General features: G+C 43.9%; 3 protein-coding genes and 2 long non-coding RNA genes across 6 annotated transcripts in view; 4 read left to right on the top strand and 1 right to left on the bottom strand.

Annotated features, from left to right (window-relative positions):
* DCTN4 (dynactin subunit 4) overlaps nt 1–7062 on the bottom strand; it is a 16788-nt gene extending 9726 nt beyond the window's left edge. Inside the window, exons 1-4 of one of the 2 annotated variants that reach the window (XM_083424450.1) lie at nt 6849–7062; nt 2810–2880; nt 1867–2045; nt 710–753 (exon numbers count right to left, since the gene is read on the bottom strand). In XM_083424450.1, coding sequence (XP_083280576.1) covers nt 710–753; nt 1867–2045; nt 2810–2880; nt 6849–6983 — 429 coding nt within the window. In that variant the 5' untranslated portion in view covers nt 6984–7062. The remainder of the gene's footprint in view (nt 1–709; nt 754–1866; nt 2046–2809; nt 2881–6848) is intronic. The other variant, XM_083424449.1, reaches the window with a different exon arrangement.
* Nucleotides 7063–11826: 4764 nt separating this feature from the next.
* Nucleotides 11827–28564, top strand: SMIM3 (small integral membrane protein 3). Its single transcript, XM_083424455.1, has 2 exons — nt 11827–12214; nt 26530–28564. Exon 2 carries the CDS (start codon nt 26547–26549, stop codon nt 26730–26732), a length of 186 nt encoding a protein of 61 aa, XP_083280581.1. The 5' UTR covers nt 11827–12214; nt 26530–26546; the 3' UTR covers nt 26733–28564.
* A 10370-nt stretch (nt 28565–38934) lies between these two features.
* On the top strand, nt 38935–43783 carry LOC310669871. The gene is made up of 3 exons (XR_014507440.1): nt 38935–39065; nt 42924–43029; nt 43554–43783. It is a non-coding gene; the product is annotated as an uncharacterized lncRNA (long non-coding RNA).
* LOC310671288 lies at nt 40087–41253 on the top strand. The gene is made up of 2 exons (XR_014507941.1): nt 40087–40220; nt 40643–41253. It is a non-coding gene; the product is annotated as an uncharacterized lncRNA (long non-coding RNA).
* An 18431-nt stretch (nt 43784–62214) lies between the features above and the next one.
* On the top strand, nt 62215–71836 carry GPX3 (glutathione peroxidase 3). Its single transcript, XM_083424001.1, has 5 exons — nt 62215–62425; nt 66887–67040; nt 68003–68120; nt 68552–68651; nt 69796–71836. The coding sequence occupies exons 1-5, from the start codon at nt 62339–62341 to the stop codon at nt 70009–70011; spliced, it is 675 nt and encodes a 224-aa protein (XP_083280127.1). The 5' UTR covers nt 62215–62338; the 3' UTR covers nt 70012–71836.
* The last annotated feature ends 253 nt before the right edge of the window (nt 71837–72089 follow it).

The raw sequence follows: 72089 nt of genomic DNA, 5'->3' as shown, positions 1-72089 counted from the left end.
CTTTTTGTTTTTTCCTTAGTTGAGCTGCAGCAGCAGCTTCTTGCCCAACTCCTGACATCAGTTAACTGACCCAGTTAGCTAGCAATGTCATGCACATCCTAACAATTTTACCCACTGCTCTTTCCTCAGAGAAACGGAAAAAAGAAGCTTGCATTACATCATATCCTACTCTTAGGTGGAGATGAGCTACGCCCTACATCTCAAAGGTAGGGCCAGACAGATAAGAAGGCCAGCAGGAAATAGAGCTCTCGTTCTCAAATAACTACTCTGAACAGAGTAGTTCATGTTAGTGGCAGTGCATCTGTATGAGAAGGTTCAAATCAGTGTAGTATATTGGAGCGGGGAAAGATGCTGACCTCTGCATGACACAAGGTCTGTGCCAATTCCTGATGACTGCTAGTTTAAACTGCATTCCAGCAGCTAATGAGGTCAATGTAGATGGGCCACTTCTCAAAGAATGCATGTTGTGGAAAACGGCTTGGACTACTTGGTATGTTTTGGTCATCCCCAGCCCCAGTTTGATGCTACAGTGCTAAATCAATTGGGAAAAGATGCAGTCTAGCCTCAACCATGCAGGACTCATTCTTTCAAGTTTAATTAAATGTTGATTCTCTTCTGTGAGTTAAGAGATAGATAAGAGCAGACCCAACACAAAGACTCTTCTTTTTCAGGCTACTCTGTGAAAGAAAAAGCAATTCCTTTTACGTACCTTCTGAGTATGAGGATTTTCTGGCTCCTGCCAACCTCCACTGGCTGCAACACAACAAAGCAATTTTTTAAAGGATGGTGGGTGTGGGGGGAGGGAGAGAGAGAGATCATACACGCTCTGGACAGAGAAAATGAAACATATCCAAAATTACTGCCTGCTTCTCTCCTCCTCTCATCTAACCCAGACCACGGTTCATTAAATCTGGTATTATTAGTATCAACGTATCAGATACCAAAAGCTTAAAGCTCTTCTGCATCACAAGCTGAAAATGGCAGAACTGCATAATATACCAGCAAAGATGTGTTTTCTATACTTGTGTCTGAAGGTCAACATGAATGCAGGGGCACAGAGAAATATCTGTAGGAAATTACTGACAGGCGAGAGAGATGTTGAACCCATCTGACACCCACCTATTTTCACCTACAAATGCTCCCTTTCCTTGAGGATTATTCCCCTACCCAGACTATTCTGGGTTTTAGAATTCAGCTAGGTAAAACACAGTAGAAACATAGCTGGGGTGCAGAAGATATTTCCAGGGTGGGGGAGAATAATGCACCCTCCCTTCCACCGTATATACATGGTAAATAATACTACAGCATGAAAAATTTTACAGCACATGAAATTTCCACTTATATTTATACTGAAAGCCCATGAAGAAGTCCCATTGCACAGGCCAGTGGTGGTCAAACTTGGCCCTTCAGCTGTTTTTGGACTACAACTCCCATCATACCTAGCTAACAGGACAAGTGGCCAGGGATGATGGGAATTGTAGTCCCAAAACAGCTGGAAGGCAAAGTTTGGCCACCACTGGTATAGGCAGAAGTTCTTGTGTTAACAGGACAACTTTGTGGGATACAACCCGCTTTTTTTTGTTTAGTTTATATTATGCAGCCTGTGAGCAAACAGTACTCCAAGGACATAGGCACGCATCCTCAGAGCTCAATTCTGACTATTTTGGTAGCATAATAATAACACCATTCACCAATGGAAGCTAACCTCTATAAGCTCTTCACGCAGCTCTACTTATCTTCCCAGCTCTTAGTACTGAATTACAAAAACAACACTCCACATTCTAATTAAGGCTGATTGCAAAACATGTCATGAAAAAGTTTTCTAACAACTCTTGCAATATTCATCTGAAAACCAATGCCACTCACCAACTGATTTATCTGCCATGCCAACATCTCTGGAAGTCCAGCGGCAAAAGCCACAGGCCAGGTAATAAGCCTTCTTCATTGTGGTCTTGGCTGGGTCATCAGGCAGCGGAGCAGGGATGCTTGTTGCTCGGGTAGAGAGAGTGTGCATACAGCAAGGACAGTCAAAACAGTTAGCACACCTGAACAGAGAGAGACCAGCATGGAAGTTTGACTCAAGTTTTTACACCAGGGATTATACCTGCTGTTCAAGGCTCCTGATTTTCTGTTTTATAACTCAGAAATTGCCTCTGACAAGTTTTAAAAAAACTAATTATTTCCAAAGGTGTTACTATGAAAGAAAGGACTTAACAGAATCAGTCAACGAAAAAACAAAGTAAGCCATTTCATTCCACTTCCATCACCCTTTGTGAAAGGGCACAAACCATGCTGTAGGCAAAGTTTCAAATCTGGTCACAGTAAACATTCAAAATTCCACAAGTGCTCTGATCCACTCTGCATGTACTTCACAGAAATTCACAAAAGCACAGATGTCAATGTATGACAGATGTAAATTCATTCTGAAAGCCTTCTTGCAGCATGGGAGATCACCAGCAATTCCACAGTGTGCTTTTCTTGTGATTTCACAAAAAAACACATTGAGAGTGTGAAAAAGAAACAGGCTCGTGCTCAAGTGTAAATAATCGCAACATTATTTCTCCAGTACTGTCAGTAGTTAGCAGTGCAGACTATAAACAGAGTGCTAAGTCAAACACACAAAAGCACTTTCCTCATCACAATGAGATCACATTGTAAATAAAATCCTCACTTAGAGCGTTTTCAAAATTGTTTCAGATTCTTACTAAGGTGCTGTGGACAAATATACACTGATAGAAGGGAGACTATCCTAAAGCATGAGTAAAGTATTGAGTAAGGTGAGAATCACAGAAGTAGCATGTAGTCTTACCTATTCTTCTTTAGCTTGGCTTCAGCTGATGGCATATTTTCCAGGCAACTGGGACAATAGTGAGAATCCACCTAAAAAAAAATACAAAAAGGTGTTTTTCATTTTGTACCATTATCCTTCACCAGATCCTTTTCCAATACAAAAAACCCCCACAACTTTGATTTATTTTAGGGCTGCACAGCATAGTAGGTAGTTCAAGTTATGAGACATTAAGTCCCCAGTCTGACTCTTACCTTTGTCATGAATTCATCAGATGGCTTAGGCAAGCCACTCCACCTCAATTTTAAAGTGGAGTCTGTTAAGGATGCTGGGCATTGTAGCTCTGTGAGTGGGGAAAGCTACAGTTTCCAGGATTCTTTGGAGGAAGTCATGCATAAGTACACAGCCTTATAACTCTTTACTTACAGAGTAGTTATAATGAATACAAAGATTCCTTTATAAGGAATGTGAAATGTTGTCAACCCCCCAAAACACTGAAAAGTATAATCATCTTAAAACTGAGATGTCTGGGGAATTTCTTGACCTAAACACACACAAAAAAATCTTCAAACAACAGACAAACTGTTCTGGCAAAGTTATTCAGTTTTCTAATGCCCAGGAACTAAGCCAAGTATGATTACTGTCTTACTATTCAGATGGAATTTAACAGTATGTTGCTGAACTATGTGCTTACAACCTTCCACACTGCCACTCTCACAGATATCATCATCTATATTATTCTGAACACTGGTGGAAATAACTGAGCAAATAATTTCCTGTTCACACTAAAGTACTTTATTTCCAACTTGTCTGAACCTTCGGTCCTTCCAGAATAACATAATGCTACTTCTTGAGACATTGTATATTTTAAAGATCATTTATAAGCAAAGGGGCACATTACAAACAAATGCATGTAATAAAACCCCACCTTTAAAAGAAGCAGCAAAGAAGGGGAGTGCTTAATTTTTTCCATAACCCTTAAGAATAAAACAGCTTTACTAGACTGATTTTGAGTGGACAATCACTGGGGACAGTCAAATACACAGACTACTTCACCCTCCTGAGCCTGTCTTTCAGCTTTTCTGCTTTGTTTATGCATTGCATGCATCTTGACCCTTGCTTACTCAGGGTTCATATACCAGAACAAGGCATAAGATAATTCAATACCCACTTATTAAATAGGTCTTACATATGAGTAGACATGTATAGAATTGCATTGCAAGGCATTCAAAAATAAACATTTCAGTTTTAATAATCTTAGTTAAATCCAGTGTAAATTAGGATTTTTGCACAGGAGCAAATATTCAGATCAGGAACTGTTAATAAAATTATGTTAGTTTTTTGGAACATCAGTTCCATTTATATATATTTTTAAAAGGTCATCAAATTCAAGCCATGTATCCAATGTTTTATTCAAACAAAAAATTCTCAATATAGAATCCTGTATCTTGCAACATCCACAGACCTATAATAAAGAGGAATGCTTCCATTATCCCAAATGAAATCATTTATCATAATTTAGCAATGAATTAATTTTTTAGCTAAAGAATAGATGAAAATGAAGAAATGTCTAGGTGTGAATGAGGACAAAGAAACCAACTCAGCTCTGAATCAACTGGGTATCAATACAGGTGATACAATGTATCTGCATATACAAATTAAAAAACTAATTTAATAGTTATTACCTCTTCCTAAACTATTCTGAGATTTATAGTTCAGTAAAGGAACCTTTGGACTTCTAGCAGAGAAAATTCAGCAACCTTGTCAAAGAACAATTCCAAGGATTCTTTCATGAATCAGAACTGGAATAAAACCCATAAATTGATCGTGTAGATATACCCTTTGGATTATTTGGCCTGAAATGTGTTCACTTTCTTCTGAGAGCACATACTGACTTGATGTATGGGAATCTCACATTCATTTCAACACAATGAAGAGATTTGTTCGGTAACCTTTTCTGATGACAGGACAAAGCAGGTTTTTGGCTGTTCTAGTCACAGCGTTTGATGCATATCAACAATGCTAATGCTGTTCTCATTCTTCTTAGCTATACAGAACCGGTGAAAAACAGTGATATGCGAATTACCTGCCACTGTCTTTCTCCATCTTTTACATAAACACAGGAATACAGAAAAGTAAGGATATCTGTACATCTAAGCCTGTATGCTCTATTGTGACCAACAGTGTTTCTCTAACAGAAGTCTTCCCCATCACTTGCCACCTAATCCTTTTAACTGGAGATGCCAGGGACTGAACTTGGGTCCTTCTATAGGTACAGCATGTGCTCCACCACTTACCTAGGCTTTACAAATGAATTCCCAACCTATCACATTGGCATCTAGTTTATAAACTTGAATAGAAGAGATAAGGCTTACTAACACTCATCTAAAATGTTATTGCAGTGGGGGGAGGGGTTTACACTGAAAGATTGTGAAATAATACAGATGTTCTTTACACAAGTCAAAGTTATCATGAAAAGAACACTGGACCAAGGTGTGGGCAGGCAGGCAGGTGTGACTTGTGAACAGAGTTGCAACTTCAGCCCCCAACTATGCCAAAATTAGGTGCAGAAGCAGGCTCTAATCTTTAGACATTTGTTAAGCCAAAGTGACAAAGCAGCATGGCTTTTTAAAAGTTTTACAGCTACTTTACTTATTTTGATGTTCTAACAAAGTAAAACATGTGTCCAGGCCTATTTAGTAATCTTATGGTCAAGGTAGAAGCTGCACTCAGGTTGGCACACTATGAACTGGCTGTCTCCATTCTCTACAGATTAAAAGGGCAAAAAAGATTTAAGAGTGAAAAGAATTCAACTAAGCTATAAATGACCATTCCGTGCAACAAGAAAACTCCCTGGGTGGTACTCAACCAAGTTTCACCCAGAGTAAATTAGTGGACCCATCTCAGTTATGTTCATTAATTTCAACCAGTCTGCTATGAGTAAAACTTAGCTGAATACCACCCTCTACATCCAAATAAGCTGGGGGAAAGAAGACAGAATTTTTAAGACAATCAATTAGAGGTTGTGATAGGACTGGGTAATCAGAAAATGACTTGGCTAATCAGAAGAGAAAGAAACTAGTTTCTCCACATCAATCTTTCAGCCCAGACACTGAGGTCCAGGTCCAAGGGCCTTCTGGCAGTTCCCTCACTGCAAGATGTGAGGTTAAAGGGAACTAGGCAGAGGGCCTTCCCGGTAGTGGCACCCACCCTGTGGAACGTCCTCCCATCAGAAGTTGAGGAAATAAACAACTATCTGACTTTTAGAAGACATCTGAAGGCAGCCCTGTTTAGGGAAATTTTTAATGTTTGAAGCTCTATTCTGTTTTTGATGTTCTGTTGAAAGCCACGCGGAGTGGCTGGGGAAACCCAGCCAGATGGGCAGGGTAGAAATAAATTATTATTATTATTAATAATAATAATAATAATAATAAATCAGTTGGTAAGAGTGCTGCATTTTATCTGTATTGACTTCTGTGACTTGCAGAGGACACAATATGCTACAGAAATGGAGGGATGGGGCACAAAACTCAAGCACCACACAGGCTGCTAAAAGAACAAATAAGAAGACTGGAAGAGATTTATTTTAATGTGCTGAATATACAGTTTAGGAAGCAAAAAGGGAATGAAGGTGTAGCTAATTACCCCCCCCCCCCCCACAGAGTAACAGCCGCCTACTGCTTACAGAATGCGATAGAGGTTGTTGTGACTTAACTATCCTGTGCAAAACTCAGCTCTGGCAGAACAGAGCAACCGGCAGGCTCACACCACCCCAGGAAGCAACTGAGAGGCTACGGAGGACTATAATTAACAACACAACTCCAGTGATGCCAGAACTGGCATCCTGCGGTAGAGATGAGGGAGAGGGCGACGCTACCTCCACACATCATATATAAATCAAAGAACGATATGGACCCTCCTCCCTCTAATCCATCCATCTCCCCTAACCAACAGAATGAAGGGAAGCAGCGAGTGGCAGCTGGATGGGCCAATCAACGGGCTCTCGAGGCGTTGGATGTGGCGCCCCCCCCCCCGGTTCTCCAGCCCCCGCCCGGTTTACCTCATGAGAGACGCACTCGAGGGAGCGCAGCTCACTGCAGTAGCGGCAGAAATAGAGCTGCGAGAGCGGCATGCGGATCTCCTTCTCGCCTCGCACTAGGTACGAAACGCGCTCGGACTGCAGCAGCGAAGCCATTTTGGAAAGACGGGGACCAGCCCCAGCCGCTCGCCGCACCCAGCCGCCCCGACTTCCGTCACGTGACCCGGAAGAGATCCACGTGGCTGGTCACTTCCGGGTGACGCTCTCTTATCTCCGCCTGGTGGGGAGATGAAATACCGTACTGTAAATGGATGGTTAAAACAGAAAAATGCATAGATTGATAATTTTTATATATTATTTATATATAAAATATTATATTTATCTCTATCTGATTCTAAATTTTAAATTTGATTTCATGGATGCCACAGAACATGTTTTAACGTTTCTGTACAGAATCCACAAAATTTACTGCATGATAAAAGTCTGTAGCTGTGTGTGTGTATATATATATATATATATATATATATATATATATATATAATAACACATTCATTTTGACCATATATTTTATTGTATTGTTCAGCCACCCTGGGGACATTTCTGTGAAAGGTAGAAATATATTAGGAAGTGCATCTCAGTCCTAATCTTCTTAATTGTTTTTCCCCCCCTTTAAATAAAATTTTCGGAATTCCTTCCGATGATCAAGCTGGAAACTGTTTAGGACACATAATCCACCCTGAAAACTTCATTCTATACAAAAGCACAACTGAAGACTCGTGTTTACTTTGTCATTTAGCCAGTACCTTAGTTCTATAGCAATGTTTATGGAAGCTTAGATGTATTTACAGTGTTTCCCCACCTGTCGGTGACTCCTCTCCTCCTACTATCCAGTCCTTGTTCTTGTGCTGTAAGCTCCAAATGGAGTTGAAAATTGACTTTCCACAGATATGTTTTATTTGCTGTGTGTGGCATGGGTACTGTGGGTAGGGTGGTGTACACTTTCACTGTAAGCTTTCATGAACCTCTCAGAATGCAGCATTTTAATTAACTAAAAATACATATACAGTATGTGAAGTCTATCTAATGTAGCAGGCAGCTTTGTCATAAGTTTGTCAGTAAAACTCTTAATGGAACTATGGTACTGGTTTTAGGATTAAGGTACCAGGTGTAGCAGGGAGGTATGCTACATCTTGCCCGGTGTCATCAGAACCATGTAAGTATAGGTTCCTGTAAAGAGGCACCTTGGAATCATAGAAACATAGAATTAGAAAGGACCTTAGCGGTCATCTAGTCCAACCCCCTGCCATGCAAGAATCTCAGCTAAAGCATCCATTCTAAAGCATTATATTCTTCTACGGTTTATTTCATCATTTGTTTCTGGCTTACAAACCTTCGTTTTAACTGTGGTTTGGCATAATATTAATCCAGCACCCATCCGTAACCATGGTTTGTTTGGCCACCCCATCTCAGATGCTTAGAAAGCTACAAAAGTACCTTAAGCCAAGAGCAGCTGGGAAGGAAAAACCAAATTTTGGGGGGTGTTATGTACTGAGTTGAATAGGATCCAAAATGCAGCAGTCTGATTGGTCCTAGAACAATAGGATCCAAAGTGCAGCAGTCTGATTGGTCCTAGAACAATAGGATTCAGAATGCAGCAGTCTGATTGGTCCTAGAACAATGCAGCAGTATGATTGATCCGCAGGAGCCACCCAATCCAGCTCCAGGTGGAAGTGAATCCACAACCTGATTGGCCTACAGGAGAATCCCGTAATTAGCCAATCACGTGCAGCCCATTGTGTAAATAATGTATATAAAGCAGATATTGTGGGGAAACTTCCATTCCTCCTCACCTCTATGAGCTGAATAAAGAGCATGAAATCCACTCTCGATTTCAGGGGGATTTCAGTATATTTCAGGGGGAAAGGTTATGGTTTGTTTGATCATCTGTTGGACAACTGATCGGTTTTTTGTTTTTTTAAAGAAGTATTGCTAAAACAGACTGTGGGTTAGCATTATTTCTGAACTATATACTTACAAGCTGCTCTCATGCCCCTATATTGGAAGGTTAGCTAATTGATATGAAGTGGCCACTGAAAACTGAAGCTGTTTCTATTACTTGCTTAAAACATAAATAAATAGTCAGCCAAGAATAGACATATTTCCTTGGCCTTTTAACATCATGCAACAGTGGAATATTCCAAGAGAAACTTTCTATTGTGTAATGTTCCACATGGAGGAAATCCAGTTTCCCACGGCTGGGCTATTCTTTTGGCATTCTGAGAAATGCCTTAATATGAATTTTCAGTAAAACAAACATTTCACATCACAGGGAGATCTTAACAAAGGGCTTTTCCTTTTCCTTCTCGAGGAACTTTGGTGTGGAGTTTCCTCATCTTCTTTCAAATCCCAACCAAATACATGCTCATGCTCACCTCTATAGAAATTCCTCATACCCTGCAAGCTCAATTAGAGTCATCATTTCCCACTAGCAATTGATTTAAACGAGTTTATTTCCTGGTTGCTTTTGTAGCTTTAGTGGGTCCCTTGATGTGCTTCTAGCAGGTTTCATATGACGAAGACAGGTTTCATAAGAAGAAGGAAGCAGAATGACCAAATGGCTTTCCTGAGTTTGGGTAATAGCGCCCTCCCTGTGGAATGCCCTCCCTTCAGATGCCAAGGAAATAAGCAACTATCTGACTTTTAGAAGACATCGAATGTAGCCCTGTTTAGGGAAGTTTTTAAGGTTTAATGTTTTTATTATGTTTTTAGATATGCTGTAAGCCACCCAGGTGGGCAAGGTATAAATAAAGCTGTTGTTGTTGCTGTTAATGTTACCACCAATCAAAGTAGGTCTTCATTGTTTTGAGCACTTGAACTTGTGATGGCTCTCTTCTATTTTCAATGGTCATCATATTTAAGCTATGTTCTAAAGAGGGATGATGTCTACACTGGACAAAACCTAAATTGTGAGGTCCTTCCCTTAGCCACTAGAAGGCATAGAAGATTTTTTAAATGTACTCTGTGGTTGAAATAAGACAATTATCAAGAAAAAGAACATTCCTTCTGAAAGGGTGTGATGCACCTTGGAGCATTCAACGAAGTTCTTGTCCCTGTCTGTACCATGGCACCTTCTGGGGTCAACAGGAAGACCAGTTTAGCTAACTGTTCCACCTTTTTCACTAGGATTAAACCCACAACAGAATAGCCCAATGAATCGTTAGCTGCCAGCAGATGCAGAATACAGAGCAATAGGATTCTACAAAATCAAAATATAACAAAATATATGTACATTAACCAAATATTAAAAACAGAGCATTGAAGTTAATTTAAATCCAGAAGGAAAGATTGTTTAACCTTTGAACATGCCCTGGCTATTCTAAGCAAATAGCTTCTCTTATGTGCTACCTTCCTTGTGGATTAACAGCATGGACTTCATGGAGCTTCACTTGCTGAAGATCCTCAGCACAGGACTTAGCTGAGCATGTATAGATGCCTGTGAAATTGGCACCGTGGCCTGAAATGCTTCAGGATGTTAGCAGAGGTGAACCAAGGTCCACCCAGGTTGCCCATTCAGGGAGGCAGGAAAGATAGGCCTTGAGATGCAACAAGTTAACCCTGTCCAGCGGTTGTCTGTCAGCCTGGTCCCTACTGCCCACTAGTGGGCGTTTCAGGATTCTAGGTGGGCGGTTGGGGGTTCTATGGCACAAGCTGAATCCTCCTTCCATCGAGCACTGGTGGGCGGTAAGGAAATTTTACCATCAAGAAAGATGCATTAGTAGGCGGTAGGTATAAAAGGTTGACTACCCCTGATTTAGTCACAATTGTCTGTTTTGAATAGAGTTTTAGTCATCATTGGCAATATAAGAGTCTCAGTATAGTGTTGTGAGTGCACCACTCAGCTCTCAGAAACAGACACCATAGCGAGCTTCCAGGAAAATATGACCTCCATGACTCACATTACTTCATCCAGCACGTGTATTTTCATAACTCTGACAGTGAAGAGAGAACATAAACAAAAAAACAAAGAACAGCTGTTGATTTCAGAAAACTAAGAGCAAGCTGCAATTCTCTTTTTTATTCTTATTTCATGCACTACAGGGCAAAGTCCTGACATTAATGATTCCAGTGCTGAACCTCAAGTGAAGTCTTGCATATGTTCACATTCTGGGGCCAGTTGCTTATCTACATGAATGCATTTTACTTCCGCATAGGAAAACCACATGTACTCTGTGATACTAAGTAAAAGTGTGGAAAATGTGCATGTTCCATGCAACAGGAAGTTGAGAGAAATGGATCTAATGAAGTAAGCTCTTCCTTAAGAAAACTCACATTACAGCATGTTCCCTGGTCTTTAAGGTGCCACCAAACTCTTTGCTATGATGGTGGGTTCTCACCAGGTCTACATGTGTATGTCTGCGTATGTCAGAGTTTTTATTTTGTGTAAAGCAGCTCATATATCACTGTGGCCATGAGTGCACGTTTCCATTGGGTCTAGGGGCTATTCCAGACCCAGAAATCTTTTAAAATTAACATCAGTGTGTTTTTTTCCTTAAAAAATGTTTAGGGGTACTCTCATTTTGACTCAATAAAATCACCATTTTATAGTTCAAATCGGGAAAAATAAATACAGTAAATGGACAAAAGTACAAAGATTCTCAAAATGTTTAGGGGTATGCGTCCCCCTGCATCCCTCCAGAAAAAAGCACTGATTAACATATATCATATATAATATCTCATGCATGATATCATACATGATAATCACCCATCATACTGTATATCCAGCATAAATAAATGCTTCATTGTTATACAGCCATGTTGGTTTGTTTTTCTTTTTTCTTTGACAAGCTACTTTATACTTAATCAAATATCTCCTCGTCATGCTATTTCTGATGAGAAGGTATACAACTGGATACTACTGGTATATCAGTCAAACCTATCAAATCAAACTAAGGTTTTCCACTTCGCATGTGGCCACTAGGTGGCCCGCTCGCCTTTGATGTCGCGGGGGCGGGGCGTAGTAGCGCGGCTGCCCAGCCGAAGCCTGACCTTCCCAGCAGCGCAAACGAGGCGAGCGCGGAGTTCCAGCGCGCGGAGCAAGCGAGAGGGAAACTTTCGCTTTTGTTCGAATTCCCTTTTCCGGGCGTGGGAGGCGGCATCCCGTTGGCCAGAGCAGGGTCTGCGGGGTGGAAGTTGTCCGCCGGGCTCGGAGAAAGAGGATCCCACCTGCCGGGTGTGCGTGAACTTACTCCCCACTTTTCTTCGTCCAGTTATTCGGCGGCCGCGGATTTTGCGCTGCTTTGGACCAGACGCTCGCAAGCCGAGCAGGCGACTCTCCAGGCGGGGTTTGGAAGCAGCCCGGAGACTCAAGAGCAGCATAAGAAACTCCTGTAAGTCCTCTTTGTAGCGATGAGTAGCGACTTGTCCGTGAATTTTTACTCTCGTGAGAGGCGAGTGCCACGATTTCTTTTGCTTGCTTGCTTTATTCGTGCGCTTTCATATTCCTCCAACACCTTCTTCATGTCAGTTTCTCTTCACTTCCTTTCCCGTTTGCATTTAGCATTGCTCCGATTTTTGTTTGCTTGCTTGTTTGCCTTGGAGATCAGTAATAGTTTTAAGTCCCAAGGGAAATTCCACAAGTAGCTCGTCAATAAGAAAGGGCTCTATCCATGCCATCTTTGATATTCATTTCAGAAAGTCATTAGATAATTTTTTTCAGGAAAGTGAGTGATCTTACCCTGCAAGACCCATTTGTAAGTTTCCTTCTACACTGGGGCATTTAAGGTGGTAGCAAACCTTCTCTTACGACTATTTTATTCTGGTGAGCATTGCTTAAGCTAAACATTTGACACATGCGCACACATTTATATATCTGCATATGCTGCTCTTTTAGATATGCCTGTGCTGTTTTACTGCTGTTCGTTTTATAGTTAGCTTTTTTCCTGTGGTTTATAATATAAACATGAGATCTTTAAATGTGCATTGCATGTATTCTTGCCTACCATTTTTATAGCAACTAGTGTAAAGCTATCACTAACAAAAACGATGAGATGAAACCAAGATGTAAAAATGTTGTGCGGTTTGCTGTTCGTATCCTGGTTTTTGGCAGTAGTTCCTCTGTTGTTGGATCCTTATCTCCAGACTGTTTCCGAAAGGCAATTGTTTTCCTTCATTTCCCTATAGCAAAATATGGGGAAAACCCATGGAGTTGGGCACATGCGATGACTAGACATAGTTAATCCACCACATGCATATGCAGAGGGAAGCCAGTACCTATAACAGTGATGCTTACATTAATCACCTGTGATGGCCTATGTACATTATACATTTTGTTGCCCACACAGTGTTGTGTAACTGTCTCTATTCCCAGCAGCAAAATGACGCCAATTTAGTACTTATCCAAAGGAATTGCAGTGAGCTGGAATTCATTGGCATGTCTAATTGCCTTTATCGGTTTTTGAAAAAGAATTGGGAGTGGCTCTCAGGCTACAGAATGTATATGATCTCCCATATGGGTATGCGTTTGATCGTTTCAGATGACATTCTGTTATTTTCATTTTTCACTTTCTCTTGGTTTTCAACCCATTTCTGGTTAGTGCATTTGCAGTCTTCTTTATGCAGCTGATCAGAAATGGACAATTGCAAGGCGTGTCACCAGGTTCATCTTTTGATTCAAAGAGATAAACACATTCCTACTCTTGTCCGTTTAATTGTGACAGACGTACCTAAATGCAAAGAAAGTCAAATATAAGGTTGGAAGTTTTATGTTGCTTGTATGAATTTCATAACCATACTAACCACAGATGTGCTGTGTCTTTATTTTGTTTTTTTCCTCCCCTCTTTCCTTTATAGCTTATCTGGCATGAACAAAAGCTTAGGGAAAGCTTCCTATCTGCTATGTTTTCCACTTTCCAAGAAACCCTTTGAAGTTTTAAAGGAAAGACTGGATAGGGATGCTTTTGATATTTTTAAAAAATCTCTATTAGTTCAGGCATTTGGAAAAGATTGGGTGTGGTACAGCACAAGATGTTGAACAAGATGAACTACTGTTCAACTCCTTTTTCGTTCTTGGATTATGTGTATGACTCTGGACAAGTCCTTTATTTTTCAGCTTCTCTTACCTGTCTGTGAAATGGAAATAACAGCAATTCAGCTCACAGGATTGTTGTGACATTAAGGGCGGGCATGAAATAAAGATGGTAAAGGACATTGCAAATTACCAGCAATACTAACAAATTCCACTGTGTTCTAAATCACTTGGTAGCTTTCTGCCACACAGCCTATCACATACAGTGTGCAGTGTGCCAGTTTGCCATCATTTAGATGTCTGCACCCTTAACTGTTGTACCATTTGTATTTTGATCAGTAGTGTTTGGGCACTGACTTAGCACTGGATATTCCGCTGTTTCTCTTGTGCTGCTTTTGAGAGACATTTGGCTGGTTTAGACAATAGTCGAAGAAGCTGTCCACCGCAAGGCATGCTTCCTCCTCCATCTCTAGCCATCCATACTGAAATGGCCTGTCTGGATGTGAATGAGCACATGTCAAATCCTACACACATGTAGAGGAAATTGACACGTCTGGTTCCCAAATAAAACCCAGAAATCAACTGCACGCTTTTAAGCCTTTACATGTCATCTTATTACTATTTATTGCATTTAGGTTTGGTTTTCTTTTTAATTTTCAAATTAGCTGAAATCAGTTAACAAGGAGAAAGCGAAATACAATAAACACAAACTTCCTAAAGTGCCCATGCAATAATACTATAAAACAATCCCACCACACGCTGCTAAAGTGCAGAATGTAAAATAGATGCATATTTGGATGGGTCTCGCTCGCAGGGATGGCAGGAGGCAGTGGAGATGGCAAGGCAGGTGAGCCCAAAGCAACATCCCATGCTTTGGAATTCTGGGGCTGAAGGAATTCTAGGTGAAAGCAGACAAGTGAAAGTGACATAAATGCAGATTCTCTGGTCTGGAGCCTTCAGTCTCTACCTCACAAATGGGAATTGCTCCTCCCTTACTGATGATTTGAAGGCTGCCTGCTTTCCTAGGTTCTTCATGTCCCCAGTGGGGGATGCTAACTGGTGCCAAAACTACAGTATATGGTTGTGGTTGATATATTTTGATTTTATTCTGTGAAATGCCCTGCAGGTATAGGGCGGTATATAAATTCAGTAAATAACAACAACAATCTGTTCATCATATAAAGTGATGGGGCCCCTTTACTTACTTACTTTCTTTCTTTCTTTCTTTCTTTCTTTCTTTCTTTCTCTCTCTCTCTCTCTCTCTCTCTCTGCTCTACTTCAGGCACCTAGCCAGAAACCTTGTGGTAAGGGGGGGGGGGGGAATCACTTACAGAACTGCAAGATCATAAATACAGGTATCTGTCTATGTTGGAAGGGATTTAATTGCATTGCTTCTTAATGAGCAATTGGATAGGATGCTGCCTGAAGCCTTCCCCACCCCCTCCTTATATCTCCAGTCTTAAAAAGGGCCAGAGTATTTTTTAAAAATAAAAGCTGAACCTTCAAGGAAGGACTGATAATGTTTCTGAAAAGGGACCTCCCATTAAGAGGCAGCTTCAGGCGACAGATTTGGCGTGGCATTATTAGACTACTGTATGTCCATTTTGTTTTTTAGTATTATTTTGTGGCGTGCTAAGAGCACTAATTTTATTTTTATACCTGGCCACCAAAATAATCTCAGACTGGCTTCCTCTGCTCTCAGATAAGATGCTTCCTGATTTTCATGCCTCTGCTTTGATAAGACTTCTCCCTTCGGATTTGTTTCCACTTTCTTTGGAAAGCAAGAGATTTTCCAATCAAGCAAGCTATGTGTTTTAATAACACGTCTTCCACTCCTGTTGAATTTGAAATAGATAGTAGTAGTTTTCTGCAGACAGGCAGTTTCTATCCAAGAAAGATACTTGTTAAATAAATAAACAATTAACGTTTAAGTATTGTATAGCTTACATAGGACAGAGTTTTTGTCAATTATGTTGCGTTTCTAAGGAACTGCATGACAGGAATGCCACTCCCTCCATTGTTTTTGGCAGTGTCAGGTTATTAATTGGAAACATCTATACAGTGGTACCTCAGGTTAAGAACTTAATTCGTTCCGGAGGTCCGTTCTTAACCTGAAACTGTTCTTAACCTGAAGCACCACTTTAGCTAATGGGGCCTCCTGCTGCTGCCGCACCACCGGAGCACAATTCTGTTCTCATCCTGAAGCAAAGTTCTTAACCCAAGATACTATTTCTGGGTTAGCGGAGTCTGTAACCTGAAGCGTATGTAACCTGAGGTACCACTGTACTACACTAGAGGTAGGGAACAGCGTTAGAAACTCAGATATAGAAGCTAGGAGCCAAATGACTCCTTAAACCAGGGTTACAGTCGCCAAAACGGAATGTCTAGGTGCCATATTGTGTCCAGATGTCTTAGAAGTCATATTTCCCAATATAACGTTTTGGTTCCTGAAATTCCTTCTGATTGTGCAGATAAAATATCACGAATAGAATTCTACAGGAAGCTGTTGCTAGTGTGTGAAAGCAGTCGAGATCCCAGGATCCCCAGGCACGCACCTCCAGATGGTGATGTCAGGCACCATCTTGGTACCTGGGCATCTTCATGTGGTTGCAAGTAGGTGATAGCCAGGTGCAAAATGCACATGGCGAATTTTGAACATTGGTAGTGAACCTGTGGCCCTCTGGACGTTGCTAGATTATGAAACCCATCTTCTTTTGCAACTGGCTGTTAACTGGGAAGTTGGTGGTTCAAGCCCACCCAGAGATGCTTGTGGGCAGGATTCCTGCACTGCAGGGAGTTGGACTAGTTGACCCTCAATGTTCCTTCCAACTCTACAGCTCTGTGATTCTGATAATGCCGGCTGGAGCTGATGGGAATTGGGATCCTGCAACATCTGGAGGGCCACGGGCTCCCCCCCCCCCCACCATTAGCCCTCATCAGGTGCCCAGCTGTGTACAAATTAAGGCATGGAGTGGGAGATGGGCGTCTCCATATGCACCATCAATAACTGGCACATGGATCACATGTATGGGAACCTATGCATGTTGTTGCAGGGTATGTGCCTTGGGTTTATGCAAATGGAGACCTGGAAAGATTGGAAGCTAGGGCAGAACTTGTAGAATGGACCCCAATGTGTTGGTTTCCACACACGTAAATACCCCGAATGACCCTTATAAGCAATCCAACAGGTCTGTGTGTGCCAAGGGCAGCTGCTTAATCTGTGTTGATAGCATTGCTGTAGTTATTTAATGTTTTATTTAAATATCTGCCCAGGAACAAACGTTTGAATCTTTTATCTGCCCTATGCTCTAGGCCCTGAACTGACACCCATTCATTGTTATCATTTAAGAGCAATAAGGTTGCATTGCTCTGTTCCACTGCGCACACTTTGAGCCAAGTGTTGACTTTTGCCTCTCATTTCCATTCCTGTATAATGCCATACCTTATGGATAATGGAGTTTCGTGTTTATTTGAAAGTAGCAAAGGGCTGACACATGCAATAGAATGAGGTGATGGTTGTACACTGTGGCATTTGCTCCCACAAGATGACCAACTTGGACGGCTTTAAAAGAGGATTAGGCAGATTCATAGAGCGTAAAGCAATCAATGGCTACTAGCAACAATAGCTATGTTCTGGCTCTCCTGTCAAAGGCAGGATGCTGCTGGGACTCACCATAGAAGAGAGTGCTGTTCCATCCATTTGCCATAGGATGCTGAACTAGATGGGCCTGATCCAGCAGGACTCTTCTTATGCTTTTACCCAGGTACCAATTACTAGCAGGCCCAGCTCTGGGGGGCTCTACTGCCTAATGGCTGCCTGGACTTTTGTATTTCTGGTTATGAGTTTAGGGTTGTTCCATTGTAGCCTATTAAGACAGTTGGGTTGGGGTTACTGAACCCTGTGCCCTGCTAAATTAAGTGCATCAAGTATTGTTTGATACAATATGGTAGACACCTGATATGTGGGTGAGCACCCTGTTGGTCACCCTCACAACAAGAATTAAAACTTTTCAGGTGAACTCGAAGAGCAACCCCAGCTCCTGATGTGCTGGAGTCACTTAGGAACTAGCAGGGATTTCCTTTGGAGGGGCAGGCATGTGGAGGCAGTAGCCACTGTACAACCAGATGGGGTGGTCACTTCTGGCTGGGAGGGCTGTAATGTTAGGGTAGACATAGATTTAGATGAATTTACCCCAGAAGTAGGGTGGCCAGGTGAACTGGGCAGGGCCTGCAGAAAGTAGTAACAAGAGCAACAGGTCCATTGAATCATAGAGTTGGAAGGGACCCCAAGGTCATCTAGTCCAAGCCCTTGCAATGCAGTCATCTCAGCTAAAGCATCCATGACAGATGGCCATCCAACCTCTGCTTAGAAACCTCCAAGGAAGGAGAGTCCACCACCTCCCAAGGGAAGACTGTTCCATGTTTATAGTCTTTGCATTTGAACACCCAGCAGGATGCGTTCACAATTTGAGGGAGAAATGGTTTCCATAAATCCTCAGCTCAGCAAGAATGACCATTAAAACCGGCAATGAAGAATCTCTTAAAATTTGAGTAACTTGCTCTTGAATCTTCTCCAAGCTCCACCAAACTCTCTCATTTCATTAAACACCAGGATTCAGAGCACAGTGCCTGTTGGGTCCCCACCCCCTTTTGTCTGTCGGCAAGCTGGTTTAAATGTGGAGCCCCCTGTGCTGCGTGATAGTAATAAATAGGTTTGTGGGTTTCTTACAAACAGCCTGTGTTTTAACAAGTAATCCCTTGAAGGCATTAAGATGGGTGTAGCCTGGCCTTTGAATCTCCACAGGTTTTGACGTCATGTTATCTTTCTGATCTGGAGCACTTAAGAGAATTGGCACAGTGACTCCAGCTTAACCTGTTCTTGCTGATGTCAAAGTGGCAACGAGCGTCACCAAACTTCGGGGATAAATTACAAAAATGGTATAGCCAAGATGATGTCAGGCTGCTCGGTTGGGGCCGCTCGCTCATTGTACACAATCCCATGGTCACCGCATAACAAGTTGCACAGTTGTGTAAGCTTTTTCTTCATATGACATTTTTATCACACCCTGTCACTCAGATCAGCACAGCACTGGGGCCTCACAACAACCCTTTGAGGTAGGTTAAAGTGAGAGGGAATGACTTGCCCACGAGGGGCAAGTAAGTAAGCAAGGATTACTTAAGCTTCTTATACTGAAACCAAGGTCCCTTACATGATGCCTGCAGACAGCCCCTTCGCCAGCTGTCTCTTCCAGTTTTCTGTTTTGTATAATTTGTACTGTGCTGGCTGAAAAGCAATGTGCAGGCACCTAGCAAGTCTACCTTCTTCCCTCACATTTCCTAGAAATGCCTCTGGGCCACACATGGAACCCTTCATAGGAATGGAAAGGAAGAGGAAGACGCAGAGAGAGGTGTAGTCCTTCACTTCAAACCTTCTCATACTCATACACATGATGTGTGGTACTGTCTCATTTCCATGACAACAAGCATAAGAGGAAGTTAAACTGAGAAACAGGGACTGCTCCTGTGAACTTAATGGCTAAGCAGGGCTTGGTACCCAGGTCTCCTGGATCCATGCCCAACACGTTGCTCCAAAGGTTGGTGGGAGCTTTAATGTAACAACATATGGAGGACCAGATGTTCCTCATCCCTGTTCTACTCATGGTACGATCATGGCTGTCAGAAAGCTGTGTTTGAAGTCGATTGATTTTGTATTGAATTAATGGGACTCGCCGGCTTTAAATCTCAAGTATTCCAGCATCCCAGTTTAGTTCTGTGTGTGACATGAATGTGGACATGAAGTCCAAGCAAAACTAATAAGATTACTGAGGCTGCTCACGACATGAGGAAGCGTCCAGGGATCAGAGCCTGGAGCCACAAAATGTTTGTCAGTGTAGGAAATAACTGAGTTTCACTCGGAGCAAATCAACAGCTTAGATTACTGCTTGCCAGGAAGTTCATTCCAAATAACGACAGCACTAATGCACTTCTCTGTAAACGGAGCATGGAGCACACATTTTCCTGTGCTGTGCGTAGGCTCTGCCTCACACACACACTCATAGAAGGAAGGCCTTCCATTTCAGCAGAAGCTTGCCAGCAAATTCCTCCACTGAAACATGCCTCAGCCTGCCTATGACATAGGAGAGTCTTATTCCACGTAAGACTCTGACATGGAAGCCCACAAAATAGCATTGCGGTGAAACTTGAATCCCAAATTAAACTAGCACTCCCAACCAGCCTGCCCTCCCAGGAATCCTGCTCATGAATTATATTCCTGACAGAGCCACTGTGGTTATCTTTCCTAAATTTTGAACCATGATTTTTGGTTAACATTTTATTTTTCAGTTTATTGACATCTTTAGTCAATGAAGTGTCCTTTTAGGCTGCAACTAAGAGATCTACAGAACCAAGAGTAGACCAATTGCAGGGAAGCAGATTTTGGCTAAAACATAAGGAGTAACTTCTTAAAACCAAGGTCCCTTCTGCACTATATAGTTAAAACAGCCATGGCTTCCTCTACAGAATCCTGTAGAGATTTAAAGTGTCAGCATTGTTAGAAGTTTCCCTGTTTCCCTCACAGAGCTACAATTTGCAGAGTCATTCCCTCGTCTTCCTGGGGTACTAAAATAAAATTGTGTACACACACACATATAATAAAATAAAACAAACTATTTTAAAACAACAACAGCACACATGTAAGAACAATTCATATCCATCACAGATAGCAACTGGAATAAAAAGCTCTGTTTAGAAAGCTTGTGGAAAGAGGAATGTTTTTAGCAGGCACTGAAATGACAGTAGTAGAGAAGGCATTGATCTGATATATAATGTAACCAAAGGTGCCACCACTCTCAAAGTCTGATTCTGACCTTGTGAAGAATGCACTTCCTGATAGCATGGTCTCTGCAGGATGCCCTCTCCTTCAGAATGTAGTGATTGGTTGGTTAGGCAGAAGGTGAGATGAACTTTTGAGTAACCTAATCCCAAGCTGTACATGGCTTTATGCAGCAATACCAGCACCTGGAGCCTAGCCCAGTAGCTAATTGGCAGCCAGTGCAGTTATTTCCACAATGACTTACTAGATTCTGCCCCACATTTTGCATGAGGTGGCAGCTTCCAAGTCCTGCCCCACATACAGCACATTGCAGCAACCAACCTGGAGGTTACTGGATGACTGCGATTAGGCTGCCCCAACCCAGAAATGGCTGTAGCTCTCTTCCCAACTGAAGCTGGTAAAAGTCACTCCTAGTCACTGAGATCACCTGGGCCTCTAAGCGACAGAGATGCGGGAGTACAACCCCAATCGAAAGCAGACTCAGGAACGGCCCATCCATGTTGCCTCCATCTGCCCAGGATTTATAGTCAGTTTATCGGCCCCCGCCTAACCCACCACCAAGTCCAGGCACTAAGTTCAGGGCTTGCACAGCCTCTCCTGATTCAGAAGTTGCAGAGAAACATCAACATGACACCTCCATTTCCCATTAGTAGCAGACATTTTTATAGCATGTATTTACAGTTGAGTGCCACAGTTGGTTCTTATTGAGATGATTGGTTACCACAGCAGAGGTTAGCATTTTTCATACTTCGTCAGTGGTTCTGAATTAGGATAGTCCTAGGACAAAATTCCTCATGAAAAGTCGTGGCAAATAGGTCTGCTGAAACAACAATTGCATGTCCTTTTCTTCTTGCATACATGATAGCAGTTTTGTTCCACTAAGGCTTATCCTAAAGTGGACATTTTCTCTGTATTTTTATAACTTACTTTGCCAGGAAGGGGACGAGCCGCTTTTTTGATCTAGGACATTAAACAGCAGTTGGAGTCCAACAAAATCTGGAAGGCCACAGGATTCCCATCCCTGGTTACAATTATTTACATTTATTTATTTATAACCTGCCTTTCAGGATACAAATCCTTCCAAAGTGGCTTGCAACTAACTACATATTTTAAAAACACAATAAACAACATGTTAAAAAGTTACCAGGATCTTTCCCACAGGGCAGCTGATGGTAGATCACCCTAGGTTGGGCGGAGGGAGGTAGTCTGAGGTGGTCTTCTTAGGAAATACTGTGTTTTGATGTGTTTTCCCCAAAGCACTTTTGATCTGAATTGAGAAACAGAATGATGTGGCTGTGTTTTGAGCTGATAATGTGTACAAAGCCTTAGTCCGGATTCGACCCATTGACAGAATCAGGTGTTGAGCCTCTTGTTGAGAAAGATTGGATTGGTTTGCTTTGTAGGCTGATGTTGACTGGAGAGGCAGGCAAGCAAGCAAGCAAGCAAGCAAGCAAATAAATAAATAAATAAATGTTAACAGGATCAAAAGATCAGGGTGGGAAACAGCAACGTATCCAGCTGGCAGGGGTTTGCGCACAGTTTGGTGTCATCAGCTGCTTCATTCGTGTAAAGAAACGGATTTCGTGACTCAGGAAACCATGATTAAGTACAGGTGAGATGCCTCAAGGCTGCTGAATCAGACACGAAATCTGCGTCAACGCCTACTGTAGTTTAAATATACACAGAGGCAGTCCGTGTGACTGGAGATTTGGCAAGGATTTTTTACTCCATCACTAACTTTATTTGCCCAGGCAAAATCTTCCCTGGAGACTGGACAGATGAGAGGGAGGGTCCCATGGGCATAGAAGCTGCAAGCTTCCTACCAGAGCCAGTTCTGCCATTGGGCAAAGTAAGGTCTCAGGCAGCATATATCCTCCTGAGCTCCCTGACCAAACTGTTCTGTTGGAGAAGAGAGCTGTGCGTCACACACTTTGCCATCCACATTTATATCTATCCTGCTGACCTCCCTCAGGGGCAGGGCAGGGCCCCTTTGCTAGTACCGAAGCAGGAGGCACTATGAATGGGTGTGCATCATTTTATCCTTTGCCTCAGGCAGCCAAATGTCTTGGGCCAGCCTTGCTTCATACATAGACACACTCCGGCAGTTCATGGGACACCAGCTGGATTCGTCCAGGAGAAGAGAGGGCGAGGGAGAGAACTGCAGCAATTTATTAGCCTGGGATGTCCAATGTTTCTCATTAAGGTAGATAGTATTGTGCAGATACTGGTCTGTATGTTGAGGTTAAGGTGATGAAATTCAGGGCTATAACTCTTTTTGGTTGAGGGGCTGAGAACTTTAGATGCTTGTGTTTGGAGAGGAAAAGGGCCTTGCACAGGCCCTGTTCTGATCCTTTGAACCCAGAAATGGGGACTCTGTGGGCATCAGGGAAATCCTCTGCAGGCACATATGCACCCCATGGGTGCCACACTGGCAACTTCTGCCCTATGGTATGTTTTCCCACCTTCCTCTTCTTGCAGATATATATACACATCTGTGCAGTTACCAAAAAAGGTAGTGGGGAATATTTTGGGAGGGCAATTGCTTCTTCTTGAATCATCCCTGCTAGATTAAAAAAGCAAACAGGTGTCAGCTTGCCTGAAGTTGGACAGCAAACTGATCAGAATGGTTCATTGCAGATACTCAGTGCCTCTATGACTGCAGACTAATCCAGCAAAGCATATTCTGCTGTGGCAATATGCTGCTGAGAGAGAAGAGACTCTGGCTACTTACAATTGATTGGATGGGAGCCAAATTGCTTGCTTTTGAGCTGACTCATTACAGAACTTATTACACACACACACACACACACACACACACAAACAAACACACACACTGTGCATATCTATTTAATCTATCTATTCTTTAAGTCATCCATTGGTGTTGATAGGAACTTGTAAAAGGAGGCAAAGAACCAGGGGACACCCCCCCCCCATAGTGGAGGACAACATCGCAATTAGGTAGCTCACACACAACTGAACAATTCCTCTCCCTCCCCTGCCCCCCACTGTTCCATTTTTAAGGCACATTTTCACATTCAGATGGCATAAATGATGTACGGTATCTCATTTTTTTTAGCATACAAAAGGCCTGCCAGTTTGCAGAGAATCTGTGATGTTGCTTGAGAAGAATTAAACACTGATATCCTGCAGTACTTCCGGGGTTTTTAATGGGTACAATTCTTAGGCCAGGTAGAGAGCTCTAGAGGGCCACATCTGGCCTGTAGATCTGATGTTCCTCATCCTTGTTTTGAAATACCGTATTTTTCGCCCCATAGGATGCACTTTTCCCCCTCCAAAAATGAAGGGGAAATGTGTGTGCGTCCTATGGGGCGAATGCAGGCTTTCGCTGAAGCCTGGAGAGTGAGGGGCTCGGTGCGCACTGATGCCTCTAGCTCTCCAGGCTTCAGGAAGCTATCCGCAAGCCTTGCAAGCCCGGCGGGAGTTCCCGCGGGCTCATAAGGCTTGCGGGCAGCAGCCCGAAGCACGGGGCACCCTCTGGAGGCACGAAGCACGGGGCGTCCCGCCAGGTGCGCGAGGCTTGGGGCGGCAGCCTGCAGCCTGAAGCACGGGAGCCCTCTGGAGGGCGCCCCGTGCTTCGGGCAGGTGTGTGCAAGGCTTGGGGCTGCAGCCGCGGCTGGGGGGGGGGGAATAAATTTTTTGTATTCATTTCCCCCCCCCCCCCCAAAATGAGGTGTGTCCTATGGGCCAGTGCGCCCTATAGGACGAAAAATACGGGACGAAAAATACGGTGCACCCTATAGGATGAAAAAGCCTTCCAGGCTAATTAAACTTTGGCTCTCCTGCATTAAGTCAACATGTTTCTATCTCACTGAGGGGCAGAATAGCAGAGTTGTTCATTTTTTCCATCAGATTATACAATAGTGGCGCAGTTAAAATAATGACATGTAATGAATACTAATGAAGAGCCAGCATTTTACGATGCCTTTTTATTGGAGGGTATCAGAGTACATGGTTTTCTTTTTACAGCTCCCTTCCCTCCTCAAGATACCTTATTAAACAGAACATTTCCTCACCATGTGGCTTAAGAAGTATGAACAGCAGCCCACACTCACCCTGAGAACCGCCTCCCTTCTGTGCCACCATGCACAGTTTCACATTTTGATGTTATGACCATGTGGCAGGGTTGCGCAGCAGTGTTTTGCAACAAAGCCCTCTTTTTGTTTCTGTGACATTTTGTGGAAATGCAGTCCTCTGAAATAAATAACATTCATTGTATTCTTTGATGCGCAACTGGATCAATTGTTAATTTAGCACATGCGCCAAATTATGCTCTGGCTTCGTGACCTGCTCCAGACCCTCTTTCCATTGAGTAGGAATTTGGACTTAGAAGTCCTATATCTGGGTGGGATTCAGCTAATGAATCCCTTTGACAGAAGCCTGTGCAAGGGCTTTCATTTGCACAATGGGGTTTCCTCTAGTTTTCCTGGTAGCGGTCAGGAGAATCTCCAGAACAGCACATGGAAGAAGGTGGGTGGGTGGGTGGAACTGTTCCATCTAGCAAGCTGAAATGCTTGCACTGACGGAACATTCAGCATAGTACAGTGGTACCTCAGGTTACATACGCTTCAGGTTACAGACTCCGCTATCCCAGAAATAGTACCTCAGGTTAAGAACTTTGCTTCAGGATGAGAACAGAAATCACACGGTGGCGGGGCAGCGGCAGCGGGAGGCCCTATTAGCTAAAGTAGTGCTTCAGGTTAAGAACAGTTTCAGGTTAAGAACGGACCTCCGGAACGAATTAAGATCTTAACCTGAGGTACCACTGTACAACATTGAATTCCTTCCTCTGTGTACAATATACTAGTCACTACAGCAAATTATCTGAGAAAGCCACAACACATGAAATAACATTAAATGACATCTATTTCTATGTAGTATCTGGATGGCAGGCAGCCAGCCATAGAAGTGATCCATTCCATCTGATCCCACGCAGCAGTGTTGGCACAGACCAAATCCTTACATCCTTAAGGCTGCAATCATATGCCTATTTATGTGCCAGAAACATGCTTCATTACATGAAGTGGGGCTTGAGTAAGTATTGTTGCAGTATGAGATTCCCGGGGTTCCAGGTACTTACCCAGGCTTCGTGTTTCCTTTTGGAAATGGGGCACAGCAGAGACTGCGGTGCCTTTATGATACAGTATATGGTTTATTTACACATATATACAACCTGAGCCTATGATGGAGGGGTCCACAGCATAAACACCTCAAAAGGACCTTGTTTCTCCCATAGCTGCAGCTATTGCAGAGATCAACCATTGGTGTGTCTTTCTGGCTTTCCAGCTTGCTGCTCTGCTACTGTGCCACATTATTCTTCCTAACCTCTCTGTGCTGTAAACTTTGGTTTTATTTGTTGAGGAATCCTTTGATTCTTTGTCCTCTTAATGGTCCATCACCCAGGTGATCACTTCAACAAAGGAAGCTAGGCAGGCTTAATCAGCTCTGATTAGATTTTAATCCTTGCTGGACCTGGGGATTAGAGAGGTCTGGCACCCATCTTAACACCCCAAGCATTGATTAAATTCTAACACTTACTAGATCTAGGGATTAGGGGTGTCTGGCACCCACAAACTCATAGCAATATGTGTATAGATAGGAGTGCCCTGCATGTCTTCTTCTGGAAATGATAGGAGTGCCCTTCATGTCTTCTTCTGGACTGAATGAAGTGCAGATAAGTCTTCTAACTTACATAAATTTCAAGCAGCCTATCCAAGCTCTGTTATTTCAAGGCTGGAGTTAGGGAAAGGTTATGTGCTTATCACCTGTGAGGATTGCATTTGCTCTGTGTCCTGTTTTATTGATACTTTTCTTCTTCTTTGCTTTAGGGAGGAACAGGAAGAGCATGGATGTTTTGGGAAGCATAGAGCCCACACAGCTTCCCCTTCCAAAGCACATCTTGGAAGTGTGGGTCATCGTCCTGATCATCCTGGTCACCATCGTTGTCATGACATCCCTGCTCTTGTGCCCAGCGACAGCAGTGATCATTTACAGAGTCCGGACACACCCGATACATAATGGAGCCGTGTGAAACTTGCTTCCATGTCACTATGTTTGGCTTTGCTTTTGAGAAACATGGGGGCGGGGGAAGGATTATAGGGAAACTGTCAGTTTATCAGGCTTTCTCTGACACCAGGCCAAGATCTGAGGAGACAATGGAGGCATGCCAACAAGAATATGACAGCAGCACAGAGACTATGATCATGTGACGAGGACATCACATGTCACCAGAAGTGCCCCAGAAGCCTGGCTGCACAATACAAACTGTTTCCCTAATGCTCCACATCCAGGACTTTATCTCCAGTTATGGAATCAAGTTGGCTGGTTCAGGATTCCAGATGGTTCTTGTTTTGGATTTTTGGTGTGTCCTTTTATTTGAAAAATGGTTCTTCATGTTTACTGGGCAAGCTGTTCCAAAGGACTAAGGAATTGGCAAAAACAGATGTCAGAAAGGAATAATGAAATGTAATCCAAAAAAACCCTTCCATGTAGATTCCAGATGTGGAAACACAACCTGTTTTATCTATCCCCTTCAAATTGAGACATAGGCATAGACGTATTCGGTAAAAACCATGTGGGGGAAAGCTTTGATTGCTCCCAGCTGGAATTTTGGTCATTCTTTCTTTCCTCCAAGATCCCTCTAATCCAAACAGCAGCAGCCGAAAAGGAATTGGGGCGGGGGGGGGGGGAGGGGAGAGAAATGAGATGTAGGTAGATAAGTGAAGTAATTGTATTTGTGGTATACAGTTACAAAATGATTCGTCATTAAACATCAATTTTTAAGGAACCTAATAAAATCTAATGCAAAAAAAAAAAGAGGAGGGGAGAATGAGATTTGAACAAAGTAATTTGCTGTCAGGGAACAGTTTAGAATAAGGTTACCAGATTTTTTTCAATGAATCCGGAGACACTTTTCAACTTCAATAGGAATGATAGGATTTTGTCAGGGGACTGATTTGTAAATCCGGGGACTGTCCCCGGGAAACGGGGACGTCTGGTAACCTTAGTTTAGAATGTGGCAATGAAAAAATTGAGCGAAAGAGGCTTTATTTTGCTGCTGGGTTTGTGAAACTCTGTGCATCTTGTAGTTCTGTGAATGGGATGGGAGGGCCTTTCCTAGTTGTACTGAAGGAATGGCAACTAGGGAATAAACTTGTAAAGACTGGGGATCTTTGCAGTTGTGATGCGATACAAGTAGTTTGGCTGTTCCATCCATCCCCCTGTTTCACACGCACCCTCAGGCAACTGTCCATTAATCTACTAATGAGGTTACTAGATGTTTATTTCTGCCTGACAACAGTGAACATATGATTGGCATGAGCATGCAACAATTTATTGTAGTTCCTGCATGATTCATTTCCCTTCTCTGCTACTGCTGGCCTCTACTTCTGTGTCTTTACTGCTGGCCTCTACTTCTGTGTCTTTTCTTGACAGTCATCTGTTCCCGCATACGGCAGAACTGGCAACTCCTAGTCCAAAGAGGGCTCTTGGGCCTTCACTGTCTGCACACCGGGAAAAGGTTCAGCAGCTATTCTTGCTGCTATGTGGTGTTGAAGGAAGACTCAAGATCGGCCAGACCTCTCCCTTCCGCTCAGCCACAGGTGGCACTGCCACATCCTGCCAGGCCAGGTGTTAGGAGACGTTGTCCGTTCGTAGTTCAGAGCTGGCGATAGTCTACTTATAAATCTGTTTTTATGGAAAGAAACACTCCACCCTGTGAAAAATGGTTTCAGAGGTTTGAGTAGAATTTGTTTGTGTATTGTACATAAAAGTGGGTGCATTTCCATTCATTGTATCAGCAGTAAACTCCTCCTGAAACTGTGATATTGTGGCAAATCCATGTAATAAACGTTTGTTATTTTATTTTATCACATTTGTGAACAGCTTATTGTGAAACATCTCAAAATGATTTCGCAGTAGAAGCATCAGCGGTTAAAAACAATTCCATATTTTTTAAAATAAGGTCTTTCGTATGACCCAACAGACAATGGAAATAACACCTCTCTGATGTGTAATGGGAAGGAAATAACAATAACAATAACAACAATAATATAAAATTAATAATGGTAGTAGTTTTATTTGTACCCTTCCCATCTGACTCAGTTGCCCCCACACTGAAGGTCTGGTTCCTATTTTGGTTGAATGAATCTCCTGCTATCATGCAGGAGAGACGCTCTCTTGCAGAGCACAGTGTTTGATCAAGTATATAAGGGGTTAGACTGTCTTTTAGGTTGTTTTGTGCACAACTATCATCTCAATATCAGGCATTGTTGAATTAACTGCCTGCTTTTATTCTTGGTCTTTCTACACTAGTCTCATTTCTGCAATGACTCCTGATCGTTCCTATATGAGCACTCGTGAGTGACACCAATCTCATAGTGCAATCTGGCTGAGCATCCTTGCATCTTATGTATGGTTATTATGGGCTGTCTCAAATAGAAAATTGGTGTTGCTCATTTTCATGTTCTTCCTATTCCCTGCCTCTGGGGTAGCCAGCATGAAACCCCTCAGAAGCATGGCTAATGGTCTGGGACAATGGGAGCCAAGAGTCCACAAAATCTGGAGGGCACCACCTTGGCTATTGCTGCCCTACCCCATGCTCTGCAATTCCTCATTTTTCGTCCTGGGACACAGGAAAGCTCATCTCTCTCTTTTTTTAGAATTTCAATTAGAAATAAATATACACCACTTTCAACAAAGCAAAACATGAACACCAAAATAGAAAGAGCAGTGCAATTTGCAGTCAAAGATAGGAAAGAACATCAACAGGTGAAAATTCATCTCTAATTGTTAGATGACTAGGAATGGGAGCTTACAGTCAAGATCTGCCATTACTGCACACATTCTTCATGTACAGAAATAGCAAAAAGAGTAGCTCGAGGTGCTAAGAACAAAGGTTTTTTAAAATCCCACTGGTGATGTGATGTTTGAGACACATAACCTATACCTTGTTGACAACATATTTTCTTTCTGTAGGGGGTTGGGACAGGATGTGAATTTAATCTCATCTCAACCATGGCTCACGTCACTGTCATATGCACATTTTGCCGAATTTTCTCATAAGGTTTGAGTTTGACCTTGACGAAAGCCAAACACACGAGGGCTTTCTTAGGTAATGAAATGAGTCAGATTGCAGCCTGATATAAATCAGAGTCAGAGAAATTGTTTTCTTTGCTTACATCCTGTTTCTTGTAGCTGGGTGGGAAGTGAATAAATTAAATATAGGAAGCTGTCTTAAAATGAACCAGACCATTGATTCACCTAGTTCAGTATTGTCTACACTGGCTCCAGGGTTGCAGATAGGGAATATTGTCAGTCCCAGCTGGAGATGCCTGGGATTGAATCTGGGACCTTCTGTATTCAAAGCAGATGCTCTACTATTGACCCACAGATCTTCTCATGCTCTCCACACATTCCAAAGTGGTTTTTGTTGGGAGTTTCACATGTCTGGTGGCTGTTAACCATTACGCTGCAAAGAGCTACCAATCAAGACAAGTAATAGTGGTTTTGACAGTAGCTCTTTGGAGGTATTTAAAGAAGGAAGACCGGGTGTCAGGCTGAATGTGGGCCTACCACGAACATGTCATGGCACTACAGAAGTGCAGAAATAGTGGATGGAGCTAAATGTCTGAATATGGTAGGAAGGGCTCCTCTGAGTGCTCCGCCATAGGAGCAAGTGGCTGCTGTCAATGCAAGTTCAGCCCCCCTCCCCCATGCCTATATTGCTTGACATCTAGCGCATCAACAAGCAGCATCTACATGGTTGGTATGAGTCATATCAATCAACCACATTAAACAAGCACATTGGAATTAGTGCAGGAAGCTCACCATTACCATGATGTACCATGTATATTATGTTTTAATCCCAGCCTTAAGAGAGGAGACTTGTGATCACAAAGTGCCTAGATTAGTGGTTGAGCTAAACCTAAATTTACCTGTTCTTGTCATACTGTAAGTGGGCATTGGTCTGAGGGTTTGAGTCTAAAGGAAGAAAAACTTCCCATCAGTCTAGTCTCATTAAGGGCATCATCCGGGATCATCCTCCTAGCTGTGTCTAATGTACACAGTGAAAGTAAAAAAGGTAAAGGGACCCCTGACCATTAGGTCCAGTCATGACCAACTCTGGGGTTGCGGCGCTCATCTCGCTTTATTGTCCGAGGGAGCCGGTGTACAGCGTCCGGGTCATGTGGCCAGCATGACTAAGCCGCTTCTCGCGAACCAGAGCAGCGCACAGAAATGCCGTTTACCTTCCCACTGGAGCGGTACCTATTTATCTACTTGCAGTTTGACATGCTTTCGAACTGCTAGGTTGACAGGAGCAGTGACCGAGCAACGGGAGCTCACCCCGTCGCGGGGATTCGAACTGCCGTTCTTCTGATTGGCAAGTTCTAGGCTCTGTGTTTTAACCCACAGCGCCACCCACGTCCTACAGCGAAAGTAGTCCAGCATAAATGTTCAGAGATATGGGAACAGTTTTTAGGATCTTTCAGTCAGACTGCAGCAGAGGTCTAAATGATTGTGCTAAGTAATCATCGTCATCCTCTAAGATTTTTTAGTATGACAGAAAATAATAACGGCAGCTAAGTCTGCACATTGAATACAAACCACACACATCTTCTTTAGGGCTTATTGTTACTAAACACCAAGTGCAAGGTTGATTGATTTCTTGAAATCTTTTTAAAACCCACACATTCCCTGAGAGCTCCAATACATGTGTTTAACAGTAACCTTTAACCTCACAGATCTCCTGCAAGCAGAACTATCAGAACTATCCATTCTAATACTATACCAAGAATTGTATAGCCTCAGCCCAGTATACCTGAACGAGTGTCTCCACCTCTATCGTTCTGCCCAGACACTGAGGTCCAGTTTTGTGGGCCTTCTGGCGGTTCCCTCACTGCAAGAAGCCAACTTACAGGGAACCAGGCAGAGGGCCTTCTCGGTAGTGGTGCCTGCCCTGTGGAACGCCCTCCCATCAGATGTCAAGGAAACAAGCAGCTATCCTATTTGTAAAAGACATCTGAAGGCAGCCCTGTTTAGGGAAGTTTTTAATGTTTGATGTTTTATCATGTTTTCAATATTCTATTGGGAGCCACCCAGAGTGGCTGGGGAAACCCAGCCAGATGGGCGGGGTATAAATAATAATAATAATAATAATAATAATAATAATAATAATTGCCCCCTCTGAGTTCATTCCAAAGGAGAGATTTGAAGAGAATTCTTCCTGGTTTGAATCACAGTTTTGTCACTCTCTCAAATTAAACCCATGGAATCTAAATGCCGTTTAATCTTGTATATGGAGGAGCCAAGGATTGTTATACAGAGACTTGAAAGTACCAGTGGAAACAATGTGAAATACTTTAGATTCAATTAAGATTAATTGGATGCACTTGGGTCCATTAGTCCTAATTCTTAGGAAACAGCTTTTCTCCAAGGATTTAAAAGGAAGCACAATTAGGATAAAATCTGTTGCTTTGGAAGCAGCCTGAGTCAGTGAGCCTTTGGCCACGGAGGCAGAGTACACAGGACAGAATGAGATTCTCAGGAAAAAATAATATTTACGCAGTTGCTTATAGCCAAGACATAGTGCAGAAATACTTGGTGGTCTTGAGAGAACAGACCTAAAAAGGGAAGCACACAGATTATTTTACCTGAAAATGTTGTGCTCTGGAAGAATGACCCAGAGAACATGTTGCTTACATGCATTCATGTTCATTAGTAGCTCGCCTCTTTGCTGGACCCAAGCCAAACTGGATACAAAGTCTTGTTATGGAAAAATAAGATGGCAGTTGGTGGGGGGGGGGGTGAGGAGAGGGGAATTTATAGCATGCAATTAGAAAGGGTGCTGCCAGAAGTCAAAGGTTCTTTTAGGATTGGAAGACAATGAACACACGTATGGGTGAAGGCTACACATTCTTTATTAATGCATGCAAAGAAAATATAAAGCATAATACTACAACAAGACAACAATGCTGACATTCCCTTCATTTAGTTCCTGGAAACCACTTGGAGTAACAATGGATGTGATTCATGCATTGGCTAATGTGCAGCACCTTCTGTTGTCCAGATCTACTCCAAGTTCCAAGAGACAGGGCTTCCCTACCTCTTTATAAGTCTATTATAAAGTTGCTCTCCTAGAACTTGCACATTTTTCTAAATTATGCTGACACAGCAGATTGATAGAGTAATCATAATTGTAGTGTAGCTTACACAACCACCTTGACCATGCCAATATTCTTAAGCAGAGAAGTGGGCCGTGGTAGTCAACCAATATAGATAACTGAACTATATTAGGCTATCCCTAATATGCTTTGAAGGGATGCGGGTGGCGCTGTGGGTTAAACCACAGAGCCTAGGACTTGCTGATCAGAAGGTCGGCAGTTCGAATCCCCGTGACGGGGTGAGCGCCCGTTGCTCGGTCCCTGCTCCTGCCAACCTAGCTGTGCTGGTCCCGGGGGGAGGTTACCGTGAGGCGTGGTCAGAGTGCTTTCCTGGGTCGAGGGTCTGGAGACTGTCCACCAAGGGCGAAGCGGGGTCCAAAGCGAGGAGCCGGGCAAGGTCGGGAACTCTGGAGGAACAGGGCTGGGTGCTGGCAGAAACAGGTTTCCAACAATGTTGCTCCCGCAACCTGGGACCGGGCTGACTGGCCTTTATCTTCTCTGAGGCCAGGGGCGGTCCCGGCCCACAGGTGACCCGCCTCTCCTGGCCTTAAGGCGAGCACTCCTCTTGAGAGAACCCAGTTCCCTCCGCCTCTCTGCCCTGAGCCTCTGCAGCTCAGGAGAGGCTGGAGGGTTACTGGACCCAGGGGGAGGCTAACCTTCCCCTGACAGTGCTGGTAGAGGCGCACCTGTAGGCAATGGGTCCTCAATCACCTCCGGAGCCAGAGTGGATTCATCTGGTGTCTGCTCCTGAGGATCCGGCACAGGTGCAGGCGCTTCAGATTCAAGGCCCTGCCCCGGCTCAGCTGGCCCCGGAGGCGGGGACTCCTGTGCAGGCTGGGATTCCTCCGGTTCAGCCTCTGAATCAGATTCCCAGGCCATCACACCAGCAGTTCGAAAGCACATCAAAATGCAAGTAGATAAATAGGTACCGCTCCGGCGGGAAGGTAAATGGCATTTCCGTGTGCTGCTCTGGCTCGCCAGAAGCGGCTTAGTCATGCTGGCCACATGACACATGAGGGAGCTGTACGCCGGCTCCCTCAGCCAATAAAACGAGATGAGCGCTGCAACCCCAGAGTCGGCCACGACTGGACCTAACGGTCAGGGGTCCCTTTACCTTTAATATGCTTTGAACCACCCCGTTTATGTTCTGAACCATCCTGTGTTCTTTGGATGAAAGGCAGTACAGTGGAACCTCAGTTCCCAAACGCCTCCATTCTCGTACGTTTCAGTTCCCAAACACCGAAAGCCCAGACGTAAATGCTTCCATTTTCGAATGTTTTTCAGAACCCGAACATGAGACACGGCTTCCACTGAGTGCAAGAAGCTCGTGTAACCAATGGAAAGCCGCGCCTTGGTTTTCGAACGTTTCAGAAGCTGAACAGGCTTCTGGAATGGATTTTGTTTGGGAACAGAGGTTCCACTGTATACAAATTTAGTAGTAGTAGTAGTAAGTAGTAAAAGTAAATGACCCCTGGATGATTAAGTCCAGTCAAAGGTGACTATGGAGTTGCGGCGCTCATCTCGCTTTCAGGCCGAGGGAGCTGGCATTTGTCCATAGACAGCTTTGGGTCGTGTGGCCAGCATGACTAAACTGCTTCTGGCACAACAGAAGAACATGACGGAAACCAGAATGCATGTAAACGCCATTTACTTTCCTGCCGCAGCAGTACCTATTTATCTACTTGTACTGGTGTGCTTTTGAACTGCTAGGTTGGCAGAAGCTGGGACAGAGCAATGGGAGCTCACCTTGTCGTGTGGATTCAAACTGCCAACCTTCCGATCAGCAAGCCCAAGGGACTCAGTTGTTTAGACCACAGCGCCACCAGCATCCCTTTTTACTACTACTAGTAGTACTAATACTCCCTAAACAGGTGGCTGTTAATGTTAAAGAACCTAACATTGTCAGGTTCTGGATTTCAGGGCAGTATATAACATAAAACCAATACAATAAAAACAAAAAAATTAAAATAAAAGCAGCATTTAATAATGTATCTCCACCACAGTGACTAACCAATTTCTAATTCTTTTCCAAAACAATTGCATTAGTCCACCACATCAGATAATTATTTTCTTGAATGTCTTTTAAGGAACAGACCTTTGAAGATTTTCCAGAGAAGTAGCAAAAACAACAAAGCCTCTTGGAACATCTTAATTATTATGGCACAAGCTTTTGTGACACGAAATCCACTTTACCAGATGATGTGGGTTCTAATCCATGAAAGCTTATGTACAACAAAAGCTTATGCCATAATTAATTTGTTAGACTTCAAAGTGCTGCAAGCATTTTTCAGCATAATCCTATGCAGTTCTTCTCAGAAGTAAATCCCGTACCTTCCAACAAGCCACAGAAGAAAATTGGGACTAGGATCTTTTGGGGCTGAGTCATGTGACACATGTCTTTCCCTAAGAGAACCATAGACTCAAAAAACCATAGAGTTGGGAGGGTTCCCTGAGGGTCAACTAGTCCAACCCACTGCCATAAAACTCACCCTGCCAGGGCCGGTTTCCTGAGGCTCAGAGTGCACACTTTCTCCTTAAAGCCAGCTGCCTACAGGGAACGCAGCCAGTTAGAGGTGGAGATGGCATGTGGAGGGAGTCCAAAGGCCTGGGTATACTCCAGTTAGACTAAGAAATAAGGGGTTTATTGCTTGCTACTCATTAGATGCATGATAAGACAGACTGTGAGGATTTAACTCTCCTTTTCCTCCAGGTCAGCTCAATATATTTTGCCACCTGAGGCAAAGGACAAGATGGCGTCCTTTCCCAAGGTACCTACAGAAGCCAATTGGGCTGGCAGTGGAATCTTATTCCAATACTGGTGAAAGGAAAGGGTCTTCTACTGCATTTGTGGGCTAGTGTGGTGGTTACAGGGCAGTGCACATGGCACTCACTGCTCCGGCCACTCTGCCCACCTCAGTATCAGCCGCCTGAGGCAGCTTCCTCAGTCAGCTTTATAGTTGTACCTTAGTTCTCAAATGTAATCCATTCTGGAAGTCCATTCAACTTCCGAAAATGTTCAAAAACCAAGGCACGGCTTCCGATTGGCTGCAGGAGCTTCCTGCACTTAATTGGAAGCCACACTGGACATCCAAAGAATGTTAAAAAACCAGAACACTTACTTCCTTGTTTTCAGTGTTCGGGAGCCAAAACAGGTGAGTACCAAGGCGTTCAAGAACCAAGGTATGGCAGTCCTCCCTGGCCTCCTCCTCCTAGAGTCAAACTCTCTAAGGAATTGGTACTCCCTTCCATTATCTTTTTATCATTCTGTGGACGTTTTCAGACGGTCACTATTTTTTTTAAAAAAAAATAAAAATACAATCACATGGTTTTTCTGTTTGGAGACAGATGGGATGGACTTCCTCGCAATACTTTTGGAGTGAGTGGCGCAGAAAGCAGCTAGAGAGCAGCCAATTGACAGAAATGCCCCTCTAAGTTCAAATGATGTTTAGAAGAGAAAAGAGTGTGGCTCTGAGATTCTGGGGAACACTTTTTTAAAAATAGCTTTACATTTCACTTGGTACAACTAAGCCCTGGTTCCCTTAATAGACCAGCCTCCACTGACTTTAATCAGGGAGTAGGAAGAATGGAAAGTAAAGCATCGAATTAAAATGCAAGAATTCAACCATGGCAAATCATTGTTTGTAGTCATGTTTCAAAGTTAGTATACATTCTCAGTTAACAATGTATACTAATAACGTGGGGAATTCTCAGTGACAAGGAGCCCTAATTTTGCACATATCTATAAATCCCCTATTGCAGCCCAGCATTAAAGGGGATTTGGAACGTTCTGCAGTTCCCTCACAGCTTTGTTTTGTCAGGGACTGAGCAAAAGATGGTTTCCCAACCCAGATATGCATTTTTCAGAGGTTTCTGCTTAGCTGCGCATGTTATTAATTAGACAGACAGTGCTGCCAAAGGTGGCCATTGTCAACATTTCATTAAAGCCTTTTTCAAAGGGAAGCTGAGTGCATCTGCTTTAGAAATAATGAGTTAGTTCATTTTCCAACTCCCATGGCATTTTATAAGAAACGTCTGCCCAAGTCAGAGGTCTGTTAAAGCATTTTGTAAAAAAAAAAATATGGAACAACAGGACTTTGCAGAAAACAAAATCCCCATTAATTTTACTTTTAGCCCTTTGCCAACACTTTCCTTAATCCAATCACAATGGAGTGATCATGTTATTTCCTGAAAAGGCCTTGTGTGCATGTGTTGAGGGGAGGTAGCCTTGATGTCAGAGTTTCCTTGTTTACTACTTTTGAGTCCCACCCCCCAAATCATAGATGTGCGGTTGGTCTACAAATGCAAAGTTGAATGAAGGGAGAGGGCTATCGCTCATTGGTACAGCATAGCTTTACCAACCCCTTAGTATGTCTATGCCTGTAGACCTCTTGTACGCTTCTTGTCAGCAATGATCAGATGAGATGCCTTTCTTTTCTAAAAAAAATATTGCAAGTGCGTCAGAGATGCGCAAGTTTCAGATCATTCCTTACTCAGGTGAACAACGTGCATGCAAATAGACACCTGTGGGCTCAAAATGCCCCTGATCCTTCCCCTAACTACCTATCCAGAGAACAAACATTGATCAAGAATTCTGAGCAGCCAATATGCTATAATGAGCATAATGAGATTTACTGTGAGATTTTGGTGTTTAATAGAGCACACTTTTATGATCCGTTTACTAACACGTCTTGCTTCTGAAGCTAGAACAGGACAAGCTATTGGAATTAATGAATTAATGACATACCACAGACAAAACCCCTCAGTAATGGGACTGAGAGAGAACCCTCCAGATTGAGAATAGCATGAGAAGCTATTGTCTTCCAACACCACACACTTTTCACATTACTGTTGCGTAAGGAAGCTCTTAACTCACAGAACTCCTGGTTCCAAAGATAGATGCAACATATTTATGTAACTAAGCAGTCACTAGCCACAAGGGTCAACTACATGCCTTCACATTGGCTGGCTGACCTATCCGCTGAGAGCTGGCCTGAGGATGGGGATATTGTGAAAGCAGAGCACATTTCTTCATTTGCTCTGCTGCTCTCCAAGAACATCCCTGTGTGCAATTGCCGGATGGAGAAACGATTGTTTTAAAACTAAATGCTGAAATAAGACTCTCAGGAATGGACTCCATATCTGCCACAAGCATGAACCACTGTTGTTCCTTTCCTTCAGGAAGGAAAAACAATACTTTACAAGACTCCAACATAAATATTTTCAGTACGAGCAAGGAACAGCTGCATCACAGGTCACCAGCCTTTGGGGGCCCAAGGGCACATTTGCAAAACAAAAGAGACCACAACCAAGCATATATACTACAACCTATTCTTTTGGCTACAAAAGCTTAATTTCAGTGAGGGGAGAAGAGTCTGCTGAGCACAAGGGAAGGACTTTGCAGGCGCCCAGGGATGCCACATTAGCAATGCTTGTTCTACCTTCTAAAAGTTGTCTTGAAACTATAATCTAAGATTCCTCCATCGCCCTGCGATTAAGCAAGAATGCTGAGGAGATTTTAAAGAAATGGGCTACTGGATGGTGGCTAAGGCTAAAAAGCACAAATTAACGATGGTGAGGAAAGAAGCCATGCTTTTTAATGCATGCCAGTGAAATGAAAGATTTTTAGGGTTCTGAGGCTGAACCAAAAGACTCATCCATGCTGGCAAGAAATACAGGCAATTGCTGTGTGCTAAGCAATAAAAGATTTAGGAAGCAATGGAAAAGTCACTCAGGGTGATAAAACACTTGCTCTTTCATGACTGCCAAGAAATCAATTCCCCTTTCAAAATCTGAAAAGGGGCGGAGGGTAAGGGCTGAGAGTGCAGCTGTTCATCCCGGTTTTAGCTGGAGGATGAACAGAAAGCTGAATCTAATTCTCAAAAATATTGGCGGTGGCAGTGGGGGGTGGAGATCTATTCTAAAGGAATCACTAGTGTGTAATAAATACTGCTTTATGTGAAGTGCCTGGAGAACTGCCTAATCAACAAGGGAATGCTAAAGAACAACAACTGCAAAGATAAAGTTTCATGCTTGACTGAAGCTACGACCATCTTTTCTGTGAGTCCTGGAAGTCCGGCTCCCTGCCTTGCAGGCCTTTTCCCACTTGGCCTGGGAGGGCAGGGCCCCTGACCGACTCCAGCTACAAAAACTGAGGCTGCCGAACAGACTCTTGGGCTCGGTATTGTTTGGGGGGCTTTGTTCAGGTGTGTGTGCTGCTATTGATATTATTATTTTTTAGTTGAAAACTTCTTATGATTTGTGTTGCAATTAATTTGGTTGTGTCCTTTTTGATGTTTTATTTATTGTTTATGCCTACTTTTGGTTATGTTTGTAATGATGTATTTTTTTCATGTTGCAAGGCGCCTTGAGCATGGTTTGAACAAGGGAAAGGTGGTATACAAATAAAATGATGCATGTATAGAATCACAGAGTTGTAGAGCGGGAAGAAACACCCAGGGTCATCTAGGCCAACCCCCTGCAATGCAGGAATCTCAGCTAAAGTATACCTGAAGGAGCGTCTCCACCCCCATCGTTCAGCCCGGACACTGAGGTTCCAGCTCCGAGGGCCTTCTGGCGGTTCCCTCACTGCAAGAAGCCAAGTTACAGGGAACCAGGCAGAGGGCCTTCTCGGTAGTGGCACCCGCCCTGTGGAATGCCCTCCCTATCAGATGTCAAAGAAATAAAAAACTATCTGACTTTTAGAAGACATCTGAAGGCAGCCCTGTTTAGGGAAGTTTTTAATGACTGATGTTTTATCATGTTTTTAATATTCTGTTGGGAGCCGCCCAGAGTGGCTGGAGAAACCCAGCCAGATGGGCAGGATATAAATAATAAATCATCATCATCATCATTATCATTCTGATTATAGCATCCATGACAGATGGCTATCCAACCTCTATTTAGAAACCTCCAAGGACGGAGAGCCCACAAGCTCCTGAGTAGATTGTTATGACCATATACAGTGGTATCTCGGGTTAAGAACTTAATTCGTTCTGGAGGTCCATTCTTAACCTGAAACTGCTCTTAACCTGAGGTACCACTTTAGCTAATGGGACCTCCAGCCACCGCCGCCGCGCCACCGGAGCACAATTTGTGTTCTCATCCTGAAGCAAAGTTCTTAACCCGAGGGACTATTTCTGGGTTACCGGAGTCTGTAACCTGAAGTGTCTGTAACCTGAAGCATCTGTAACCCAAGGTACCACTGTATATGAAACCTAAACTAATACAATCTATGCTATTGCAAATGAAAGCACCGATGCAAAGTGCTTGCTCTGATGCTTAAAGCTGTAAACAGCTTGGACCCAAATATCTGCAACTTCATGTCTCATATCAACCTGCCTATGCTTTAATGTATGGAAGTGAGAGCTGGACCACCAAGAAGGCTGATCGCTGAAGAATTGATGCTTTTGAATTATGGTGCTGGAGGAGACCCTTGAGAGTCCCATGGACTGCAAGAAGATCCAACCTATCCATTCTTAAGGAAATCAGCCCTGAGTGCTCACTGGAAGGACAGACCCTGAAGCTGAGGCTCCAATACTTTGGCCACCTCATGAGAAGAGAAGACTCCCAGGAAAAGACCCTGATGTTGGGAAAGATGGAGGGCACAAGAAGAAGGGGACAACAGAGGACGAGATGGTTGGACAGTGTTCTAGAAGCTACAAACATGAGTTTGACCAAACTGCGGGAGGCAGTGGAAGGCAGGAGTGCCTGGCGTGCTCTGGTCCATGGGGTCATGAAGAGTCGGACACGACTAAACAACAACATGCTTTAATGTCATCAGATGAGCTCCTCCTAGTGGCCCTTGAGTGAGGGCCTGGGACAGAGCTATTTCAGTCAGAGGTGGGTGCTTGCGTGCAGAAATCTCTCCCTGTGGAGATGTGCCCGTCCTTAAGCAGAAGTAATAAATTGTCAAAGAACCATGAGGGGAAGTTGAGGGACGTCAAGGGGTGGGGAGAGTTTTGTTTTAATTTCTATCTTCTTTGTTTATACGATAAATGTGTTGAATACTAAAATGTAAAATCTAATAAATTTTTTAAAAGAGATGTGTCTGGCCTCATTTGTTTAAAGCTTCAAGCAGCTGGACAAGAAGATGCATCAGCATTCAGTGATTTGTTTCTGTGCATTCTTAATTGACTGTTATTTTATGGATTTTATGTTTTCCAATTAAACTTTTATTGCACTAGCCATAGGCCATGGCATCATTCAGAAGGACAACAACAATAACCATAAAAATCATTGGGCACCACACATACAATAAAACCACGGTCACGGCTACTAAAATTATTTGTTGCATTAAATAGAATAGAATAGCAGAAGATTCTCAGGTAAGATGTGCCAAATTAAATCCAAATCCCCTTTGCAGTTGACTGCTATTTTATCTAGTTCCTTCCTCCTGATCTTCTTAGCTGCCAGAGCATAGAGTACTACTTTATGGGTTTTATGTACAGTGGTATCTCGGGTTACAGACGCTTCAGGTTACATACTCCGCTAACCCAGAAATAGTACCTCGGGTTAAGAACTTTGCTTCAGGATGAGAACAGAAATCGTGCTCCGGCGGCGCGGCGGCAGCAGGAGGCCCCATTAGCTAAAGTGGTGCTTCAGGTTAAGAACAGTTTCAGGTTAAGAATGGACCTCCGGAACAAATTAAGTACTTAACCCGAGGTACCACTGTATTCTTACCTCCTTGATTTTGTGGTTAAACAGCCCTCGGAAAAGAGCAGTATGCAAATAAAAAAAATCTGGAGTAGAGAGGAGTAGACACCACAAGAATATGTTTAGGTGCCGTGAAATGAAATTCATGCTTTAACAAAGCTGAAAACGTTGGTGCCTTAGCTAATTGTGTTATCAGGGTCGAAAGAAGAAATAGGGTCTCTGTTTGTAGGGACTGCAAAAGACACATCAGGGACGTCAGCACAGGAGTTATAAAAGCATGTGCGATGTGAAAGAGAGCAGGACTGGGCGCTGTGTTGTTGAGCCAGTCCTGGGTGCAGAGTTCTAGTGTGATCACAGTGAGCACTTAGCATTCATATCCATCCTTCAGACATGAAGGAGTAAAACAGAGAGAGAAATCTGGACCTCCATAAAAAATCTGGACCATCATAAACTGCTCTTATCCAATCCAACCATCTAGTGGACATTCTAGGTAACTGCAGGAATTCTCCAAAGGAAACCAGAGCTTCCACACAACCAAAAAAAATAATGCAGTGCTCAACCAAATATTACTCTTCTTCAAGCCCCACTTCATTATAACTATTCCATCACACCACCCCTACATAATGGATATTGTCTAGCAGCAGAGGGTATTGCAGCCTCCTGTGGCAGTGAGTTCCATAGTTGAACTGTACGCTGTGTGAAGAAGCACCGGTACTACTCGCTGTCCTGAATTTCAAAGCATTCAGCTTCATTGGATGGTCCTGGGTTCTAGAATTATGACAGAGGGAGAAAAAGACCTCTATCGTGTCCCATCTGACATGCTATCTCCCTCCCCTCAAATTATAAAGCCAGAAATGTAATATTTTCTCGTAGGGAAGCTTCTCCAGCGGTGACAAGAAATTTTCCGCCCCGGGTACCACCTGACTTTCCTACACCTCTGCTCCAGCCTTTACTAAATCTTTTCCAGTTCTACAGTATCCTTTTTGAAGTGAGGTGACCAGAACACAGTATTCCAAACGCAGCTGCGCCATAGGTAATATAGTAGTGCTATGATATTGGCAGTTTTGTTTTCAATTCCTTGCTGGAAATTATGGTATATGAGAAAATGTCCACAGGCTTGAAACTCACACCCCCCTCCGAATTCTACACAGTCTCTGGTCTGCTTCTCCCATTTCAAACAGGCAAACAGCATGCCGAGGCGGAAACAAAGGGCTCAGTGCAAATAATAGGTTGTACCTACAGGCGTCAGACATGAGACAGAATGGTAACCAGTGGCTCTTAATCCATCATGCCTATTAGTCTAGTGTCTCCAGTCGTGTAATTAGAACAGAAAGTCAGAGGTGAAATGAAGGTAAATTGCCAATTACCTGTTGTTCCAGGAAATGAAGTTTTCACTTATCATTTTACAGGCAAAGTGCAGCTCTTCAAATTTCTAAACGCTATTGGATGATTAGCCAGGCTTGCCAGACTGAGACATGATCATTTCAACATTTGGAAACAACATAATTAAGTCAGGTATGATCCCTTTGCAGTATCATGAACTGCCTTTGAGCCTTTTATGCTCTTATTTAATGTGATACATGTAGGCATCCCTGATTTGGGGAAATTGTTGATGGTAGCGGCAAAAATGGTACAGGGCTATGAAGCTCCCTGCTGTCTGTGAATGGTTGATCCAATATCTTGAGCTAGCAGAAATAGACAAGATTGCAGAATGGGTGTACAGTGGTACCTCAGGTTACATACGCTTCAGGTTACATATGCTTCAGGTTACAGACTCCACTAACCCAGAAATAGTGCTTCAGGTTAAGAACTTTGCTTCAGAATGAGAACAGAAATCGTGCTTCGGCAGCGTGGCAGCAGCAGGAGGCCCCATTAGCTAAAGTGGTGCTTCAGGTTAAGAACAGTTTCAGGTTAAGAACGGTCTTCCGGAACGAATTAAGTACTTAACCCGAGGTACCACTGTACAAGGGATGGCAGTTTTGACAGATAAAGGCTCAAATCTTATTTTATATTGGAATGGGTTTAGATTCTGGTTACAGGGGTCTGGATAGGAATCTGTTTGTCTGAATTGTCCATGCACCCGAAGGACTGTAATACCTTTCAACCTGCCTCCTTCGCCTGCCGTATCAGTTGCCTGCATTGTAAGTATAGTGGTGATTGTCTTTATATAAGAGAAATTCACGTGTCAGATTACTTTTATCACACCACTACTAAGGTTGTGGTGAGAAGCCAGCCAAAGTCAACATCCATAGCCCATGTTTCCTGGATGCCATTTCATAGAATCATAGAATCATAGAGTTGGAAGAGACCACAAGGGTCATCGAGTCCAACCCCCTGCCAAGCAGGAAACACCATCAGAGCACTCCTGACATATGGTTGTCAAGCCTCTGCTTAAAGACCTCCAAAGAAGGAGACTCCACCACACTCCTTGGCAGCAAATTCCACTGTCGAACAGTTTAAAGATAGTAGATGGGGTCCCTGCCAACTGTGGGACTCTAAATCCTGCTGTAAATGTCCCCATACATTTGGAGAAGGAAGAAACAGGACCTTTAGGATCAGAACTGGCACTGTGAGGTCTTACTAAGCCAAAGGAAAATGTTTGGGTGGTGGCAACATTTAAGCAGCTTACTTGAATACATGGGCATTCAGATCATGAGATGAGCTTTGCCCATGTGGTCTAGCATCCTGTCTTCACAGTAGCCGACCAGGTGCCTATAGGAAGCCAGGACACAGGACACAAACAGTCTCCCACCTTGCAATTCCCAGCAATGGGTATAGGGATATTTGCTGCTTCCAATACGTGGCCACAATGGCTAGTCGCTTTATCCTCCGTGAATTTGTCTACACCCTCCCTTTAAAAGCTACTACAATCCCAAGATCCCTCTTCCTCACTCACTGCCAGGTCTCACACACCCCGTAGGCATATTTGTGAAGTTATTGTGGTTTTGACTTTCCCTCTCAGCTTTCATTCTCCCACCACCCCAACCCTTCAATTTTAAGGAGGATTGTTCTTGGGAGAGGATGATTTGAAATTCTGGCATTGAAGCACAGTCCTAAAGCTGTTAACTCAGAAGTAAGTCCAACTGAGTTCAATGGCAGCTAGCCACATATAACCCATGAACTTCATTTCATTTTTCTTGTCATTACAGCAGGAGGGCCATGAGCCAAAGTAAAAATACAGTATACAGCGGTACCTCGGGTTAAGAACTTAATTCGTTCCGGAGGTCCGTTCTTAACCTGAAACTGTTCTTAACCTGAAGCACCGCTTTAGCTAATGGGGCCTCCCACTGCTGCCATGCCACTGCCACATGATTTCTGTTCTCATCCTGAAGCAAAGTTCTTAACCCGAGGTACTACTTCTGGGTTAGCGAAGTCTGTAACCTGAAGTGTCTGTAACCTGAGGTACCACTGTATTTGCTAGAGCTGGGCTTTTTCTCTGTAGCATTCTCACACAGCATATGTTTAAAGCACACCTCCTCCCCAAATAATCCAGTGAGGTGTACTCTCTTAAGGATTCTTGGGAGGATGCTTTAAATGTATGGTGTGTATACAGAAGGGGCTGGCCTCAAGAATTTGAGCTGCAGCAGAGAAAACTGCCACATTAAGGCAGATTTGGCTGCACAATTGGTGGTTTTGCTGGCAGCACTAACTGCTTTGGATCACAGGTCCAGTCCCTTTCCTTCCTAGCTATTTAAAGACAAAATTGGTCCAGAATCTTTGAATCCCTGTCGAGGGTTTTAAGTAAGTTAAGCGCAACGGCTGAACCATGTCCAAAGGGGGCAACGGTATTGTTTCCTGGAGGCATTTTAGCCTCAATAATAGATTGTATTTATACACTGTTTAGAGCTGTGGTTGCTCAAGCTGAGCCAAGTCAGCTCTGGCCTTTCTTTTGCTCTGGGAAGGGGTCCCCCTAGTCTAATAGCATAAACATTTCAACATCGTGGACTGGAAGTGGTTTATGCAAAAAGACCTGGGATTTCTCGTAACACAAGAGGAACTGCAAATTTCTTGGAAGCAAATTAGGCAGCATGAAACATCTCTGTGCGACGGCCTGATATTCATATTATGCCTTTGATGGATTTAACGTATGCTCCACTTGGAGTGCTTCCATAGAAGGTGTTTCGTCTGGAATTTCTATACTTCATAAATAACAGGTTAGATCAGGCCAAAGACTCATCTAGTCCCACCTTTTATTCTCACAGTGGCCAACCAGACACCTATGGGAAGCCCGTAAGCAGGACCTGAAAGGAACAGCACTCTCCACACTTGTGACTTGTATTTGGAGGCCTTTGACAGCACGAGGAGAGCACCACTAGCATCAAAACGTTTTATCTCACTTTCTAATTTTCTTCCTCTGCGGCCCTTTCCCCACACAGGAAGGAGACCTTCCTTCCCTCCTTCCCCCAGCCACCTTTCTCAGCGTGCAAGCAGTTGCTGGTGCTCACACTGATCCAACCAAAATGTTGTGAGTTAAGGGGAGAGATGACAATTGAAGAGGCAATGAGGCCCATCTGAAAGTGGACCACCACTGGATCCCAGTCCACTGTTTGAGAAACACTGCTTCAGTGCTACACATGGTCAGTGATACATCAATACAGTGGTATAAGTCCGCCCTGTCCAGCATCCATTTCGGCGGACATCCACGGCAAACCAGGAAGTACTGGAACGGGTTACTTCTGGGTTTGCTGCTCACGCATGCGCAGAAGTGCAAACCGCTCCACATGTGTACACAGAGCCGCGGTTTGTCGAGCGTCCTTTTCATCAAGCGTCCAGGGCTCTGGAATGGATCCCGGACTCAAAACAAGGTTGTCAAGCCTCTGCTTAAAGACCTCCAAAGAAGGAGTACCACTGTAAAGAGAACCTATCACAATTCACCACACTTTCAGGATAATATTAGCAATAGGTGCCATTTTATGACCATGCTGAAAGACAGCTATTGTCCTAAACCCTTGGCCTACCTGGCAGCAAGTCAGTATGCCAAGTTCAAAGTCATGAGGGTCAGCCCACACAAACAAAGTCCCACATCCAAAGGTCAGGAAACACAATTCAGGGTCAATCCAAGTAGCCAAGTCTGAAGTCCACCAGTCAGGATACAGTTCAGAGGCAAACCTAAAGCACAGGTCCAGGAGCATCCAAGTTAAGATCCGTAAACATGAACATGGGCAGTTGAGCAGACACAGCACCTCAGCTCTGCTTCCCTTTTGTACTTTGCATGCTGACTGCAGCACCTGCGCTTGATGAGGAATCACACCTTTTCCCAGAGCTAGTGAGCCTCACCTGGCCAGCTAGGGAGCTGGGCTGTGGGCCCCTGCCTGCCTCAGCCTCCTAGAGCGCCCCTCCTGCTGCTCCCTCAGAGCCCACTGTGTTTGTGGAGACAGGAGCCCCTCTGGCTCTGGTGATGGGTCCTGCTGCTCTGGTTGCTGTGCATTGACCCCCATCCCCTCACTATCCTCTGTCACCCTGTGAATACTTCTTTCCCCATCCCCTGCTTGCCCCGGTGTGTCCCCAGTCCCAGCAATCCCTCACCGGGATCCTCTTCCTCCTCCCCATTGTCCTGCCAGTTCATGACAGCTACAACACAGTACAGTATAGCGTTACAGCATAATAGCAGTGTGATGTTATAGCACTATACTTCTATTTTGTTCCAAATAAAAGCTGGAACACTGCTTTAATGATAATTTTAAAATTGCCTTAAAATGTAAAAATGAAGATGGCACCCACCACAAGGGTTATGGTGACTGTGTGTGCTGAGCTGCAAATGGCCTCACCCACAGCTGCAATGTCAGGCCAACTGGTCTGGACAGGACACAGTGGGAGAGACACATAGAAAAAGTGCAGTAGTCCTGATGGTATGCAAAGGTACCTGCCCTTCTGCTTGCAGCTTACAATGGAAGAGCAATAACTGGGTCGTGCTAGGAGCACCCTGTGCGTAAGTGACCTTGACAGAAGATATCCTCACACTGGCAGCACTGGGTGGATTTGCCTTTGGTCTTTTTGTCGTAATTGACTAGAAGAATACTAGACTGGACAGCTAGACTGGAGAATGCAGCAGCTAGACTGGTGACTGGGAGTGGCCGACAAGACCATATAACACCGGTCCTGAAATACCTACATTGGCTCCCAGTAAGTTTCCAAGCACAATTCAAAGTGTTGGTGCTGACCTTTAAAGCCCTAAACAGCCTCGGCCCTCGATACCTGAAGGAGTGTCTCCACCTCCATTGTTCAGCCCAGACACTGAGGTCCAGCTCCGAGGGCCTTCTGGCGGTTCCCTCACTGCAAGATGTGAGGTTCCCGCCCTGTAGAATGCCCTCCCATCAGATGTCAAGGAAATAAACAACTATCTGACTTTTAGAACACATCTGAAGGCAGCCCTGTTTAGGGAAGTTTTTAATGACTGGTGTTTTATCATGTTGGGAGCCTCCCAGAGTGGTTGAGGAAACCCAGCCAGATGGGGAGGGGGTATAAATAATAATAATAATTTGTTGTTGTTGTTGTTGTTGTTGTTCTACAGCATATAATAAAATTGGGGTTCCTATTCATTTTTTATTTATTTTCTTTAAAATATTGTGACCACTCTCCAAGACCCAAGGCAGCAGCATGCAACAAATATTAAACCCACAAATCACACTAAGGTACAGATGGTTAAAAGAAGCAAACACCCAACTGTACATAAGAAGATGCAGAAAAAAACTCATTCAAAGGTCAACTGCCAGAAGCTGTTCTGAAAAGTAAATTTGTTTCCATGCTCTCTGAAGGACTAAGTGGTAAGGCCTCCATCTAGCTTCTGTCCAAATGTTAGAAAGAGATGAGAGTCCCTGGGCCCCATCATCAAGAATGGTTTATGCCTATCTTTAGTCATCTTTTCAGCAGAAATGTTTCTTGATTAGCATGAGTTATGTACTTGTCTGAACGTTTGTGTCATATCACCAGCAGCTGCCTCCACTCTGGGTTTGGCTGATGATATGTTAATGTTCTGACTCACTCGTTTTCAGTATTGTTTGAAAGTTTGGAGTACTGTATACAGATATGCAGAAAAATTACACAGCCATAACAAATTGAGCTCCTGTTCTGAAAATATCTCTCCAAAGATATTCCTCTGTGCAGATATTTCTGGAGTCTGCAGATGTTGGTGAGATTGCCAAAAACAACACGCAAAAACAAAATTGGGAGTGGCTAAAATAATGAATAAAGTCTACTGGTGTTGGATCTGAGTGCAAACAAGGGTGTGTATTTGTGTTACTGAAGTTCAATATTTGCACTACTGAAGTCCAAATCTTACAAGTCTTTTTATTCTCATGCAACCGACAAATTCTATGAACTGAAGTAGTTTTTGGGGCAGAAGTGGGATGTGCAGATAATTACATACAGCGTTTGCACACATACACAGTTTGCTTCTTGTGCAGTCTGAGGAGCCTAAGACTGACAGACACAGCTGACAATCACTTGTCAGCACACATTTGCATATTTTCTACAACACAACACTCTGATTATAATACCTTGAACAAAAGAGGACAAAATGCAAAATCCTGACTATTTACTAAAGGGAATCATGTCATGCAAGAAGAAGAGACTCCAAATCACATTTGGATGATCCAAGAAGCATAAAAAATGGGTGTGCTTCTGCAGTCCCTGCGCTTGTCATTGGAAGCCTTTCCCTCGCTTGCAGGACCAATTGGGATTGTAGGCCAAAAACAGCTAGAGACCAGTGTTTGGGAAACCCCGCTCTAGAGCAAGCAGGCAGTACAAACTAGATAGAATGTAGTTAGGGTTGGGGGAGAATTTTGATTCAGTCCACATTTAAAGGCAAACCTGTCTAATTCACACTTTCTGAAACAATATGACAACTGAACTGAAACACAGCCTGCTTTTGAAATCTGTCCTTATATCCCAAGCTTGTGATGCAGTTCTCCAAACAATGTTCTAAAAAAACACATAAATATTGGGTAAAATTGCTTGCAAAACGTTCACATTAGTCAAAACTGCATACAGTACAGACATATTTGCATACAGACAAATCTTTAAAAATGTAGTATAAACACCAACAATTGGGAAACACTTGCCTGCAAGCGCTTCAATTGGAGAACAGCCTTCACCAAAGGTGTCATGGGCTTTGAAGACACTCAAACTCAGGACGCAAGGGAGAAATGTGCTAAGAGGAAGGCATGCTTGGCAAATCCACACTGTGATCAGCTCCCACCCAGAAACCAATGTCCCCACTGTGGAAGGATGTGTGGATCCAGAATTGGCCTCCACAGTTTCTTATGGACTCACATTAAAAACCGTGTTTATGGAAGACAATCTTACTTGGCCACGAGTGTTTGTCAAAGAAGAAGAAGAAGAAGAAGAAGAAGAAGAAGAAGAAGAAGAAGGAGAAGACAGACAGATTAGGAGAAATTGGCACTAAAATGCTGATGAATTTTCATGGTTCTTTTAAAAACAAAACCTGCAGTTTTCTGCAGAAATGTGAGGAACTGAATATAAGATTGGAAAAATAAGAAACTGAGAGGACAGAAATTGGCATATCCATCCAGCCCTAGCTGAAGTAAACTCTAGGTTTTGCTGGCAGTTAGTTATAGGCAGAAGTGTAGGATCTTACTCATTCTCTCCCATGTGAAATGGCTGGTGCCTCTGGGATTTTCCCTCCTGTCTTTGCTTGTGCTAAGAGGTCAGCCTATTTTCATATGTTCTGCTAAGTAATACACAGCCAATGCCTCAAGGTCTATTTGTTCGTGTCTTTCCCCCCCTGCTTTTGAGAGACAGTACTTTATGCAATATGGGCTGAACTCTTTGAACTGGGTATTTCTGCCCTGGTGCCAAAAATCACACTAGATGCTCTTTCTGTCCCTAGTACCACCCTAAAAATTTATGGAGGACAAGGTTGTCAGTGGCTTCTAGCACCAGCTGTTGGGAATAACAAGGGGGGAGAGTATGCTTTGCTTGTGGGCTTCCCATAGGCCTTTGGAGAATGGATTTTGAACTAGATAGGTGCTTGGTCTGGTCCAGCAGGGCTTTTTTATTTTCATAAAATTCTTTGACGCCAGTTCTCCTCCCTCGGAGAGTAGCTTTTGCTCTCAGTGAAAAATGGTATATATTGCCCGTTGCTTTCAATAACAAAAGCATCAAAAGAAAATTGAATATGATGGAGTGTAGTGTTTGTGCAACTGCACAATCTCTTTATTGGCACTATTAAACTTAATTTTTAAAGTCAAGAGGATAGAATCCAACTTCTGCTGTTGGCCACTGGCCCTGAGCTCCACTTCAGAAGGAGTGCTGGTGGTCAGTCTATTGCTGAGGGCAGAAGAGGAGCAGTTTTGGGGACGTCTGAGAGGGCGGAGGATCTTGAATGCTGTTTTTCCCCTCTGTATTAACCCTGCTGACATATTTAAATAAATAAACGAAGGGGTTTTTACCTAAGTTTATTTGCTTGCAAAATTCCCCACGCTACCTTGCAAAATGGGACAGTCCCTTTTATATTAGCAACCTTCCTTTCCCCCCTCCTCTGGATTGCATTCTGGTTTATCATTAAACAGTTCAGAATCTGCTTTGTCATCTCTTTCCCACATGACTCGAAAAATGTTTCCTGTAAACCGTCTTCATCTACTCTCTGTGTATAGACACTTTGGCTGATTGTGTGTTTGTCGTCGAGGCTGGTCACTGATCTTTTCTCTGCCAGCGTCAGGAAATTCAGCAACCGAGACAACATAGATTTGTTAGGATTTGGGAATGACGAGTTGATGTCATCAAAACCTGGCCAACCTCTGCCTGAAAAAGAAAACTCCCTGAAATGTACAAAGTTTACACAGATAGCTGATGTGTACAATGTGCTGTGTTATAAAACCAGTCTGTACAATGCTGCTTGCTTCACCATTTTAGGAAAGTTTGGGTGTTTCCTGTTCCCTTAGAGTGCTCAGCCATTCTGCCTCCAGCGCTTTAGTCAAAAATAAGTGCAATTTTGGAGTTCTACTATTTGAAGTAAAGGATATTCTTTACTTGGTTCTATGGGACTGTAAAAATCTGGAGTGAAAAAGCATAGTCATGTCTGACTCTTCGTCGTGTCCCATGGACCAGAGCACGCCAGGCACTCCTGTCTTCCACTGCCTCCCACAGTTTGGTCAGACTCATGTTAGTCGCTTCGAGAACACTGTCCAACCATCTCGTCCTCTGTCGTCCCCTTGAGAGCCAGTGTGGTGTAGTGGTTCAGAGCGGTAGTCTCATAATCTGGGGAACCGGGTTCACGTCTCCGCTCCTCCACATGCAGCTGCTGGGTGACCTTGGACTAGTCACACTTCTCTGAAGTCTCTCAGCCCCTCTCACCTCACAGAGTGTTTGTTGTGGGGGAGGAAGGTAAAGGAGAATGTTAGCCGCTTTGAGACTCCTTAGGGTAGTGATAAAGTGGGATATCAAATCCAAACTCTTCTTCTTCTCTTCTCCTTGTGCCCTCAATCTTTCCCAACATCAGGGTCTATTCCAGGGAGTCTTCGCTTCTCATGAGGTGGCCAAAGCACTGGAGCCTCAGCTTCAAATAGCTCTACTGTAAATAGTTAGTATTACGTTATTAAAATGAGACACCAGAGGGCGATGCAGAGCTCTCCCCATCAAATAAGTGAGTAGACATTGTAGAAAAGGAAATGTCTTGTCATTTTAGAACAATATTAAAAAATATTGTTGCAAGAACTCTTAAATAGTGGGTATAAAAGTAAAGGTAAAGGGACACCTGACCATTAGGTCCATTCGTGACTGACTCTGTGGTTGCGGCGCTTATCTCGCTTTATTGGCTGAGGGAGCCAGCGTACAGCTTCCGGGTCATGTAGCCAGCATGACTAAGCCACCTCTGGCGAACCAGAGCAGCGCACAAAAATGCCGTTTACCTTCCCGCTGGAGCGGTACCTATTTATCTACTTGCACTTTGACGTGCTTTCAAACTGCTAGGTTGGCAGGAGCTGGGACCGAGCAACGGGAGCTCACCCCGTCACGGGGATTCGAACTGCCAACCTTCTGATTGGCAAGTCCTAGGCTTTGTGGTTTAACCCACAGCGCCACCCGCGTCCCATAAGAGTGAGTATAGATCCTGCCAAAGACTCAAGATGAACTACTGTGCTCTGCAGGCTCAGGCCGCAAAGACTACAGACCAGCCCCATCTCTTTCTAGCAAAAAGAAGAACTGTGGCTCAGTGGCAAAGCATCTGTTTTGCCCAGCATCTCCAGGCAGGGATGGGAGAGACCCTGCTCTGAAATGGTGGAGAGGTGCTGCCAGTTGGTGTAGACAGTTCTGAGCAAGATGAACTGGTGCCTTGGCTTGGTATAAGGTAAGCATTCTACGTTACTCTGTCTTCCAAACTTCCACAGTACAGATAGGAATTGAACTTTTTTCATAAATATATATATTCCTGTACAGAAGCTGACTGGGCTGACCATTGATCAGCCCTCCATTGCACCTGAAGGCAGCAGGCTAGTTGTGCCATATCCTCCAACATTTCTCTGATGAAAATAGGGATGTCCTATTCCATAATAGGTGGCTTCCAATTATGTTTTTATATAACATAATAGAACATGAAACATTTAAAACCTTCCCTATACAGGGCTGTCTCCAGATGTTGTATAAAGGTTGTATAGTTATTTATCTTCTTGGCTCAGGGGTTGAATAACTCCACACCCTCCAATGAAAATAGGGGTGTCTTACCACACCCTCCAGCATTTCTCCAATGAAAATAGAGATATTCTAAGGAAAAGCGAGACATTCTGGGATAAAATCAGAAACTGGAACAGCTTCTGTAAATCCGGGACTGTCCCTGGAAAATAGGGACAGATACACAGCTGCAAATAAAACATTTTAAATGTGTTGTAAAGTGCAAATGCGACACTAGATGGTGATAGCGAGCTATGCCAAATTCAATGTATTTTTCAAAAAAATAAATAAATTCAAAATGCTTTTTCACAGCATTTTTTTATATGGGTGCAGATTCCACCTTGGAGGGTCTGCATGACTGGCAGTGTGACCGACACAGCTCTGATATCAAACAGAGGAGAATGGGCAGGAAGCTTCAGAGCAATAGCCAGGGGATCTCCCACCACAGCCCTCAGTATCTGCCACCTGAGCCGATTGCCTCACTGTGTCTAATGGCAGGGCCAGCCCTCCTGCCAGCAAAGCACACCTCCTATAATCCTTCTTTCTCAACAGGAGTTATTGGGGAAGAAAAGGTTATAGGAGCAAGCCCACTTATAAAATAGAGCTTACTACTGCCAGCATATATGGTAGCTGCCAAGAACACAGCTAGAATCTTATACCAGGTGCTGTTCAGCAGATTAAACTCTCCTTTGAGAGATTACATATTCTGGGATGCCAGCTTGCTTTTGTTATCACAACAGTTCACCTAGCAAAGCCACTTAGAGCCTGGTTCGTCACGCACATCACACAACAGTACAGTATATCACATTTCTATCTGAGTAGCTTAAAACTTGCTGGAAGTTAATGCAAATGGAGTTTTCGGTTTCACGCTAAATAATTGTGTGGGCTAACTTGTCTTACTTGTCTATAATCCATATGGAGAGAACATGATAGTGCTAATTGCTCTATGTGCTTTGGCACAAAACCCATAATTGAAAGACAAATGCTGGAGAAAGGCCTTTTATGCTACCTTTTAAAAAGGGCACATCCATAGCTTTAGAATGAATGTATGACTCTTACAAACCTACCTGCAGAATCCAGTACGTTTTGCAGGTTATGTTCATCGTGTTGCTAACTTTTCCAGAAGTGAAGATATTTACCAACCCTGCAGATATGAGTTCTAATTTCTGTTTACATGTTAGCATATCTGAAATCTGTAAAGCTCTCTGCATATTTAATTTGTCCTTGCTCTCAACATTGCTGGTAAAAACAGTGGGGTGGGGGGTTGCTTTTTTGCTGCTTTTAATTGAAATGTTAACTGCATATTTTAAATTTGTTCTTCACCTACTGTCTACCCACCATGACTCTGCCTTCGAATAGATTGTTCCTTCAGATAACTAAAGATTTGTTCCTAGAGTTTTATTCCAGAACCCCAGAAAATGGGATTTTTATTGGATTTAGTGGAATTTAGCCAGGCTCACTGGATGCTTAGAATGAAAATTCAGATTAATGTGCTTGTCTTTGCATGCAAAGTGGATCAGGGAGTGGGGCTTGCTAGCTGATAACAAGAGAGATAACTAGAATAAATCTCTTCGTTGTTTTTAATACTAATCTCCTGATGCACATAGGACAACAACCTAGATAGTAGTGCGTTTCATCAAAACAGGACATTAGTTTAATCTCCCTCACTATGCAACCAGAGAAAGATTAGTCCAAATGGGAAAGGAGGAACAGCCTTCCTTCTTAATTCCCTACAAAGCCTTGACCAGGCTCCAGATTAACATCCCTCTCACAAAGCATCGTTGTGATCAAGGCCTACTTCTGTTCCTTCCTAATTCACATTACTGCAAAGACAGATCTACACGCCTTCTTCTTCCTTCACAAATGTTTGTCAACTTCCAAGTAGACTGAAAGCAAGACTTTTAGAAGACATTTCAAGGCAGCCCTGTTTAGGGAAGCTTTTAATGTTTAATAGACTATTGTATTTTAATATTCTGTTGGAAGCCGCCCAGAGTGGCTGGGGAAACCCAGCCAGATGGGTGGGGTATAAATAATAAATTATTATTATATTATTATGTCCTGAGCATCCAAAGCCCTTGGCTACAGTGCAACTATTCTTGAGTTATCCGGAATCACATCCGATCTATTTCTGGGTGGCTTTTGTTATTGAGTGTGGTTGCAGTGGTTCATATTCCTTAATTTACAAGGTATTCCATATTAAGGTTAAAAAAAGGTAAAGGACCCCAGGACGGTTAAGTCCAGTCAAAGGCGACTATGGGGTTGCGGCGCTCTTCTCGCTTTCAGGCCGAGGGAGCCAGCGTTTGTCCACAGACAGCTTTCCAGGTCATGTGGCCAGCATGACTAAATTGCTGCTGCTGCAACAGGACACAGTGATGAAAACCAGAGCGCACGGAAATGCAGTTTACCTTCCAGCCGGAGTGGTACCCATTTATCTACTTGCACTGTTGTGCTTTTGAACTGCTAGGTTGGCAGGAGCTGAGACCGAGCAACAGGAGCTCACTCCATCGTGGGGATTAGAACCGCCAACCTTCTGATCGGCAAGCCCAAGAGGCTCAGTGGATTAGACCACAGCGCCACCTGCATCCCTATGAGGGCCTGTTCACCCATATGAACCCCCTGTGTAGAAGGAACAGATTCCCATGCCAATGGAACTATCACGACAGTTCTCCATAAGACAATAATTGGATAAAACTGGGAAACAATGTACTGTATATACAAAGAGTATATACACCCACATGCACGACTGGCCGACGAAACAGACTTCTAATTTGTTTCTGATGAACATTTCTCACAAAGCAGCCAGTCCTCAGGGGAATGCAGCAGTGATTAAATACTATTGAAAAATGGAAAGTGATCTTTTTCATCAACAGAGCACAGAGAAGCCCTAATAATCTAAACTGCTATGCTGTATTATCTATATATCTAATTGGATATAAGCAGCCCCTCCCTCTCTCCCTGCCTAAGCCTTGCCTAAAATTGGAAAATGTTGATCACTTCTTCTACCTAGGCAGTTATCTTTCCACACTGATGCCGAAATCCAGCATCGCCTGAGCTCTGTGAGTGTGGCTTTCTCCTGATTGAAGTGCAGAGTGTTTGAGGACCAGGATATTCGCTGGGAAACCAAAATGTTTGTTTACAAAGCTATTGTACTACCAACCTTACTGTACGCTTGTGAAACACAGACCACTTACAAACGCCATCTCCAACTTCTCGAAAGATTCCATCAACGGTGTCTCCGAAAAATCTTACACATCACTTGGGAAGACTGGCGAACTAATATCAGTGTACTGGATGAAGCAAAGATCTCCAGTGTTGAAGCAATGATTCTTCAACATCAACTTCGTTGGACTGGTCATGTTGTGCGGATGCCTGATGATCGTCTTCCAAAGCAACTACTCTATTCCGAACTTAAAAATGGAAAGCACAATGCTGGTGGTCAACAAAAGAGGTTTAAAAACTGTCTCAAGGCAAATCTTTAAAAATGTAGTATAAACACCGACAACTGGGAAACACTGGCCTGCAAGCGCTCCAGTTGGGGAACAGCCTTTACTAAAGGTGTCATGGCCTTTGAAGACACACTCAGGACGTAAGGGAGAAACATGCTAAGAGGAAGGCACGCTTGGCAAATCCACACTGTGATCAACTCCCACCCAGGAACCAATGTCCCCACTGTGGAAGGAGTGTGGATCCAGAATTGGCCTCCACAGTCACTTACAGACTCATTGTTAAAACCGTGTTTATGGAAGACAATCTTACTCAGTACAAGTGATCACCAAAGAAGAAGATTATGTATATGTCTAATTGGATATAAGCAGCCCCTCCCTCCCTCCCTCCGTCCCTGCCTAAGCCTTGCCTAAAAATGCTCAGGTTGCCATATATAGAGCAAGAAGTTCTGCCCCTCTGACTGTCTGCTGCCTCTCTGCTAGTGGTAGCTGGTGCCTGCCCATTCAAACTCGTATAGTGGAAGGCAGGGAGGCCAACAATAGGTGGAGCCAGAGCCAAGGACAGTCAGAGGCCCCATCTGCATGATAAATTTAAGACACTAGCATAAAAAGGTAAAGGTACCCCTGCCCGTACGGGCCAGTCTTGACAGACTCTAGGGTTGTGCGCCCATCTCACTCAAAGAGGCCAGGGGCCAGCGCTGTCCGAAGACACTTCCGGGTCACGTGGCCAGCGTGACATCGCTGCTCTGGCGAGCCAGAGCCGCACACGGAAACGCCGTTTACCTTCCCGCTAATAAGCGGTCCCTATTTATCTACTTGCCCCTGGGGCTGCTTTCGAACTGCTAGGTTGGCAGGCGCTGGGACCGAACAGCGGGAGCGCACCCCGCCGCGGGGATTCGAACCGCCGACCTTTCGATCGGCAAGCCCTAGGCACTGAGGCTTTTACCCACAGCGCCACCCGCGTCCCTAAGACACTAGCATACCCAGTACTTTTTTCTGATGTCCACCATGGAGACATTGATTTTGTTTTTATTGCTCTTGGTTGTTTTGTATCTTTATTTTTAGATCTCATTATGACTTATGTGTGGGTGATTTAATTTTGTCATGTACCGTATGTTCTGGTGCATTTTTATTTCTTGCTTAGGCCTGCTTTTGCTATACTTTTGAAATTACACAAATCCTTTCCTGCTGTACGCCGCCTTGGGCGGGGTTTTAACTGTGGAGAGATTTTGCAAAAAAACTCCTTCCTGTGGGTAGAAGTTATTATCCTTTAAATAATAACATGCTGTAAATTTCATATAGCTTTTCCTAAGTTTTTCCCCAGAGATTAAAATCTATATTATGTCCTATATCTATTGCCCTATGTGCCATAGAAGTTTTGACAAGCTCATCTTTGTTTTCCAATCTAATAACAGAATGTACATTTTAGATAAAGGTTTTTTTTGTTTTGTAGAAGTTAGTTCTTTTTTGAATTGAGAACTTTGGTCCGAAGTACCATTTTTCCTGTCTATTTTAAACGTCTCATGTAACTGATGATATTGTAACCAGTCCATAACATAGCTCCTTACACTTTCCATTGATTTCAGTTTAGGTTCCCCCTCTGTAAAGTGCAGCAATTCCCTGTTAGTTGCTCACTGTCTATCCATATTGATTCTCTTAATTGTAATAGCCATAAAGGAGATAGCCATAAAGGTGTTTTCCTTTCCAGCAGATTTTTATATTTCTCCCCTGGTTCTGTAATTTTTAAACTTCCTTGGCTCTCAGTTGACATTTTTCACGTTACCTAACTAGAAGAACTACTAAAATAAAATATATATCTTGAGAAGATGGTTTTCTCAGGAGAAAATTTTGATTTCAGTAGTTCAGCTCTAGCATATGCTTATCTTTTTGTAATAGCCAAGGCGATTGCTTGAGAAACCTCAATTAAAAACTGATATTCTTGAGATGAAGATGACTCAAAGACAAAGCAGGGAATGGGTGAAGTCTCATAAATAGGCAGGCTGTTTGACCTGAAAATCATTAATCAATTTGCTGAAAAGATTTGGCAGGACTACAGTAGGATTAAACTATGAACCCTTTGAAAGGTACACTTTGTTCCTGAAATGCTCTCTGGCTCCACAGTGCCTGTGTCACTGATCTAGAAAACATCTGCATAGAGAGCAGGGGAGGCTAACCCTTTCCTGCAAATGGGGCCCTGCCCTGACCACCTCAGTCTGCCCCCAGCAAGCCCCATCTGCCTGACTTTTTATTTACAACCAGTTCAGGGGGTGGTACAGCCAATCAGGTTCGTCCTCCTCCTCCTTAGTCTTAGTGTTGCTTGCAAAGAACTCAGAGGGGGGTGGGGGGTGGGGAGGATGAAGATAAATCTAGAATTAGGCCCCATTAGCCTAAATGAGTTTTGCATGTCTTCAAATTCATTGAGGCTCTGCACAACATGGTTATATTTCAGCATTGCTCACAGCATCTACAAGGTGGTTCTCTGCTAACATTGTGGACCTTATCAAAATTCTTGCTTCACCATTTGATCTATGTATATGCTGTCACTGTTAGTTGACTTCAATTGGGTGTGAAAACCTGAAGAGCATCTGAATCGCTGCTCAGAACTCCACCAAACTAAGGCACGATTGCCTTCCTTGAAAAACACAGCTTGAAGGTAGTTTTCACAAAAGGTGGAAAGAAATATATGATATGCCTGTTGAAAATTGGAATAAAAAGGATCACTGTGTCAATTTTCAACACCTGTTAACTAGCTGTGATCAGTGGCAATCTGTGATGAATTAATCTGAAATTTTGGCATACAGTGGTACCTCGGGTTACATACGCTTCAGGTTACATATGCTTCAGGTTACAGACTCCGCTAATCCAGAAATAGTACCTCGGGTTAAGAACTTTGCTTCAGGATGAGAACAGAAATTGTGCTGCAACAGCAGCAGGAGGCCCCATTAACTAAAGTGGTGCTTCAGGTTAAGAACAGTCTCAGGTTAAGAATGGACCTCCAGAACGAATTAAGTTCTTAACCCGAGGTACCACTGTATTTGGAAACTTGAAAAATTCTTATGGAGACCACACACACACCACCACTTGGCACACCATGGAACACATTCATACCCTCCAGCATCCAGATGAGGCAAATCAGGTTGCTAGTCTTTTTGGTCCCAAGCTTTTGAAAGAGCCAGCTGACTTGCACCAGAAATTGAGACAAAAAAACGGGCTCCTTTTTGTCCTGGTCTCTGGCACAAGCCAGGTGACTCATGCCAGAGTGCTGGACCAAAAAACGGGACATTCTAGGATCCAATCAGATGGCTTCTGTAATTCCGGGATGTCTCGCTTAAACCAGGACGGTTGAGCGGTATGTACATTATGCAATTGTATGCAGGATTTAAGATGCACACATGACGTCTCAAGTTCACCACCAAAGTTGGCAAGCTCAGAATTGCCCCCTCTCTATTCAAGAGAACAAAGCATCCGATGTGGAATTGTGTATCTCCCTCTCCGTCACCAGACTACTATCACCAGTTTCTCCTTCCATTCTACTAAAAATGCACCACCACAACCCATGGAAACACTTGACAACACCTTAAGTCAAGAGGAAAGGGGTCTGGAAAGAGGCACTCCTTATGTATTTGGATGCCAAGTTTGTGTTCAGGACTTTAAAGGTTAAGCCCCAACACAGCAAACTTATAACCTTTTGATATGATATTCTCTTATCAAAAGCTACTGGTTGAGTTGCCCCACCAAATTACACTTTGCTGAAATCTAGTCCATCTGCTGTGTCCATTTACTCTGCAATCCACCTCTCTTCCACTGATCCACAGGCCAAGGCAATATCTGTATTTTTCTGACTAATAATATAGGTGGGGGGACAAAAAACAATGAAACACACCATACTGATCAGTGCTTTTTCCCTTTAAAAAATGTTTAGGGGTATTCTCATTTTCCTACTCATATTGAAATACTACCCCTCAATGAGGCCAAACTTAGATTCACAAAATGTTTAGGAGTATGCGTCCCCCCTGCGTCTCCCCGCCCCCAGAAAAAAAGCACTGATATTGATAATATGCCACCACAGGTTAAGGTTTCGCTTTTCCTGTGCAGTGTGTGTGTGTGTGTGTGTGCGAGAGAGAGAGAGAGAGAGAGAAATAGCAGGCTGCCATTTCTTCCAAAAGCCTAGTAAATGCTAAGTAGGCTTTGAGAAGGAGCCCTCATGCCTCCTTCCTAATGCTGCTGTCACCCCAGAAGTTGCTTTCGCAGCCCCCATCTGCTGGCCAGGAGAAATTGGGGCGCCCCAGGATCAAGACAGAAGCTGTGACTGCTTTAGACATTATTCTGGGGTTGCCCCAGCCCTACAGGGACTGCTAGAGGGTAAGCCATTCACATTGCTTAAGGTAAAGGTTGCCTCAGTAGAACAGTGTGCCTTCAGCCAGCTTATGTTGCTGGGTGGCCCAACTACTATGTAATCCGAGCATATTAATTATTTGAACAGGGATATCTTGGCTGCAGTAATCTGAGCTGGATTTTCAAGACTGGACTATTATGTCAAGCTTCAATTAGTGTGGAACTTGGCTGCCCAGCTGGTGGCAGGACGGAGGTGAAAAGATCATATCACACCAATTCTATTCCAGTAACATTGGCTGCCTGCACGCTCCCAAGCCCAGGTTCCTATACTCTCTGCTCAGTCTTTTAGACTGACGTGTCAGCTGTAGAGACTGCTTTCAATTCATAGAGTCATAGAATTGCAGAGTTGGAAGGGACCCTGAAGATCATCGAGTCCAGCCCCATGCAATGCAGGAATATGCAGCTGTCCCATATGGGGATCGAACCTGCAACCTTGGCATTATCAGCACCAAGCTCTAACCAACTGAGCTTTACCAAGATTGCAAGGCCTTTTCCATCGTGTTCCAGTCCCACCTCAGGCTGCTTCTAGGCAAATGGGCACAACTGCCCTGTCTTCTTCCAAGAAATGTTGCTTTCACATCTCACACTTTTAAGTTCATGTTTATTTAAGATAGTCATCCACAGGTTTTTCTATTTGGTAACCTTTGCAAGGAGCTCACAGCGATCCACAAAATCTATTCATTCATCTTCATTCATACCATTTTGAATCAATCATATTGCACATAGCAACATTAGGAAGAGAACAGTGTACAAAATCTTCAAAATCATTAGATGAATTATGAGCAGGGAGGTCAGGCAGAATGAAATTAAATGCAGAAAAGAACATAAAGAGATATTAACTGGCCTGTGCATACCTACTCATAAGTAAATTCTACTGAGTTCAAGGCTACTTCCAGATAAGTGGATATAGAATTTTAGCCTAAGAGCTTTATTTATGTGCGTCTCAAATCATCCCGGGAGCTGCGGTTTGTGTGTCACAGAGCTACAATTCCCAGCAGATAACAGGGGACTTGTTATATTCTTGAATCTTCTCTCTAGTCCAAATTCTGGTCACTGACATTCTCTCTAAGATGGATTTTACGTGACCTCACCCCTAAGACAGCACATGGCACACCAATCTGTGAGGAATTCTCGAGTGCAGAGCCTACACGGTTAATATTTGCAGGAGCAGCCCACAAGTCCTTGCTGTTCCAGGATTGGCCAGAAGCGTTCTGCTTCACCCTATTTATCGCAGCATTTTTGCTGGAAGGTGCTAACGTGTTTGAGTGGCGGAGACAGAGAGACACCTGCGGCAAGCAGTAGCCCTCTGGGGAGGCAAAGGGAGGGTGCTTACCCCCATTGTCCCCGTGGCTGCCACAACCATGAGGGGCAGACATAAGGACACGTGGATTTTGCCCTTGCTCTTAGCTGGCTTAATTCAGCCAAATCTGGGACAGGAACAACAGAAGGTAAGATATTGCAGTACCATTCAGTGGGTGCTCAAACAGGAAGATAACCTGGGATCTGACAGCTCTTGTATTCTGGTTTGAAACCATGCAGTATCGGACAGCAGGGTTTGGTGAGGGCAAGCAGCAGCTGCCTAGTGATTTATATAACATAATACTCTCTGCACAATCAAGCACCCCTTATGAATCTGCAGCCAGTGGGAACCAACCTGATCTGGCCTGCGTAGGGACCAGAGATTCCATACCACAAAATTATGAGCAGAATGGCAGATCCCAGTTTATATTCAACTCCTCTCCCCCAATGCCTTTGAAACTGTGTCTCTAGATCAGGGTATGTATTTGAGCCTATATTGTTGTGGGCATTGTCAGAGGACAAAGGGAGTGCTTCTTTTAGCCGTGTAAACTCGCTGCTTCTTATCAAGTGGTGAAAGGAATGGAGCGCATTTTATGATCAGCCTGTCCCTGCGCTGTCCCCCTTCTTCCCAGGCATGGGAGCTGGCAGACTGTTTCTCTGTCTTGCTCAGCTAGTTTCTGAACAGAAATTTCACGTTTTCCAGGATGATTATATCAGTGTGATCTTGTGAATTTTGACATGGATGCTGCTGGGCAAGCGCTTTACGCGATAAGACACCTCCACGGAGGCTGACCCTATCAGAGACTACTAGTTACGACGGCTATATCTGATGTCCAGTATCAGAGGCAGCATGTGTCTGAATGCCAGTTGCTGAGGGACATGAACAGGAGAGTGCTATGGAGGTTCACGTTCCAATTGTGGCATTCCCAAAGGCAGCAGGCTGCCCACCACGAAAACAGAATGCTGGACTAGATGGGCCAGAGGAACATAAACCTAGGGGCCTGCCTTATACTGAGTTTGACCACTGGTCCGTCTAGTTCAGCATTGTCTACTCTGACTGGCAGCAGATCTCCAGAATTTCAAATGCGGTTGTGTGTGTGTGTGTATTCCCAACCTGGTCAGATGGGTGGGGTACAAATAATAAAATTATTTTATTCTACCTGGAGATGCCAGGGATTGAACCAGAGACCTTCTTCATGGTATAGCAGGTGTTCTGCCACAGAGCCATGGTCCTTTGTCCAATCCAGCAGGGTCCTTCTTACATCCTTAGGTTCTTGCCAGGAATGCTATAAATTCCCATTTGTCTTATTGTGAACCTCAGAAGATCAACCTCACAGGATAGCTGTGATGATAAATGATACTATGGTTGCAAAGGACCCAATGCGAATCTCACCCCCTATCTCCTAACTGATATCTGAATCCCTCCTAGGGCAGGAGAGGAACCCGGAGATATAGTGCCGCAGGTCAGGTGGATCCTCTGTAGCACGGAACTTTAATCTCGAGCAGGGAAAGGGGGAGCTGCTGTCTAAAGCACAGGAGATGGATGCGACTCGTGCACCAATGTCATCAGTCCAAAGAACAAGGTTAGCAAGATAGGATAGGTCCCATGTGACTTGTTTACTCCCAGGGCTATCTGTACAGGCAGATAGTGTGGCAGAGATGTGAGGGAAACCTCAGTGACATCTCATTATGAATAAGAAAGCCACATATAATCTGCCTAAAAAAGGGAAGCACAATAGCCACTTTGTTGCTGGTCCATTTAAAGCAGTTTCTGCTCATACCTGCACCGATGCACAAGACCAACTTGTATGGGTCACAGAAAGATGGAGGGGAAGCATTACCTAAGTGCAAAAACAAGTGAAAATATTAAATCGCCATTCCTAGCTCAGCTGGTAGAGCACGAGACTCTTAATCTCAAGGTTGTAGGTTCAAGCCCCGTAAGCAAAATATTCCAGCATTGCAGGGGGTTGGACTAGATGACCCTCGGGGTCCCTTCCATGATTATATGTTTCCATTTCTCTCCAGAACAGCAGCTGTGAGGCGGGGTGGGGAGACTTTGGCCCTCCAGATGTTGCTGGACTACATCTCCCATCAACCCCGGCCAGCGAGGCCAGTATCAAGGCCAATGGAAGTTGCAGTCCATCAGCAACTGCAGGGCCAAAGTTGCCTCATGCCTGCTGTACAAGATGCCTATTGGGGCACATGCCAGGCATACTTGCTAGGAGACAGGCTGCATTGGATTCAGTGGGGCTTCCGGCAGAGCAAACACATTGGATGGTGCTGCAGAGGCACAAAGACGTCGTCACTTTTATTATGGGAAGGAAAGAGAAGGGCTTCCAAACCTGTTGCTCCCAGTCACAAACACATCTAGCCTAAGTAGACTGTTCCTGTCCTGTCCCCATTACAGTGGTACCTCGGGTTAAGTACTTAATTCGTTCGGGAGGTCCATTCTTAACCTGAAACTCTTCTTAACCTGAAGCACCACTTTAGCTAATGGGGCCTCCCGCTGCCGCCGCGCCACCAGAGCACGATTTCTGTTCTCACCCTGAAGCAAAGTTCTTAACCCGAGGTACTATTTCTGGGTTAGCGGAGTCTGTAACCTGAAGCGTATGTAACCTGAAGCGTATGTAACCCAAGGTACCACTGTACAGCAATTTACTGTGCTGACTGATGGGAGTTGAAATCCACAGCATTTGATGGAGAAACAGCTTGCGAAATGCTTACATATACCCCTGCCCTCTCAAGGCTATCTTTAAAAGCCAAGGAAATGACAGTGCTTCTCCAAGCTTTTCATTCCTGTGGTCTGTATTTCAGCTGTTTACAACGGTTGAAATGTTTGTCCATCTTTTGTGGGTTCGCTGGTCAGTCCTATTTTTACCCTTGTGCCTTCTACCGCTACTTAATAACTGGTCTCAGAAACTGACTCCTCTTGTTCTGTGTCTTCGTATTTTTTGTGCGACGTGCCTTTGGTTTGTTTAGAGCCAAAAGACGTACACAGGTGTTAATCCCCCTCCACGGTTAACATTCCCCTTCCTATCCCACGGCTGTAATCCGGGATTTGACTTGGAACAAAACTTCGAACAGGAACAAATCTGGGTTGGCTTACAGTAAAGGGGACCCGTCTCTATCATCCAGCAGCTGTCCCTGCAAACTGGAAAAGCAAAACAGCTTTAGCAGTGGCTGATCTGTGGCTTCTGACGCAAATAGATTTCCTCTCTCCTGCAGTGAACCAGAAGTTCAGAGCAAATGATGAAGTGTACCGATCAGAGCCTAGTAACCATGTGTTTCTAGGTGACCATCAAGAGCTAAGTGGTGGGGGCAGTTCTTCAGTCACCAATTATAAACTGCTCTGCCATAGGACGTTGCTTTATATCGGTCCAGACCAGTATTGACTGGCAGGAGTGCCAGCTTGGGTGCCCAGAGCCGTGGCTGTCATGCAGTGTGCCTGGCCCTGGCACTGAAATTTGTGGGTGACTGGCCCCTTCATGGGAACTTTTGTGGGTGCTTGGGCACCCAGGGCCCCAGGAAGTTGGCATGTATGACTGGCAGCACAGCTCTCGAGAGTTTCAGCCCAGGATTTTACCCAGCCCTACTCAGAGATGCCAGGAAATGAGCCCAGGACCTGCAAAACAGGTGTTTTACCACTAAACTTTAGCTCTTCCCTTCTTCACCACTGAGGATGGAATATATTTTCAGCACCCAGCACCAGAAGGGTGAGCCCACCCTACTGTATTTATTTCATCTTTCATTATACGCTTCCTCTAAATACATTCATAGGTTTGTCAACACCTCTGCTTGGAAGATGCTCCTGTGCCTTTTTGCCAGCTCTGAAGAAGGGGGGAGTTCAGCAGGGATGGCTTCTCTTATCACTACATCAGACACACTGGGCATTTGCACCCGAGCCATTGTGCATTCGCTGAGCTTGGGAAGGGGCAGACACAGGCAGACTCTCTTCCATGCACAGGGGAAATCTGGGCCAGCCCTGATGTTCCCGAGTCCCTGCAGACAGAGGTGCTGTTGTCAGCCCTGCAGTATTTTGTATTGTAGAGCTAAGCTGGAAGTCACTGAAGAGCTCACTGCCACCCATTTAGACTGTGTGGGATGACTGGTTCTCATACTACTCTAGAGGTAGGGAATCTTTGGCCACTTCAGGCTGCATTCTCTTCTGGGCAATTTGCCAGAGGTCACATGCCAGAGGAGAGAAGGGCAAGAGCCCAAAGTGGGAGGGACAACCAATATAATCTTTGCACAGTAGGCTGCATTCTGCACATGCTCACACATCCCCCTCTAGCCAGGCAATCGAGAGTTGTTTTCAGAATTCTAGGGCACAGTTTAGCCAGGCAGAAACACTCTAGGATAAGGCAAAGCAAGACCAGTAGAGTCCCGAAGGCTAGGTAAAAAGACCTGCATGGAACATTTGGCCTGAGGTCCCCCTCCTCTGTTGTGGTCCGATCTCCTTCCATGGTATGGGCATCCGGGTACACTTGTGGAAATGTATATGAGCTGTCAAAGCAGCTCTTAGAAAAGCCCTGGTGCAGATCTGCATTCCAGAGTATCTTCTTTCACCTCCTTATCCTTCTTCAGGTAGAGTCTCTCTTGTTTCCCTCCAGGTGGACTGCTACAACACGAAAGCAGGAACAATCTACGACTATGGGGCTCTCACCATAAACGGTGATGAGTACATCCCTTTCCAGCAGTACTCGGGGAGGATGGTCCTCTTTGTCAATGTGGCCACCTACTGAGGACTCACAATGCAGTACCTTGGTAAGATTCTCAGCTAGGAAGAGAAGCCTAGCTAGCAGCACATGCCCTAGTGGTGGATACTTTCGATAAGAGGCACTAGACTTCCAGCAGTGTCAGAAGCTGAGAAAGCCTGTCTCTTAAGCCCAGAAGCATGAAGACTAGCTAAGATTATTTGTTTTTTTTTTAAATAAATTATTTGGTAGGGATGGAAATAATCTGTTCTGTGCTACTTTCCTCTTTATTATTGTGTCACGTGCAGCAGATGAGATCTGGCCTAAGCACAGGTTCTGAGGCTCAACCCAGGCATATCTACACTTAGGCAGATTTGCCTTTCCCTTGGGAGATTCAGGACAGATAAATTACTCCTCCAGGCAGCGCATCATTAATTTATGCAGCGATTGCCACCAACCTGGATGCTTTAAAAGAGGATTGGGCAAATTGATGGAGGAGAAGGCTATCAGTAGCTACTAGTCATGATGGCGGTGTTCTGTCTTGATGGTCAGCAGCGATACTGCCTTCTGAATACTAGCTGCCAGAAGCATCAGGAGGGGAGTGTTATTGTGCATTGGTCCTGCTTTCTCAGTTCTACGAGCATCTGGTTGGCGACTGTGAGAACAGCATGGTGGACCAAATGGACCATTCTTGGAGGTTCATCTCCACAATGCAATGTTCAGAGATGCCACGCTGCCTCTTGTTGACTTCAGGATGGCTCCGTCACATAAGTATGCTTTGAGCCAAGTATTTTATTGAGCTAAGTCCTGCAGGTGACTTCTAGAGGGTTAGCTGATTGTATTAATTCTTTTGGCACCTAAAATGGTAACCATTTTTATTGTGGCATAAGCTGTCACCATCAGAAGTGTGATCCTCAAATGGCAGGTATTTGGGGTACAGGTTGTAGCTGAAATTGCAGCGGAATGCAGGGACTGTGGCAATTCAATTAGAGTCTGAATTGGGATTTTGCTCTGTTGGTGATTATGTTGCAGAACTGAATGCACTACAGAATGAACTGCGAAATCATGGACTGGTTGTCCTAGGTTTCCCATGCAATCAATTTGGAAAACAAGAACCTGGCACCAACGCAGAAATCCTTCCAGGACTGAGGTGAGTACACCTACTGCATGACTTGATGGTTATGCCAGGTAACTCTTCATTGCACAACTGGCTAATTTAGAAAGCCTCTTGTCTTTAATGCTTACAGTTGCTCACTATCTCCTTCTCCTGTGGCTCTACCATGTACCCCAGAGCAGACTCACATGCATGTATTGCTAACTTTCACTTTTCTTCTCCTTCTGCAAGAAGGTGGGGGCAGGCAACAGACTCTTTAATCTCTAGGGAACTTACCTACACTTCCGTGGAAATAGTGATTACGTGGGAGCAGGGAATGGAAAGGATATTTACAGCTGGGCAGCAGGGACTGTGCCTAATAGATTCTGAGCAGGGGCCAGGAGGCTGTCCTCTGAACAAAGTCGAGACTTTTCCTTGTTGCAGCCTCTCTATGAAAGAGCTGGTTAAACTTGCTCCTTCTGTTCCAGATACGTCAGGCCTGGAGGAGGTTTTGTCCCAAATTTCCAGCTCTTTCAGAAAGGAGATGTGAATGGGGATAAAGAACAGAGAATCTACACCTTCTTGAAGGTTTGTATCGGCTCCTTTGAACCTCTACCACCTCTCATCCTGGCTCATGAAGATGTTAAGGGAAATAGCTTGGAGCCAAGGATTCCGCAAACAGAACTACGCTCCGATGATGCTCTCACTGACAGACAGGGGAGCATTTCTAAGCAATTTATTTCTTTCCCCTTGTGCCCCCACTAAATCTGCTCCAACGGTTCACCACTGTGAGAACAAGGACGCTGAATTGCCTTTGGCCTGATTCAGCAGGGTTCTTATAATCAGGACTGGAGTCTCCTATAAAAGAGCTTAAGAGATGGAGCAGGGGTCCATAAGGGGAAATCAGTGAGACGTGCCTCCCTTTCTCTCCCTCTTCTGCCAGTGTGGGTATCCAATGGACACAGGTCCCTCCCATAAATAGATCATGGCCCTCCCATTAATGGAAATGTAACTCGGGACCCAAGAAAGTAAGTTCTCTTTAAGCAAATGCCAGGGGTGAGGCTGCCAAGAAAATTACAAGTTTTTAGATAGGCAAGCACCTATGTGGAACGTGGCAGAGAGAAAAAAGCAGCTGGGAGGGGGAGAAATTTTAAGCAGAAAAGCAGCTGGTGAGGAGGGGTTAAGCACCTCCTTCCCTCCTGAATGGTATTTATTTAAGAACAAAACAGGTTGCAGCATCATTATCCACTTGCGGATAGGGTAGTTTGGCCCTTTATTCGGCTCAAAAGTCACTGTCAGGAAGTACCGTATTTTTCGCTCTATAAGACGCACTAGACCACAAGACGCACCTAGTTTTTGGAGGAGGAAAACAAGAAAAAAAATATTCTGAATCTCAGAAGCCAGAACAGCAAGAGGGATCGCTGCGCAGTGAAAGCAGCAATCCCTCTTGCTCTTCTGGCTTCTGGGATAGTTGCACAGCCTGCATTCGCTCCATAAGATGCACACACATTTCCCCTTACTTTTTAGGAGGGAAAAAGTGAGTCTTATAGAGCAAAAAATACAGTACATTTCAGACTCCTCTCTTCCTGTTCACAGTTGCCTACATCTCCCCTACACCACTACAGCAATGACGAAAAGCTTGTTTTTATACTTCTTAAAGCACCTTCTCTCAAATGGCCTCCATTTCTAACAACAGCAAAGTAAATAATGCTTTTCTTTCTCTCTCTGGTAGAACTCCTGCCCGCCTCCTTTAGAAAGCTTTGGTGACCCCAAGAAACTTTTTTGGGAACCGCTGAAGGTCCACGATATCAAGTGGAACTTTGAGAAGTTTTTGGTTGGTCCGGATGGGAAGCCTGTGATGAGGTGGGCACACAGGACCAACATTGGCACTGTGAAGAGCGACATCCTGAAATACATAAGAGAGCAGCAGAACCTGTCAATGGGCTAGAGGTCCTGTAGATGTAGAGAAATAAGATGGGAGGAGTGGGGGTGGGGAGACCTGTTGCTTTATCCAGAACCAGACATTTTATCCTCAAATCAGAGAAAAAGAAACTGAACTTCCTTTGATCAAAACCAAAAGGTTAAGATATACTGTTAAATATGTACTAGTTTATTCAAAATCAGACTGCAACCCTTCCTCGACTGACCTGTTTTTCCAAACACACTTTGGAAGAGAAAGTGGGCCTCAGCTTTCCAGTCCCTCTCTAGGCTTCGCTCCCACCATGTTGTAAGTGGGATCTCTCCCTGCCATCACTCCAACTTTGAGCCCACCATAGCACATTGGTAGCATTGCAGGGAGGTTGACGAAGACCACCCTTGGGGTCCCTTCCAACTCTACAATTCTGTGATCAAAGCTGAGTACAGTGGTACCTTGGTTCTCAAACTTAATCCGTTCCGGAAGTCTGTTCCAAAGGCACGCTTTCCCATAGAAAGTAATGCAAGATGCATTAATCTGTTCCAGACTTTTAAAAACAACCCCCAAAACAGCAATTTAATGTGAATTTTACTATCCAATGAGGCCACTGATCTATTTTTTTTTTTACCTGCACTGATGCTAGTCATTGTTTGGATGGGGGGCTTTTATCCATTTCCGTAGTCACACAATCAATCAATAGCTGAACTGGGTTCCACACAGTCACAAACCAAATTAACCAAAAAAGCCTCAAAAACAAAAACGCAAAATAAATAGCAAAAACAAAGCGCCAAACTTAATCCATTCCAGAAGTCTGTTTGACTTCCGAAATGTTCGAAAAGGCTCTGCTTCTGATTGGTGCAGGTGCCCCGGAAACAATAGCCGACGCCGCATCGGGTGTTTGGCTTCCAAAAATTGTTTGAAAACCAGAACACTTACTTCCGGGTATTCGGCATTTGAGAACCAAGGCATTTAAGAACCAAGGTATCACTGTATATTACAACATACAAAGTAGTCTTTTGGTTTTGATACTACGACATTAAAAGTATGGGAGGGACCTCTTTCCCCACTCTGTTAACATATTTATATGCAAATATATATTCAGCAGTCTTTAGCCATCAGGCTTTATAAGTCAAACCACACTCACTTCTATCTATAGAACTCAATTATGCCAATTTATGGTGGCATAAGCTTTCACAGACTAGTGCTTCCGCCAGGGCAGCCAACACGGTGCTCTCCAGCGCTTGTTGGGACTAAAACTTCCACCAGTCCCATCAGGCATGGCTAATGGTCAAGAATGATAGGAGTCATATCCCAACAAGATCTAGAAAACACCATATTGGTTGTCTCTGGTTCACATCACTATCGGGTCTCAGAGATCTTTATTTGCAACCCTTTGCTATAAGAACCCAACTCACACTGCTCCTGTTAGGGATGGGCAGATCTTTTGCTAACAGATGGGATCCACATTTTGGACAGCTCTGGATAAGGCACAGCCCACCTCCCTTCCACAGCAAACTGAACAGACCCTCCCAGGCTGAGAGGTTATGCTGACTGAAGTTTCTCAAAGATGGCACTGCTTCCTCCGAGTGTGGATGACAGGAGAGAGGGATCTGGGGACAAGATGATGCATCAGTATGAAGGTTGGGTCTGAAAGCTCCCAAAGGGTGGACCTAGCCCAAGGCTGCGAAGGGACAGTGGAGCAGCTCTTCTAGTGCATTCGTGCTGCCCCACAACTCACCTTTGCAGAGATGCAGTCTTTCTGATCAGCCCCACGATCCTAGCCTCTTTTGCTTCCACACCCACCCAGTGTATGAAAAACTGCCTAATAATAATAATTAAAAAAACAGCAAGCACTCAATGCAACTTGTGAGAGACTCTCCTTTAAGCAAGGGTGCAGATCTGGTGGCAATACAAGATGTGTGTTCCTTGGAGAATTTGAATCCTCTAGCTAGGTTACAGTCTTAACAAAACGGGAGCTAGTCTATACTGCCACTAGCATTCTCACTAAGCCAAGACCCTCCACATCCATCCCAAGCAGCACAGACAGTGCTCAGGGATTATGGGAACTGTGGTTCAGCAGCATTTGGAGGGCCAAAGGTTAGGCATCCAAA

This window comes from Podarcis tiliguerta (assembly GCF_965153285.1).
Source record: "Podarcis tiliguerta genome assembly, chromosome: 2".
In the NCBI taxonomy this organism is placed as follows: Eukaryota; Metazoa; Chordata; class Lepidosauria; order Squamata; family Lacertidae; genus Podarcis; species Podarcis tiliguerta.
Note: the sequence above shows the minus strand (reverse complement) of the source record. Positions and strands in the feature narration are given on the sequence as shown.

Excerpts from the sequence above, each read along its gene's own strand:
- SMIM3 (XM_083424455.1), top strand. The coding sequence starts at position 26,547 with ATGGATGTTTTGGGAAGCATAGAGCCCACACAGCTTCCCCTTCCAAAG.